The sequence below is a fragment of the Lycium barbarum genome, chromosome 6, assembly GCF_019175385.1.
Source record: "Lycium barbarum isolate Lr01 chromosome 6, ASM1917538v2, whole genome shotgun sequence".
Lineage (NCBI taxonomy): Eukaryota > Viridiplantae > Streptophyta > Magnoliopsida > Solanales > Solanaceae > Lycium > Lycium barbarum.
In genome coordinates this window covers 103,182,321-103,253,826 of record NC_083342.1, presented here as the reverse complement: position 1 = coordinate 103,253,826, position 71,506 = coordinate 103,182,321, and the positions used below count along the sequence as shown (strand labels likewise).

The window sequence follows — 71,506 nt, the reverse complement described above, 5'->3', positions numbered from 1 at the left end:
TTATTTGTTTTACAAAAATCGCATTTTTTAGTAGTATTTGGTACAGTAAATTTATAGTGATTGTAATATGAGAGTCGTTGTATCAGAAACTACACTTACCTCCAGATCAAGAACAAACTTAATCGAGATGTTACTACTTGTTTGGTTAAAAGAGAAAAGGGGGAGAACAAAAATAATAGTAGTACTCCATTAGGAAACAATTACTCATCCTTTTTCTTTTCTTTGAGTTTTGAATATATTACTTTACTACTGTATATAAGAGGGAATAGGTGCTTTTGTAGTCCTCACAAAAAAATTAATCTTATAGTATACGTGGCTTTGTTTTGTCTTTTGCCTAATCTCATTTTTTGGATTCATTCTTTATCTTAAGTAAATTTTTATATGGACTTATGTAATTGATGTATATTGAATTGTAATAACTTTTTGTGATCTTTTCCTTGCTCTTTATTTCCTTCGGTTCATATTATATGGTATTTTAGCTTTTATATTTAATTCGAATAATTTTTTATATATATAATTGAGAAGGTATTAATAGTTTTATTTTTTTACTAAATTTCCCATTATTTAGATAAGTGAATTTTTATATAACCAAAAAATCATATTGAGTTGGTACTATTTAACTGAGGTAATTTAGTAAAATGCTTCTTACTTTCCAGCACAAGCTAAAAACACCATATAATATAGACAGAAAGGATTATTAAATTACCCTTTACAGTATTTGTTATCATACATATTACGTAGTAAAATTTAGGCAATTATGGAGCCATATTCTCATTTTCAACTGGAGCATTTATTAGATCTTACTAATTACTCTTGCCTTGGTTTTAATTTACATGACACTTTTTATTTTGCTAGAGTTAATTTGACTAAATTATGAAGCTAAATTGAATTAGATCAACTTAATATTTTAAATTAAATTAGCTATTAAAAATATTATAAATTGCAATATCAACTTAGAAGAAATAATTTTAAGCATAAACTATATACGAAGAACCAAATTGTCTTAACGTTCATTTAATGAATTTAATTTTTCCTTAATTTCGTCTAACATTAAGCTTAAATCACCACATTTAGCTAGCATACACTCTTGTTACATGAAATATTATGAGTGAAATTAAAACTTAATAATACCAAAAAAATTCTATTTCTATCTATAAATACAAAATTTATATGCTCACAAATTCATAAAAATGTCAATATTTTCAATTTATGATTTTTACCGAATTATATTATTTTACATAATTTAAATTATGTTACTTTATAGAATGTCAAGTCACTTGTGTCCCTTTGGTATTTGATGATTTTTCTGCTAAACTTCCTTCCTCGTAGTTGATTTTTTGTTTAAAATTATCTAATTAGTTGACTAAAGAACATTAATAATAATGAAGACTTATCAACAATACATATTTAACATGCCACTGAATGGTTAATTATGCAGTAAAAAAAATATGTAATAAATTACACTTTCTAATTGAAATATGACTACGAGTAAGCCCGGACCTCGGGTAACTAGTGAGGACAAATAGAAGAAAAAATATCATTATTCCACGTTCCTCAAGAAGGAAGGAAAGTTGGGTTCTTTTTCCTTTCTCTGCCTTCCCTAACTTACCAAACGAGAGAATAACTTTTTACAACTTCCGTTCTCTCCTTCATAAACAAAGCACTACTGAAAGCAATTAACCAACACTCTCCCCATTTGTCTTCTCAAGCAACTCCCAAGAAGAAATAAACCCTTCTTTACATGATTTTCTCATTAACATATGCAACATAGAGCGAAAAGGCACTAGTAAGATGTACAAAAGAGAGTTTAACCAATACAGAGTGTAGCACGAGCTGCTCGCAGTGAAAACATTTGAGAAATGAATCGAACTGGAAATGTTGGAGGAGCCATTGTTCAGACTTCAGAAGCATCACATATATGACTTTAACAGAAAAGGCATATCAACCTACAGAACCCAAAATCACATTAACAACCAAACATGAAATAAAGAGAACAAGTACAAACTAAAGAAGCCTCCTCATTTTCAAATCAATTTACAAAGCTACCAGTATCAACCCAAAAAGTAAAAAATATCAGTAACCAACTTCAGTTCTCCTGGCTTCAGTTATCGGAAAGCATCATGTCTTTTGAAAAATTGAACTTGTTGGTTGCGCCAAAGGTGTCAGCAAGTTGCAACACAGTCCTTTGACAGGTGTCACTAGTTGGCAGGACAGCATCTGGAAGGGAAGGGATGCATTCAGGGAGAAATTCTGTCTTGTTGAAGATTGTAGCATACAGTGCCAGCACTGCCCGGCAGAATATGAATCTGCAATATTCAGAGTGTTTTACTATCCAAGTTTGAGCGTGGAAAAGCGCAACAGAGAAGTGGAGAGGGTACAACTTAAGAACATATTACTTATTAAAAACCTTCTTAATTTCATCAGATTGGCTAGAAATATGCTAAAATATAAAAGATTAGTCTATATTCTTGCACAATTACTTGTGTGAAGTCCTTATATTTTCATAAGATTTTGTCTAAATTATAATTTATGTCCCTAGCATGCTTGAAGGGTTTGAAAAGAAATAGTACAACAAGGGTGTTTTTGGTCTTTTTAGCGATTTTATCTTATAAGCTAATAGCCTAATACAGGGATTATTATCCGATATTGAATCTGGTACAATAATATAGGAATTCCCAATAAGTTCTTTTATAGGTACATGGAAGCTACTCTTCATATATAAGAACCTGGTTGATATTCCCGAAGAAGTTATAAGAAGGTTACCTATCAAGATATAAAAGGAATAACCAAACAAGGAATAAAACAATGTAAGAAATTATACCATGATTATCTTTCCTAATACGTCAAAGGCTCAAACCAAACAACCCTTAAAGGATTCGGTTGACTTATCATTTTAATTTCCTCAAAATTGACAAACCGAGAATCAATGGGGTGACAGTGGAGAATCCTCGAGTTATTAAAGGGGCAATATTATCATTCTACCAAAAACTCAATAACGATACAGAGGAATGGAGACCTGAGTTCAATTTTGTTGAATGTCCCGTCATCAGTGAGACAGAGAAACAATGGTTACAGAGATCATTTGAAGAGGAAGAGGTTTGGGCAGGAGTTGAATTATGTGCCTCAGACAAGGCACCTGGCCCTGACGGATACACAATGAGATTCTTTCATTCTTGTTGGGCGATTGTAAAGGAAGATGGCATGCAAACAATGATAAATTTGAATACACATGAATACTTTGAGAAGAACTTCAACGCAACATATATTGCTCTTGTACCAAAAAAGACTGGGGCCAAAGAGTTGAGGGATTTTAGGCCTACCAGCCCAATTAGCTCCGTGTATAAAAGTATTTCTAAGCCTAACGTACTGATTAAGAGACTGAAAACATTGATCTCCAAGCTAGTGGATAGACAACAGATGGCTTTCATAAAGGGGAGAAAGATAATGGATGCACATCGGTGGCTAATGAATGTGTAGATTCAAGATTGAAGAGAAAGATTCTTGGTATATTATGCAAGCTTGATATAGAGAAGGCTTATGATCATGTGAACTGGGAATTTCTCCTCAAAATGCTGATGGATATGGGCTTTGGTAGAAAGTGGATCCTATTTTGCATAAGCTCAGTCAGATTTTCTATCCTTATCAATGCTCCCGTGGAAAGTTTTTTCCTTCTCATAGAGGGCTGAGAGCCTGAGACAGGGAGCTTTGCTTTCCCTTTTTCTCTTCTTAATTGCAATTGAAGGTTTATACATCATAATGAAGTTAGCCAATAACAAGGGGTGGATGACTGGTTTCAAGGTGGCAGATAGTGGAGAGGACTGGAAATAACTCGTCTGCTAAATGCTGGTGATATTTTGGTATTTTGTGAGCAGAAAAGGAGCAGCTTAGACATCTTACAGTAATCCTTATTCTTTTAGAGGCAGCTCCTAATCTTCATGTAAACTGGAGAAAAAGTTTGTTTTATCCAATTAATGTGGTGACTATATGCAAAGGTTGGCAGGTGTCTTTGGATGCACAGTGGAAGCCCTTCCAACAACTTAATTAGGCGTGTTATTGGGTTCTACTATTGAACTGAAACGGGATTTACCCTGTGCGCACCCGAAGGGTAGCAGCCGCGGGTTCCATTGTCATAAAAAAAAAAAAAAAATCTTCAGAAATCAAAAATTCCAACGTCTAACCTCCACATCCACCACCACGCCCATAAGCCTTAAGAAATATAAATGGAAATCAATTTAACTGACACTCCGAACAATCATCTTGGACTAAAAATCTTGATGTACGAGTGATTCAGCAGTTTCTACCAGTAAAGTATCAGATTTTGCCAAGTAGCCAATGTCGAATCAACTACTTCCATATTCAACCACTCGAGGACCTATTTCAAGACTTGATACTAGATGACTAAGATGAGTACTGAAGAAAATGTTGGCAAACAGCAGCAACCTACCTTAAAAGGAGCCGCCGTAAAAATGGATCTCCAAGAGTTTGAGCCCAAACAGGATTAAGATTATCTGATGCTGCTAATAACAAACCCCACTCATTTAATGATGAGGATAGCAGTTTGTCAGCCTTACCATACATATCCTGAAAGCAAGAATCCATATGTCAGCAAACCAAGCACATAAAAAACAGGTAACATGTAGTTGAGGTTTAAGCTAACACACCATGTCAATGTCAGAACCCGTGAAACCAAGCATCAAAACGAAAGCCTGTAAAGGAATTGTAAGGAAACTCGTGAATGAGCTTCCACTTGGCTGTCGAGAAGAATCCACAGTAGATATAGGCAGTGAAACAGCAGGCGAGAGTAGCATGGCAACTGGTTCTCCCTTCTCTGATCCACTTAAGGGCTGTTCATATTCATGCATCAAATAAATTTATCCATATCAGAGCAATTAATTAAAAGCAAAAGGTTCATTCCCTAATAATTTAACAAATGATTAAACACCTTTATTTTTAGGCAGGTGAGGTAACTTCAGAGTTATCTATTTAATTGCAGACACAAGGATATCAAGAAACAAAGAGGTAGCTTCCACTAAGCACAACGAATGATGAGCTGATGAAGTAATTTTGTAAAAGAAAGCAGGCTGGAGAAAAGCTAAGTGCAATCTAAATATTGCCCGAGCTTGAAAAGGACATTAGGAGAAACTTTAATATATCATTAAACATCTAGAATTCTAGACTGATACTATATAATTTACCAAAGTTTGTAGAATATTTCATGCATAGATCCTTCCTAGGGAGTCTAGAATTCAGCTGTATATTTTGGTTGAGTAAAATGCATCAAGAACAAAACGATATACCAATGGAAAATTAGTTTGAAAAGATGATCAAGGTATCATTGTTTGAAGCCCATGATGTTGAGGGCCAATATGATAATCACATTAATCAAGAAACTAAAACTTAGAAATTTTTGATAAGGTAAATGATTTTATTACTGGAAGGGAAATTCCCGTACGCAATTAGTATACCATAAAGTAGAGAAACCTAAACCACAATCTCGTTCCCTACAAAAGTCACTCAATCATCTATACAACAAGGGCCTCATGGGTAAACCAAAAAGAAACTAGAGACAAGAGGCTACTCCTCACATGTACAAAATCATTCTCGGCCCCCTCAAACGCTCTCCTATTCCTCTCCCTCCAAGTTACCACATAATCGCTAATGGAACTACATCCCATGCCTTGGGTCTTCTACTCCTCCTCCTGAAAGCCCCGCTATACATTGCCTCCTTTACTGTTCTCGGCATGACCCACTGTATTCCGGACCAGTTCAGGAGGTCCCACCACAGACATTCTGGACTGCATTCCTGGATTATATCATATTTCTAAAAGCATACGTAGCTCAGCTGTCTAAATAAAAGTTATGGTATTTATTTCCTGTATCATGATTCCTTTGCAACCGAAAAAGCTTTCTAAATCTTCTATCATCATTTTCTTCTGTCTGCCAAGCTGATACTGACAATCCATGTCACACTTCCTTCAACGAAAAATCCGCTGTTTCAAGTCCGGAACTCAGTGACAATGGATCTTTTCTCCATTTGAATATGAAGCATGCTGCAACAAGGCCGAGCACACATCCCGCACTGTACTAACTTTTCCGTTGAACAAAAGCTTTGTGAACCTTATGTAGCATATTAACAAATGTCAATCTTGTTTCAGATGTCACAGGCTCCCTATTGAAGCGTGCACCCAAATAGAGCCCCGTCATCTGTGCAGGGGATGCATATCTGAACACCAAAACACTACCTAACTAGCTCAAGGTACCTTAAGATTTGCTTCTTAAATAACCCAACATCCAAACAGTAAGTGCAACTGTAACCCAGAACAAGCTAATCTGATAACATGCAAACTATTGATGGGAGATGCAAAGTAGTAAGAAGAAGATTAAGAGAGAATTCAGGTCCAGTTTGACGAAGGAAATCTGTTAGCTGCTGTTGAATAGAGTGAGAAAATTATTGAAATAGGTTAGAGAGTTTTGGTTCGCTCAGAAATTCTCTTGCAACATGCACAAGACCGGAAGAGACCAGGGCATTTCATGCCTAAAACACTTAGTAAACTTTAAATATGGAACCTAACACTGAAATTTTAGCAGTTTTTACTATTTTTTTTAATTTTTTTTTAAAATTAGCAGTTTTAAATTTAAGTCCAACAAAGCCCCAGTAGGTTATTAGTCTTTGAGATAGCTAAAACTCTGCAATGCAAATATATTCCTATGTCGGTCTCCATATTAAAACATACAATCATCAGTGCAAGCATTTCCACCACTCCATTTTTGGTTAATCATCCTTGAGCACAAATTTTATTGGCCCAACACAACAATAATATCAGATAAACTATGCACCAATTGTCATCATATTAAGCAAGGTCCAGGATGCATACCGTAAATGCTTTACTGCTATCACTGTCAATGACCAGAAAAAGTGGTCTTCTAGTGAATGGCAACAAGTCCCATGGATAAATCCCATTCAGACCTAAAATAGAAAACAAAATTTCAGAATTCAGAAATCTTTTACAGCCAAAATATGACACTTAGTTTCAATTACAACAGATAAGGTTAAGAAAAACTTTATGTGTGATGCTCAGAAGAGATGATGATAGCATGTATGCTGCGAGTAAAAACAAAATACCAGCCAGGTGACAGAAATGAAGTGTAACAAATTTGCTTCCAATATAGAACTGATGCTCCAACAACCTCGGAGTCCACTGTCCATGTCTTGTATAGATATCAAAAAAGAAGACCGATTTTTTATTAAGATACACTCCACCCCACAAACTCCCTACTCAAGAGCCCAACGGTGATTTTACCCACTTTGCTCCCTTGGTGACTCGATGCCCCAATATTATGGTTGGAGGTGGAAGGTCTTTGCCAATAGACTATTCCTCCCTCATCACAAATGAATCCATTGATTATAAAAGTAAGTAAAGAAAAACGCTTCCTGACATTGACTTTATCGTAAACTATAGTGGATATCTTCCTTGAGTTGATTTTACATAGACAAAATCAGGTGTTTTTGTCTTCAATTTTTCTAAGTTCTTGAAGCATTTCATGAGTTTCTCCCAGGTCTTTACCTAGTTTTTGTAGATAAGAAAAAACAATGATCTTCTGCAGAGAAACATGTTGTCAATATGATGACAAGAATTAGAGTGACCTATGCACGATGCAACAAGACCTATGTGCTATTCCATCAGCTGATACTTCTGAAACTAGAGAATGAATGCGTCAAAACTATTAGTTTTTGGATCTAACATAATGGAAAAAGTGTTCAATACCTCCACTGGAACGAGAACCAATGTATAAGCAACTACTCTGGTCACTTAAGCAATTCCCCTTGGCAGAAGTGGGATTTGCAATTTCAAATTCAAGGTTCAGTGAAGATGTAGAGGTGGCTTCTAAGTCGACAGCACGAGACATTAAGCTCCTCCCTGCACCGTGGGATGGAGAAGAAAGAGAGTTCTGAGAGCTTCCTGTCACAAAATTTAAATTGTTAACGGGATCAGTTTAAGCTGTAAATTCAGTTTTGAAGGAATAAATTAGTCAGCATATAAGAGCTTTACACCGTCTACTACCTGCAGCAGATAAATATAGTAAAAGAACTCCATCATGAGGTAGCTCCTCGCAGTTTGTGGCCAAAACCTGCCAAATAAATGGCAAAGTCAACTTTTAATCGAGAATAGTATAGAGACTACATTCACGAGGAATACACAAATAATCCAGGAGCTAAAAACCCTTCTCCACATCCAGGGAGACCATTGCATGCGGTGCTGTTTATACAATGTTCAATCACCAGCTCTAGCTAGAACCTAGAAGGATGCCAACTTTTGTAGTATCATTATAGAAGATATTAAAAGGATATTCAAAAATTTCCACCTAGCACAAAGAAATTTAGTTGCAATAAAGCTCTGAAATACAACATATGCTACCAGGAAAACAAAACCAATTTTTTCCTCAAAAATAAGCAGTTGCCTTTCCCATCTCACATTTGTGCTAAAACAAGTGTTAAAGCTTTCACATTCACCAAGTTAATTAGATTGTACTTATAGGATATTGAAAAGTTATAGATGATCTTAGTTTCAATGAAGCTAAGTGAAGTCAGAAGAGCATATTGATCGATATCAGATCAGAGCACCAAAAAGAACAATTTGCTTTTTCAACAAAAAACAATTTTTGCAAATACTTGGAAATGCAATTACTCACCGCTAAAAAATTTGTAACAGACGGACGATATAGGATGGACTTGCGAGGGTTAGGAGGTAGAGTAGGATCAGATATATCTTGTGAATAATTAACACGACTGGGGCCCGGAGCTCCATTCTGGCCAATACCAGTTCCAGCCCCACTTGGAGGAATTCCGCCTGTCTGATAAAATGACCCACTAGGTTCCCACTCCAGACATTGTAGTATCCGGAAAGTATCAAGAGTCAGTTCTGAATACTTAACCTGATCACCGCATACAAAGAGAAGATGAGTGAATATGAATACAGTTTATCAAGATGGAAATACGAACATTAAGTTCGCTAGTAAACTGCTCAATAAACCCAGACACTTCCAATTAGAACAGAAGGTAGGCATGCAAAGGGGAGAAAGACTCACCTCATTGGGATGGTAGCTGCACAGTAGTGCATCTCGTAATCTTAGCTTTCTCTTTGCTTCAACAACCTGTGGCAGGCAATCTGGATGAAGGTCCAGTACAACACTATATCTCAATGGCCTGATATTCATAAAAGCTGGGTCAGCTTTGAGAAACTTAACTATTTCCTGAACCACCAGCTTCCATTCTTTAAAATCAGTTTCCTGGAAATAAAACCATTTAAAAGTCATTCATCTATGCATATATGATAAAGCATTTGTTCTTTATCCTATCACAACATCTAGTGGGCAAGGGACAAAGTTATGTACGTGGAAACAGGTCATGACATATAAAGGGCAGTCATATCATTCAACCCACAAAATGACAACTCCATTAATAGAAATGAACATCTGGGAAATTGTCAATTCCATGTCCGGTGACAAACTTAACCTGAATAGAAGGCTGTTTACCACCTTAATGGTTCAATAGAATATTGGAATTTGAATAGTCTTATTACTTCAAAGAAGCCCGGTTACTCCTTTTCAAAAAAGAATCACATCACATCATAAAAGCTGATGGTTTCATCCAATCCCATAAAAGCAGCCACCTCCCATAGCAGGAAAAAGAAGCCTAAGTTTTACAAAATGCCACATATTTTTATTGAAGGCACAAAGTAAAAGAAAATAGAAAAAATGATTTCTATACGTGTGTGAGCAGAGGTCCAAATTATAAAGATAAATTGAAGGTTTGACTCTGACATGCTACATATGGTGCCTACCTCCAGTCCTGCTGGCAATTTTTTCATATAATTATGGTGAACCAAAATATTACATATAGTGGAACAGTACGTATGCACCTATAGGACAAGCATGCGTACATAAAAATTAAGAATCATGGTCACCGACCTGGAACACCCTCTTGCATTCATCAAGCAACATTTTCAGCTGATTTACCAATTGATAAACCATATCACGCCGATTCAGAACCAAACAAACTGTCAGAAACCGAGCAAGAAACCGAAGTTGCTTGCTGGAAAGATTAACATCCTGAAACATCCCATCTTTGAAATACTCCCTAGTCAACACTGCCTCATAAAAGATATAAGACTCAGACAAATAGCTGGCCTCACTTGTCCTCATGTACTGGCCAAAATAAAGCTGACCAATCCTGGATGCAATATCCCCAATCTCCCATCTCTTGAGACCAGCTTCCACCAACTTCTGTCGATTCTCTTGTTGAAACTTCCATAATTGTGTGTAAACCTTGAAAACCTTGTAGAAGTATGTATCATACCTTATATTACACAATCACCCAAATTAAAGACTGTCAAAATACAAAACATTTCTTCAAAACGAATCAAAGTGAAAACACTAAAACTGCAGAGGATAGAAAAAGAAAAATCATCTACAGACTATAGCGAGGTCTTGTTGTTATAGTGTAAAATATTTTCCACGATAAATTATCTTCTGGTACTTGGTTGCGTTAAAAAATCGTACTACTTATTTTTTTTAGATGAGTGTTTGAAAATATCTGCCATAAGAACAATATGATACATCAAATAATGGAAAAGAACTTACTCTAAGTGAAATTCCACTCCACTTATCAACATGTAGCCATTATTTTTCTCTTTACTAAATCCAGTTATCACTAAACACCACGACTATTCTGTTCCACATACTTTATGTCCAAACATCGAATCGGAAAATTATTCTAGGTTATTCCAAATAATTACTTTTTTTTTATTAAGCACCGGGTGTCCGGGTCTCTTTGAGCCCCGACTAATCCCGGGGGTGCACAGGCCCTCGGCAAGGAGTTTCCCGCAAGTGCACCACGGGTAATTCAGGGTCTTACCCCAGTCCGATGGCCCTCAGAAATTGTTTGCACCCAGTGGGTTTCGAAGTTGAGACCTTGAAAGGGAGCACCCCAAGGCTCAAGCCAATTACCACCAGGACAACCCCTGAGGGTTAAATAATTACTTGTGCCGAGGGTCTTTCAGAAAGAGCCTCTTTACCTACACAGGGTAAGGATAAAGTCTGCATACACTCTACCCTCCACAGACCCCGCTTGTGGGAATACATTGGGTATGTTGTTGTTGTTGTTCCAAATAAGGCCCTAATCCTCCTGATGCTAATGCACTAAACTGACAGAAACTACTCCTAAATTGTTCATTTAGTATCATTATTTACTTATATTCTTCCCTTTCCCATTTCTTTCCACATCCTTCCACTGAAATCCCACAAATTATACAATTCATTTATGCATATCACAGTATATACAACTATTCCAACATTTTCTCCAATAATAAACAAAAAGGCACATATGGGGTTCTTCAAGATCATTTAAATTATGGGAATTTTGAGAGAAACTGAAAAAAAAAAAATAGGGGTGTCTGTGTTAGACCTGTTGCGTTGGTAGTAGGGCAAATCTCGAATTTTAGAGAACTTCTTGTCAGCTTTGGCAACAAGACTCCAATAAACTTCGCTGACTGGTATGTTGTTATTGCTACTGTTGTTTTGCTGAGACATTATTCTTCCAATTTAGACACTCTTGAATCATCTGTTAGTGAGGAAACATGGAAGGGATCCAATATTTTTTGCCATTGATACTTTATTTCCTTTTACTTTCCCTTTCGGTTTAAATTTAAGGTAAAGTCTTTTAATTCTTTGTGTATTTTATTTCTACTTTTTATTACTATCACACTTGGGACTGAGAGTCAGCCGGTCAGGCCGCTGATAAATAAGGTCGACTTTTAGGACAGGTTTTGAGTTTTATTCTAATTGGCATTTTGCGACAATTCTATTTTTGATTCTTATTAATCGTGGATATCCAAAATATTTATGAGATAAGGGTCAAAAACATATTTTAATTATTTTATTTTTTTAGTTTCATACTTAAATTATTGTAAGATTGAGAAAACTACCTAAACTATTACTATTTAGTTTGCGAACGCACCTGAACTAAATGTGTAAACTCACTCTTCAAAAGACAAATAAAGTTGAAATTTTCTCAAAAAAATTATCTATATGGCATAAGTAATGATATGGTGGTACCTACATGGAAATTAAAAAATTGTATATTTTTTTAAAAAAACTACATTATTTTTTAAAAAAATCATCATTTAAAAATATGGATTTTTAACAAGAAATATGAAAAAAAAAATTGTAAAAAAATATCAAAAAATTTAGAAAATCAGAAAAAAATGATTTAAAAATGGAAAAGTTGATTTTTTTTTTAAATGTGAAAACTAAATAACCAGTTTTCTTATTTTTTAAAAATAAATAAATTTTCCTTTTTTTAAACTATTTTTTCTATGTTCTATAATTTTTTATATTTTTTTTTACAAAAATTATTATTATTCAGTTTGTTTTTTAAAACAAATCGTTTTTTTTAAATTTCCATGTAGGTGCCATTGTGACATTATTTATCCACGTGAACAACACTTGGCAATATTTTTATATAAAATGGAGAGTGTACATCACATGTCATTCAAGAATAATATGAGGTGTGTTTTGCAAACTAGATAGTAATAGTTTAAGTAGTTTCTCAAAATTCTAATAGTTTAGGTATGAAACTCAAAAAAAAATGACAGTTGGGATGTGTTTTTGACCCTTATCTCAATATTTATTGAACATTGATCATGTGTTTTTATTAGATTAGTCTCTATGAACATGAAAATTCACATTCGTAAGAGGATTTAACTTTACAATTTTGTCCACCTGGTAATTTTTTGTTGAAGAAAGAATAGCTTTTAAAGAGTATAAAAATCGTTTAATATTTAAATGACATTTTAGTCAACCAACATTTATATTCATGATTTTATTATAACAATAACAACAACAACAACAACAACAATAATAATAATAATAATAATAATACATGTTCTAATTTAATCATCACAAAAAATATTAGATAATGTAGTTGTTTCAGTTTTGGCGTATCTTTGTGTAGCCTAATATCACAATGAAATTTTAATACAACTACATTCCAATAAAATTAGTACCTCAATCATATAAACAAACTCTTAGAACTTTTACTTTTACACATATTTGAATTGATCCATTTTCTTTGTTATTGATATTTCCTCTTTTTAATCTGCATTATTGTTTTATTTTTATTGAACAAGATACAACATATGCTTTCAAGGAAGAAAAAAAAAAAAGAGAGAGACAAGGTTAATATCCAATTTTTCTAAATTAACAGTCATCTACAAAATTCTGAAAGTTAATTTTTTAACCTTAACCCAAACATAAACTACTTTACTTATGATGCTAATTGCAAGTGAACAGAAGTACGAGGAACACTTTAGATGCTATTCATCTTGACCTACGCAGCGGCAGATATCTTTTGTTTTTGTGTTAGATTCGGACTTGGACTGTAGGATAGTTATCAGTCAAATTTGAATTCTATACATTAAAAATCTTAAAGGTCACAATTTATTTAAACATCCTAAACATTAGGCAAAATTAATCTTAAACAGTACAATTCTACCCAACATGGAATGGTTTCATTAAAGAGATAATTTAGCTTTCAAAGGCATAAAAGTCATTCAATATTTGAAGGATATTTTGGTTAACCAACATTTATATTCATACTTTTAAAACAATATAGCTAATGTAAAATGTAAACAAAATATTCTCCCTTAATAAAATACTAACTCCTACAGAAAGGAAAAAAAAAAAAAGGTAATTTGCAAACTGCCCCTAATTAAATAGGTATTGGGATTTAACCACATAGCACTTAATAGGGATAAATTTGAAAAATAAGGTTAATTCTTTCTTGATTTGCTAAGTGGACACTCTTTTTGACCCAAGAACAAAAAAAGGTTAAGTGAGCACTCTTTCTGATCCAAAGGGAGTAATAAGGTATCAAACGTATTTACTTAGATATGTTAATCACATAAGATATGTTCGACTTACAACAAATGATAAGGTGTTCAATGGGGCGGACCCACGTACAACTTACCGGTGCTCGAGCACCCATAACTCCAACGCAAATTATATATATATATATGGAAATTGCTCAAAAAAGAGATATATTAATCCGATAGCACCCAATGAACAAAAAGCCTATTGGGTGCTTTGCTGGTAGCCTGAATGACATATCTTTGGTCTAAGTCGAGGGTTCGATTCCTATTTTTGACGATTCGTTTTATATTTTCCTCCTTTTTTCCATTATAGAGTTCTATTCTTCTTTTTTACTATCTTTGATTACTTTACATTTAGTTTATAAATTCCTTTAACATTTATGTAATTTCTTGTGAACACAGAAAGAGAAAAAATCATTGTCCAATTATGTCACGACCCAACCCCGTGGGCCGCGACTGGTGCCCTATTTGGACACCCAAACTCATTCGCTTACCAAATCGACATATCGAAGACTTAATCAAATTTAACATACGTTATTTTGAATAGATACTGAAAACAGATATCATCTTAAGCGGTCACCTGTACAGAAATATCATACCAAAAACCGATAGGCTGGCAGAATACACATCGCCCGAATATACATACATATACTGTCACGACCCAACCCCGTAGGCCGTGACTAGTGCCCGATCCGGGCACCCAGACACCTCTATCAAATGTTATCTCAAATTTTATTAAACGCATTCCAGTATATAGCAGAAGCCGACAAGGCTATATTTCAAATTTAGAAAATTTTCAGAAAAATTTCGGCAGAGTTTCCTTTGTTTTACGGACTATCCAATATAACCCTGCGCACAGAAAATACCAACAAAGGCCACACACGGCCAACAAAGCAACATATAAACATATGCGGACCGGCCGCCGCGGCGAATGGGATCGCCCAAACGCAACATATACACGCATCCGTACAGAAAGACCCCAACCCACAAACATGTCCACAGACCTCTAAACAGACCGACAGAATCATATGACGGGACAGGGCCCCGTCGTACCCCTGAATGACGTACATATATACCATAGCAGGAGACTGTACCAAAAATATAGGCTCCGGATAAGAGAGCGCCCCAAAATAGCAGAATAAGATCCTAAGCGGGCGGATCAGCAAACCTGTCGTCTGTACCTGCGCGGCATGAAAACGCAGCCCCCGAAGAAAAGGGGTCAGTACGAAATATGTACTGAATATGTAAAGCCTGAAGTACAGAAACCAAAATCATAACCGGAAACAGAACGAACAGAAAGGAATGCAAAATTCAGAATATCAAATGCATATTTCAAAACATGAGGAATGTGTACAAAAAACATATGCCATATCATGTCCGACCCCCGCCAAGGGACTCGGTAGACAGACCGTGGTCACCCTCCCGACACTGGTGCCACAACACATAAGGATCAGAATAGGGACAACCCCATAACATAGCATGTCATATCAAATGGCCATATCGGATCATATCATATCAAAATAGTGTACATGGCACAGCATACTCCACAACCCATGTACACGTATACCTGCCCCCTCACCATCGAGGCACGGCGAACAATGCAGAAGAATACGCTTGACAACATATCCTGGCCCGGGCTCAGTGGGGGAAACATTGAGGCATCCACGAACGGAGTAGTGAGAAACTAAATGCAATAAAAATACCATATATATTTCCCGAGACTCAAGGAGGCATATCGAATGACGAATCAACTCAATGAAATCGGACGGAATCATAGTAGATAGTTTCAGATGTCATGCTGAGTTACGGAGGCATAATCTTTCTAAGATCGTTTTCAAGATCCAAAACAATTTATAAGACTTAACGGAATATTTAGAACAATTCTTAGATAATAGTTAGAGGAGTAGTTAGAATATCTCTAAAGAAAATACTCGAAGACAAGTCATAACCACAAAAGGGTAAAATCGGAAATAATGGGCCCACCTCGGAACAAATGAAGCGGTGGGCTCAAATTACGTATATTAAGCTTATGGGATCACCTACAGAGATCCTAAGGCATTCCATAGCTTCCTAAACAGTTTTGGGGAAATTTGCATAATTTTTCAAGAAAGCATACTTAAGGAATTCAATTCTATTGAATGAAAACGCGACAATTTCAAACGCGGATTCCAATGGACGGAATATTCCCCGAGGCGTAAATCCAAGCCTAGTACATCTAGGACATGCCAAGAGAAGGATCGGGATAACTTTACATACCTTACGTGCGCCTTACGGTCGCCAAAACTCAAATCCCGTTTAGCTCAGAATCTACAAATGGTCAAAGTTACCAATTAGGCATTTGCAAACTTTAAGAATTTACTTAACTTCATATTTGTCTACCGAAATTTCGGCAGCACTTCCCCTATACATATAACATCCCCGAGGCTTAGCTCGGCTCAATATACATCAACCACAACCGCCCACAATACCACAAACATCATAAATCATAACAAAATAAATCTAACGTCAATATTCTTCCTTTCTACTTAAAGCGACAACTTTCATTCGAACTTCACAACATCAAACTAACATCAACATTATCGTATTCATTTTCTCATTCAAGGTTATTCAAACACCTTTCAATAATTTTCCAAGCGATATACATGAATTCGAGTAATCCGCCACTTTCCATATTCTATCCAAGACTTCTACGAATGCAACAAAACTTTCCAAATCACATTGTTTTCCTTCCAAACTCATTAACAACCATAATTTACATTTAGAATCTTGTTTCCACACTTACACAAAAATCATATAAAATTCACATAATTTCTCATAATTTCATACAAGCAATTCCAATGCCATTTCAATTCATTAAACCTTCATTTGTATCACAAGAGATCATCACAACACAACTAAACAATCTAAATAAATTTGAATCCACTCTTTCTCCACCTTACATGGTACACGGCCAAACACTACATTCCATACCCACTTTGAAATCTTCCATTTTTCCATACAATCAACTCATTCCCACATACTACAACACAAACAAAACTTCAAAACACAATAAATAGGGATGAATTCTTACCTTTTTCTTCAATCTTCTTCACTTGAATATGTTGTCAAATTGAAGAATCAAATCATCTTTCCTCCAAACCAACTACACCAAGTTGTAGAGGGACCTTAATTTAGTAGAAATACCACAAGAAAAATATTTTTGGATCAAGATTTTTGAGGGTTGATTTTCTATGGCCAAACTCGAGAGCTCCCGTTTTTTTTCTTCACTCTTGTTTGCTTTGTTCTTTCTTCTATGCTTCTTGAAGGCTCTAAGGGATAAAGACCACTATATATTTTAATTGTAGCACATGGAAAATTTGTGAAGTGTGGTGGGTTTGGGCCTCACTTGGCCGGCCACCCCCTCAAGTTTTGGGCCTTGATTTTCCTCTTATTATTTTTTTTTTTGGGCCAACCCGGTTGGTCACGAGTTGGGCCTAGCCCACTGACCTTTCGACCTTAAAACGTCCATATCTCCTTGTACCGATGTCAACTATAGGCCCACGACCTACCGTTGGAAATCTATTTCAATTATCTACAACTTTTATTTCTGGGCGTTTTCCCAAATTCCAAACTTATAATGCCGATTTTGCCCCTCCAAGTCAGGTCATCCGAAAACGTTTTCTTAAAAATATCCGTTTGGAGGGCTTCCACTTTGATTTGGCCCAAGGGTCCTTCATGAGTTGTGTTTAACTTTACATATGTGATTCATATAACTTGTCACATGTTACGGAAAAAAAATCTTGACGCGTGGGCCCCACCTAAGCTTACAAATAATCCAACGTTCAAAAATATGGGATGTAACATTCTCCCCCCCTTTAGAACATTCGTCCTCGAATGTTAAATTAATCTTATAGGGTCTTGTAAGCATTTTGGGGAAAATATATCACAAAGTAGAGGCTAGATCTGTCAATACACTTATATTTCAAAAAAAAGACATTAGTATACCTGTATCCGCGTTTGGTAGCGCCTCCGGGTCCTGTCGACTAGTCAAGGCATAGATGCGGTTCGAAGGACCGCTTGAACTGGGAGCTCCGCCACGACCTCTGCCGCGGCCTGCTGATGTCGACGTACCCTGCCCCGCAGGGCGCATGGCTATCGAAGGAGACGATGACCCAGCGACTGATCCGGTAGGCTGCGCTGCACCTCCCAAATTACCCTTATACGGACACTCTCTCACAGTATGGCCCTAGCGGCCACAAGAATAACAAGCACCTGTAGCACGGTAGCACTCTCCAGGGTGGTATCTCCCACAATAAGAACACTGAGGCCTGGGTGGCCTCGTCTGACCGGAACTCCTGTCTACCTGCAAACCTGAAACCCCGGAGATCTGGCCTGCTCCTAAATACCCTGGGCTATCAAATCTCCTGCCTGAGAACTGCGGAGGTGTGCTCTGTGCCGGCTGGGAAGAATGCCTGCTAGACTGCTGCTGCTGCTGAGGCTGCCCACTCCGAAATTCCTCAAAATACCCAACTGATCTGGCCCTCTTGGGCTGGCCCCTATATATGTCTACAGGCCTCTACAAACCATAACAGAAACATATGACGGGACAGGGCCCCGCCGTACCCAAATAGCCATATATACAGAACGTGTATAGCAGAAGATATGTACCAAAATATGAGCTCCGGATCAAAAGGAGTACTCCAAGTGGCAGAATATGTATCCTATACTGGAGGATCACCAAAACGAACGTCTGTACCTGCGGGCATGAAACGCAGCCCCCGAAGAATGGGGGTCAGTACGAAATATGTACTGAGTATGTAAAGCATGAAATACAGCAACCCAAATCATAACTGGAGTGAGAAGTACATAAAATGGGTACAGAATTTGTATATCAAAACCTGTGCTGAAAATATAAATAATGCAAATAAAAATCATGCATAGGGCTCAGGAACGTGGTCGCCACTCCGACGCTGGCGCCACAACACATCATACTCCAGAAGGTTTCAAATCTCCGTACAATCCCCGAACATATCATATCATCAAAGCATATCACATTATCAGAACACATCATATGCCATATCACATCATAACGCCGTATATAAGCGGTACCCGGCCCTATGGCGAGGTCTCGGGAACCGTAACACATCATACTGCCGAATATAACGTAGTGCGCACGATCACAAAACCGGCCCGGGATCCGGCGAACGAAAGCATAGTAGTATGCACGAACGGAGTAGTGAGGAAACCATATGCATATAAGTACATAGATAAATTTCAGAATTAGATGGACAAATATATTTACGACATCCGAAGGCTCAGAAGTCAGTTTCGGGCCAATCGGAGTTAGTATGCGAAAGTTACAAACTTTTGAAGTACAGAACTTTCTAAAAACATTTCAGAAGCTCTTTTTGGAAATTTCAAGTAACAATCATATTAGGGAACTTTCAACTATCGCTATGGAACAAATCAAATGGAGCCTTAGAGTCATATGTACATATCAAAATACATGTATCCAAAACTTTAGCCATATCAAATATTTTTCGGACATCATTCGGAAACATACCAACTAGAATCTTTCGAACATCATAATTGCGTATCAAACCATATGGAATAACTTATGGAGGTCAAAGACATCGGTCATCCTAGTGGCTCTAAGAATAGAATTTTCCTTAAAAGTATATATGTACATTATTTGTTCATTTCAAAAAGGTCATGCCAAAAGAAGGAAAGGTAGGCTTTACATACCTCGATCGCTCGCTAACCAAATCCCGACTCAAGTCTCGGGCTCTCCAATATCTACAATAACGTTATCAATTTCCAAACATTAGCTACAAGTACTTAGGAATTCAATTCTAACTAGTACTTGTCTACAGAAATTTCGGCAGCACCTCCCCTGTAAATTCAACATCCCCGAGAATTTAACTCGGCCAAATTCATCAACAACCATACCAACAATACCAACAACCATACCAATAACATCAAGAATCAATTCAAAACGCATTCTAACATTAGTAACCTTCTTTTCTACATAGTTCATCAACATTCAATTCAACTACGTACGTTCAAGCCGATATCGACACTTACATATTCACTTACTAACTCAAGATCATTCAAATACAATTCAAAAGCATTTCATACAATTCTACAAAATATTCAATAATCTCACTAACACCATATTCCACTCGAAACCTCCACAAATGCGACAAGGTCACAATGTCGCATTTTCTTCTTCCAATTTCATCAACAACAACAACAATTTACACTTTAGCAACTCCATTTCCATAATTACATAAAAACTATAATAAAATCACATAATTTCCTACAACTAAATTTCATGCCAATCTTGAACCATTATTCTTCCATTTACATCACAAAGGCTACAATCAACACAATTAACATACTAAATAAAATTTGTTCATCTTCCTCCACCAACCATACCACACGGCCACACACACACTCACACACATCCACACGGCTACACCCACAACACCCAAATTTCATACTTTTCATTCATTTACACATACTACAACATATATGTAAGTCTTCCATAATATAAAAAGGATAGAATTCTTACCTTTTTTCAATTTTTCCACTTGCCAAAAAAAGTATTTTCTTACCTCAAAAATTATATCCCGTTGAAGAGGGGCTTGAACTTAGTAAGAATACTAGAAAATTAAGATTTTTGGATCAAAGGTTGGTGGGCTAAAAAAATTTCTCTTTTCTCTTCTATGGCCGAATCCCCTTTTTTTTTTTTTTTTTTTCTCTAGCTTTTGTTTTCTTGAAAGTTCTAGTGAATGAACAATTTGTGGCCCCTTTCCTCTTATTTAATACATGGGTTTAAATTTACATGGGCTTGGGCCATTTTTTCTCTACATGGCCGGCCACCTCCAATGTTGGGCCTCTTTTCTCTTTTTATTTTTATTTTTATTTTCCAAGCCCATTTAGTTAGGATAATATTTTGTAAGTCATGAAATTAATTTTCAAAATTTCAATTTTGCCCTTAGCCTTCCTCGATATTTCCGCATCAATATTTTTCATGAACAACATATATATTAGCTAAAATCAAAATATTGCTTTATCTCATACAAGTCACAATTATTTCAATTTATCCGAATGTGCAAAATTACGGGATATAACAAATTACTTATGTTATTTTTCTTGAGAGATTTTGACAATTTGGCCAAGAAATCCTTCAAGCTAATTCTTTTTTTTTTTCCCAGAAAGTGAAAATTCATTTTTTGTATAATGATAATATTAATCGTAATTTTCTCATTAACTCTGTAAATTATCATGTTTAAATAATTGTGCACTTATACTATGTGATCTATAGTAAATTTATATTAAAAGAAGCGAGCACCCACGTGCCGAAAATTCTGGATCCGCCACTGGTGTTCATATTAGACACTTTCAGCTCATATTTTTAAAATGTTTCTACTTGTGTTATCAAGCTCATTTACATAGATAAGTTAATCATATAAAATATAACTCCTCTTTAATTGTATACATCAGGCTTGAGATTTTAAAGCTCATTAAAGCTAATGCGTATAATTAAAGAATGTGACATATTTTAAATGGTTAACTTATCTACATAATAGGTGCTTGAGAACAAGGTTTTTCAAAATTAGAGTTACTTAAAGATGTTGATGTTATTCCCGGAAATGATTATGAATTCTTTAATGATGGATGTTGCACCAAACAACTAACAACAATATAACCAGTGTAATTCACAAGTAGGGCTTAAGAAGGGTACACAAATCTTATCTCTATCTTTGCGAGGTAAAGAGGCTATTTCCGATAGATCCTCTGCAAACAAGCCCTCCAAATTGAACGTGACTAGCTTGATTTAAAACCACGTCATGCCTCGGAGGAGATAAGGCGGTTTACATCCATCATTTCCTAGTGCCTTGACTCAGATGGATACTTGTAACTCTTCCACGTGTTGCTAATTTTCAAATTATGACAATACAGTTTTTACGTATCAGGTCTCAAAAAAATATTTATGTATGCGTACATTAAATTTCATTTATTTATCTTGACACTCTTAAAGACTCATCACGTGAGATACTACGTTGCAAATAATCGTCAAAAGCAACAAACACTTGCTGAGGCAAGTCAGACTCAAATCAATGTAGTCCTTGACATATACTGTAACAGACAATTAAAAAAAGTAAATGAAATAAAATGAGCTAACTATCATATTTTTGTGTCATATCTTGATGCTCCTTATTACGAGGCAAACAAGGTTTAAGAATTAATGGTGCTTATATAGATGAAGATTTGATTGTCCCCTCAATTGAAGAATACATGATCCCCCTCTTTAAAGATAGCTATGAGATCATAAAAGAGTCTACTTGTTAGCTATGAGACCATAAAAGAGTCTACTTGTCATGTATAATTTTTATCAAAATTCTCTCGTCTCATGTATAATTTTTATCAAAATTCTCTCGTCTTGTTTATTTGGCCCTTTTTCATGAGAAGCAAATAATTAAACTTATTCATGAAACTAAATTCTTCTTCGTTTTGAGTGAGCTGACAAATATCTTGTTCTTTCATCCTTGAGGACCAAGGCAGTCTTGATTGTCTGGAAAAAAAAAATAGAAAAGGAGATGTATTTTTACGCATTGTTCCACATGCTAGCTTCTCATGTATTGATTTCACGTCACTAACAATTACTAAAAGGTGTTAGGACCAAAGAAATAGGCTTAGGTTGATTTAGGGTGTCCATCATCTCACGGTCCTATGCGCACGGTGCCAACAGTATGCTTAATTAGTCTCTATAGACAGAACTTTTGTTTGGGGCATTAATGAGTTAGCTTCATCATCACACGACCATGGAGGGTTAGATACAGTTGGTCTAAAGACAGAGGCGACCGTTGTGGAAGGGAACTGAGGGGGTCACTTAAACTTCAAAAAAATGGCCGTATATTTTGTTGGGCATCCTAAAACGTATAAAAGGCAGCTAGGATACTGGTTGAATTCGCTCCTTAGTGCCTTTGCTCAAGCGTGACAAATTGGGTTCAATTCCACTTGTTTGCAAAAACCAAGGGAAGATAGACGAAAACATAGTCCTCAAGGCATGAGGGTTTGCATTCTTTGTTTTTTTGGTTTTATTTTTTGTTTTTAGCTTAATGTCCATCGGGGGAAATGGATTTTTTGCCCTTTAATTTTTTTTTAAAATTTTATGACCTTTTTATAAGAGATCTTCATTTTTTACACATAAGAGATCTGAAAAAAACACATAAGAAATTTGAAAAAAATATTTTCTTCTATTGAAATTGTAAGAAGCCAAGAGATCATATTTCCTCCCTAAAAAATTCTATTACATTTTTATGCAAACAAGGATTATGTTCACTAGAGAAAGTAAGACAATTGATAAATAATTTTTAAACTACAATGGTGGAAAGAAGTCTATAACATCAAAGTACAGTCTAAATCTCTTTTATCTCGACGAAAGTCTTTTCTTTTTTGAAAAAAATTAAGAAAGCAGATAAGTTGAGATGTATATGTCTAAATGCGTCTGGCACGTTGCTGCTTCTTGGCCCATCAATAATGAGGTTTAAAGTTAATATTAGATCTTATATCAATCATATTATACTTATAGGTTGCCAAGAATGATTTAAAAACCTTAGTCACAATTTGCATAAAAAGAAGCAATTTAAATATTATGATGTCATTTCTTTGGCTGAATGATGTACGAAACGTGCAAAAATGATCTAGGACTATTTTGCTTTGAAGACTAATTAACAAATACTTGAAACTTTTTTCTAGATAGAGGATTAGGTGTACCAGCAAATCATTGTCCAAAAATGTTTACATCTATACTAATTGCATGACTGTCATATCATTAACCTAAATAAGCAAATAATTCTTATATTTATGATTATTGCCTTTTTTATGAGACAGTACTAATCAACCTGTGAAAAGAAGAATAAGTATGAACCAAGCTGAAGTGCTATATTTTGCAATTAATCCCGATTATAAATCAAGATAAAGACATGATAGAAAAGAGTTTTTAGTCAAATTTGCCCCTTATCTATGGGAGCAGATCTATTTTGGTCCTTCAAATATAACTTTAAGCATCTTTAATCTCTTAAGTTTGTTAAAATGAAACTTTTTTTGTCCAACTAACGGAATGAGCTTAAAAACTAACGGCGACTACTATAAAACACTACTACTAAAATTTGCCGAATATTATTTTCTTCTCCTCTGCACAAATATCGATTCAGGTAGATTTTTAATGAGACATTAAAAAGAAACGTACATATGCGTTTGTGTTAGAACACAAACTCTATCTATACACATTACGAATAATATATACTAGGAATGTGTGATTTTATGCATTAAAATTTTACTTGTACGCCTATTGCACATAAGTATTTTGTCTTACTAATATTAGTTTTTATCTATTCTATTGAATACTTAGTACTTCTCACTTAATCCTTGAACCTTCCCCCTCTTACTAAGGCTACATAATGTTCTTATGAATTATGGTCAATATCGGGTATATAAACAGTGATTTCAAATTCAGAGGTTAATCGTACTCTGACAACTATACATAAGGGAGAGTTTGTTTTTTTTTTTTTGGGGGGGGGATAGTGAAAAAGTTGACAGGTACTTACTGCCACTCTACAGAACCATACATGAGATTTTCACCTCATACGACTCGCATATGTATCGGTTCACTAAGGCTTAATAGGATAAAAAATTACCTATTATTTCCTTTTTCTTTTTTCCGCTGAAATTTGTACTTTGATTTCTCATAAATTTTCATCTCACCACTGATAGTACATATAATTACTTTTCTATTCTTCTTAAAAAATTTAAAAGATTGATGGAGGCCGAAACAGTAGAAAATAAAAAGGAAAAAGAACTCAATAAGGGATCTGGCAAGAAATAAACCGTAGATCACTACATTGCATACTGTTCCCGTTAATATTCTCATTGTCTTCAACTTATCTTTATTTCCATCATTATATTCGTTGATTACTATATTGGAATATCTTCTTATCTTTTTACGGTTACTTTTTCTTCAACTTTATTTGGTTCTCCACCACCACTTTATAAGAAGATCACAATTTGCCAAGCCAGCAAACTAAAAGTAAGCAATTATTCTGTTTTTCACTTACCCTATTTTTACTTAATCATAATAATTAAATTATACTACATGTTATCACTTTAATTTAAAATAAATTTATAAAATACTAAGTACGAGTAAATTTTAATGCTCCAAAAATTGTGTACTCGCTCATTGCATTTTCCTTTTCTCAGAATTCAATTTGCTTTTCTATTTTCCTATTTTTTCAGCAGTGCCATGACTACAGATGCTATTTGTTTTATTTTGCCAAATGGAAAGCAAAACAAAATCTATAAAGTCTCACCAATAGGTGAATTGTCATTCTTGTACTCTTTGGCTAAAGGCAGGGGCTAAATTTCAAAGTAAGCTAGCAACATTTATATTTTTTTATATAGTATAACATTAGTACAACTTTTGTAAGCTACAAGTTAGGTTTCCTTTAATATTCATTGGTCAACTAAAACTCTTGGAAGGTATAACAAAACTTAGATTTAGAAATGAAAACAAAGATTAATTAATTCGTTTTCTAACTCAGGTTCTATTCAGTTGCTTTCCCTAAGCTACTCAAGATCCTAAAATTGCTCAAACTCTAAAACATACATCTAATGTCCCTCTACGTCATACAATGCATGTGCACTATAGGTGTTGTACCTTTTGCTTTAAGCTGTAATATGCATTCTACTGAAAATCTGAAATTGCTAGATTGATTTCCTCCTTTTTAGTTCTTTTATTTCTTTTCTTTTTTGGCTGGGAGAGGGTACGAACAGGAGAAAACGGAAATAAGAAGAGGGGAAAATTCTTGGTGAAATTTGAACCGTGCACCTAGGTAACACAGAGTGGAAGTGTAACCAGTAGAAACAATGAAATTTCATAATATAAGGTAGGGTTTTAATTTTTCACTGAAAGCTCAATCTAGAGTTGGTCAACCGATTATCCTTAATTGACACCCAAGCTCGGGTGAATTGGCAACTATTATATCTCCCTAATCAAATCCAAATTTATACAGACATATACATAGCATGTATATTAATTATGTATGTTCTTTAATTTTTGGGTCACTTTCTTTAGTGGACAAAGCAATAGTGAATTGGTTTTCTTGATTTGGAGGTGTAATGCCCTCCAAACATCTAATTTGAGAGCCCATCTGAACAATACCAAAAAAATATGAATAAATTTTCTGTCTAAAGAGAACCCCAACTAACTTGTACCTCATTTGTTCAACAAACCATCATCTCTTATTCAAGCAATATAAATAAAAGTCTAAACTAAAGTCCAGAAAATCAAAGAAACAAGATGAGCCTAGGGAACCCAAAGGGAATTACCAAAAGTTGAAGAATCTGAATTCTGAATTGACACCTCAACTTCCTTTACTTTGCTTCCCTTTCCATCTAAGCCCCCTTATTTTACACTCCTCTTTTCCAACAACAAAAGAGCAAAACAAGGCAAAAACACTTGATGGGGTCCTTTCTTTTGCTTTCCTAGTTTGAGAAAAATGGAAGCGTTCTTGATTCTGTGTACAAGTAGTTAGGCTATATTGCATAGGTTTTTGTGAGAATGGGATCTGTTGGCAATACAAATCCATGGGCACCTTATGATAGTTATAAAGATTGTTCACAAGGGATTTGTAGTGTGTATTGTCCACAATGGTGTTACTTTCTTTTACCTCCTCCTCCTCCTGATGATGATGATTCATCAGATGATTCTGCCACAGCTTTCTCCCCTCTTATCATAGCGATCATCGGTATATTAGCAAGTGCTTTCCTTCTTGTTAGCTACTATACCATCATCAATAAATATTGCAGGAGGAGGAGAAGCAGAAATGCAGCCACAGAGATGGAAGCCAATCGAAATGAGACGCCTCAAGATCAGTGGCAACTTGCTACTGCTGGATTGGATGAGTCTACTATTAAGGCTATTACAGTGTACAAGTTCAAGAAAGGTGAAGGATTGGTTGAGGACACTGAATGTGCTGTTTGTTTGAGTGAGTTTCAAGAAGATGAGAACCTTAGGCTTTTGCCTAAATGCAGCCATGCTTTTCACCTACCTTGTATTGATACTTGGTTGAAATCTCATTCTAATTGCCCTCTTTGTAGGGCTAATGTAGTATCTCATCCTAGTAGTACTCCATCATTGCCTCCTCCTATTCCTTCACCAATGAGCATAAATGCTCTTCAATTTCAAAGACAAAATGACTTGATCTTGGTGGTGGATCATGATCACGAACAAGTCCATCGCGATGAAGTTGTTGTTAGCCTTGTTTGTGAGAATTCTGAATTCAGTGGCAATAACAGAATTGGAAATGAGCAAGTGGGGGCTAATGAATTCAGAAGATCAATATCTTTAGGTGAATTTTCAAGGCAACAACTTGTAGTAGCTGATATGCAATCAGTTTCCATGAATAGATCTGTTTCCACAGGAAGATTCATGTTCGCAGGACAGAATAAAGGCAAGGATTCTATTATTCTTTCTTGAAAGTTGAAACATATTTTATAGTCTTGGTTGAAACTCTGTAAATTCTTGAAGTATACCAACACATCACAGGAAATTAATGAATTCTGATTTTTCTTCAGTTCTGGAATGATTATCTAATAAAAGGTTTACTTATACTAACAAATTGTTATACTGTTTTTCTAGTTAGAGTTTGATCTGATCAATCATTCACCAGAAGGAAATGTATATCTCTAATCTGAATTACCGGGTGCTTTTAGGACTAATTGATGAAATATATTTAACTTATATACACTGGTAGTGTAAAGAAATTTTTATACTATTTGGTCATTCAAAATATATCAGACAAGTAGCTCTTCATAAGATAAGGCACATTACTTGCTACAACATGTAAATTACTCTGATAGTGTAAAAAGTCTTTACATTATGGCGTTCGTTGTTGTGTGTAAGTTTTAAACTAGATATCACCATCAGCCATAAGTTACAATTTTTGGAAAGTATCAATCTGCAAGATTTTGTATTAAAAATTTAAGCCCTGTAATAAGTTGTTAATATCAAGAAGCGTCCAAATTGTTTTTTCTTCCTTCCCTTTTCTGACAGACTTTAAATTGTTCGCTTGAAGAGAACTCATTAAATAGAGAAAAGTAAAACTGCAACCCCACCATTTCTTAGCAATACAGAAACTGTAATGAGCACACCGTGACTTAATTCCTACTAACACTGCTTCAGATGTATTTTGGAATTTGGCTCTAAAACTATGTCAAATATATTTGTTTCTTCCTGTTCCAGATTGTACTAGTGTAAACCACCTCACTCCGGTGGTAGGACCTCTAGTACCTCATTGAATGTAAAGTTTGAGATCTTTCATTTTGTGACTTGTAAGATTGTCACAACAGTCAAAAGAAACATTCCCCGCTATAATGTTCTAGCAAAAGATGTTCCACCATTTAGCCATCTAATTTACAAAATATGTACACAGTGTATAGGTAGTGTATAGTTTATACTAAATATGCATATACTATACACACCTATACATATAATATACATATAATATGCATATCTATACACTTCCTATACAACCGAAGTGTATAGGCAGTGTATACTTCGTCCATGTTTGGTAAAATAGATGGCGGAAGGTACATTTCCATAAGTTTCTTCTTTAAGTACATGTGTCTATTTACCAATTAAGCCTTAATTTAAGAATACTCTTCAATAACTAGCTATGAAAGGCAATCCTTTTAACCAAAAACATGTTGTTCATCATTGAATCTGCTTTGCTATGTGAATGTACCTTTTTACTGGTGGATGGCCTATTCTAAGCGGAACCTATTCAATTATTTGTCAATTTCCTTGTCTAAATGCTTTGCCTTCTATCTTATGTTTTAGACATTTAAGAACCAAAGGGATCTTAAATACAAGTTGTGGGGTAATGTTAATTACTCCTTCCGTCCCAATTTATATAACAACGTTTGATTGATACACAATGTTTAATAATAAAAAAAGACTTTTGAAACTCTTGGTTTAAAAAAAGTGATATTTGTGTAGTTATAGATCGTCTCAATAGGGATAAAAGAGAAAATTTATAGTAAAATTATTTCTAAATAAGAAAATATGATTTTCTTTTTTTTTATGACACACTATAAAAGAAAGTACGTCAAAATTGGGACAAATTAAGAGAATAGCTTACTCCCATTAGTGCACGAGGTAAGTTCTTTTTTATTTGAATATTAGATTCTTAGTACATTTGCTTAAGATTTAAACCGGATAATTAAACATCACCATGCTATGTACTTGGAATTTGATGGCAATGTAGGAATTGGAAGGGAAGATTCTACCTGCAAAACAAAATTAATATATTAATAGCCAAAAATGGTTTTGGTGTTCGACTATTTTAATTTTGAAGTAGTGATTTAACGTGCTTAAGAAGTATACTTCCTCAAAATTCATAACATGAGATAATATGCCATCATCATTACCGATACTTATTTATGTGCATGAACATGTGCTATCCAAACCAGCCAACACCGACGAGGCGACGATCTCTTATCTTTTATTAAAGTATTGTGTTAGTAGTTCAATGTAGCTTTTTCTTCATAGATGTCACCATTAATTAAGGTAAGATTACCTAATCAAGATTCCGAAGACATAAGTGCAGTTGGTAAGCTAATCTACTAACATGGCCACCTCCTTTTTCCCAGTTCGACCCAAAAAGTCTGATAGCTTCAAGTCTTGCTATGAAAACTGACGCATTCCAACTTATGAGGAAGTACTCTATCTTTACTTCAATTTAAATGAAAGTTTTCTCTTGTTTATTTGGTTTAATTATATGGTATAGAGAACTTACTGACCCGGCTAATTTAGATTCATGCCTTAGTACTAAGGCTCATTAAGGGGAAGTGTGCTCTAATCCCTACTTCGCACTTTTCTATTTTTAGCTAGTGCATGCTTGACCCTGAAACTTCTGATTAAGGAAAGAGACATTCATTTTTTACGCAAAACTTTTCCTTAACAATGTCGACATTTACGGAAGTAAATAAATGAATAACAAAATAACAAGATTATATCAATATGATGCAAATAAAATACGTAAAAATATAAAAGTCTTTGAGTGTTCGTCTATTTATTTTGCCAAAATATGTTATGGAAAGTAGTAGTTTGAAAGTTTGAATATTGCAATTCCATTCTAATAAATTGCGACTGTACACTACCTTTTTTCTTGTATTTATATATTTATACTAAACTTATGGATGAATATCATTTTTTTTATACATACATCTTTATTGTTATTCAAACTGTGCTCAAAACAACAAACGATGTTAGTAAAAGAAGGTTCAAACAACAAAACATTATAATATCTCAATAAAACGAGAAAAGAAAATGACAAAATAGTATGCGAGACCACATAATTCACCGCGTGTCCTTAAGGAATTTAATCCCCTCAAGTACCCGAGGTTATGGATCACTTCCTCCCAGGATATAACGGATAAACCTGTCAAAGGAGTAGCGGTACCTCAAACGCCTATGACTCCACGCGAACTCAAAGATGGCAACGAATCACACAAGACACTGACTCAGTCTTTATTTTGTAAAAGTATGAGGAATGTATGTAGAGAATTTTTGATAATTCAGAATGCAGAAAATGAGGCATTGCCACTGTATTTATAGCCAGCGAAATACCTGTTCAAAACAGGTATGGTGTCTGTTCTGAAAAGACACTGTGTCTTTTCAAAAAATACCATTAGAATTTAATTTCTGCAAAATTTAAAATTTTGTTCGGTTAATAAAATTAGAAAATTAGAAAAAGAAATAATGACATGCAAAATGAATTACGAAAATGGAAAATAAATTTGATCCAAAAAGATTATCAATCAAATCATCTGATCAAATCCAAATCTGAAGCCGAGTCGAGCGACGATGGCGCGAGAGGAGTCCCTCTTCTCAACTCTTTAAGAGATAGAAGAAGTGCTTCTCTATTTAAGCACACTTATTTTCCTTTCCACCATCTATGTGGGACAATGCTCCTTTCCAAAAAGGATTTGCTTTAAATCTCATTTTCCCTCTATTTCTTTTTTCCTCCATTTCTCATTCACACCCACTTAGTTAGCTTCATTCATTAGCTAGCTTCAACAATCCTCCACATGAATGGGGAATGGCTATATGATGAAAAACATGCATGCATGAAAAAAAACTATGTGATTCGTAAGCAAGGATTAATTGCATCTGGATAAGTAGGTTTCCCTTTGAACTTTCCATAGTATAACATATGTCAGATACCTAGACAACCACATGTTACACAATTAACCCTTTAACCGTCTTTGGTTCTCACTATTGTGTTCGTTTCAACCATGAACACCGCCTGGTTTCATGAGTGCGTAGAGCATGGGCCTTTACCTAACATACTCCTTGAAGCGGCTTACACTTCACACTCACATAGGTGATTCCTAAACGTGTTATCCCGTAGATACACTATCTGGTCATACCTGCCAAACTTAGAAACCATTAAAAAGCTTGAGCTTTATTAACTCGTTAAAAAGCCTTGATGCTTTATCCTTGTTTCTGAACATTGCCTTCATCATGAGAATGGGTTGAGTTGTTTGACAATGTGGAACCGTCATTCATAGCTTTGTTTGATCTCTTTGAACCTAACTCTTGGGATCTTCAATCTACTAGGTAGAGTTACCACCATGATGACTTGTCCTAGGCCTTAACCCCATTCCACACGATGATCTTTCAACCGCCTTTCTAGTTAGGCCTTTTGTAAGTGGATCTGACACGTTATCTCTTGACTTTACATAGTCAATTATGATAAATCCACTAGAGAGTAGTTGTCGAACGGTATTGTGTCTCTGTCGTATATGACAAGATTTACCGTTATACATAACGCTCCCTGCCCTTCCTATTGCTACTTGGCTATTAGAATGTATGCATATAGGTGCTACAGGTTTGGGACAGAGGAATATCTTCCCAGAAATTTTGGAGCCATTCAGCTGCTTCACCGGCTTTGTCAAGTGCTATGAACTCAAACTCCATTATAGAGCCAGCAATACATGTCTGTTTGGACGAATTCCATGACACTGCTCCTCCACCAATCATGAATACATATCCACTTGTGGATTTGTATTCTGTTGATCCGGTGATCCAATTTGCATCATTGTATCCTTCAATAACTGCAGGATATTTATTACTCCCTCTGTTTCAATTTGGTTGAACCTATTTTCTTTTTAGTCCGTGCCAAAATGAATGACCTCTTTCTTAATTTGGAAATAAATTCACTTTATGAATGATTTACAGCCACACAAATTTTCAAGGCTTATTTTGAACCACAAGTTTCAAAAGTCTTCCCTCTTTCTTAAATGTCGTGCCCAGTCAAATGGGTTCATATAAATTGAAACGGAGGGAGTATAATACAAAGGCAAAGTCTTGGGTATGTTTTAAATATCCAAGAACTCGTTTCATTGCCATCCAATGCGTTTGATAGGGATTATTCGTGTACCGACTTAGTGTACTTATAGCTCAAGCTATATGTGGTCGCGTACAGTTCATGATGTACATTAAACTTCCCAATACCCTAGCATAGTCCAATTGACATTCACTTTCACCTTTGTTCTTTGGAAGAGTAAGGTCTACGTCAATTGGAGTTTTTGCAGTTTTCAAATCTAAATACTTGAATTTCTCAAGTAATATTTCAATGTAATGAGGCTGAGACAATGTGAGACCTTGAGGAGTTATATGGATCTTAATTCCTAAAATTAAATCGGCATCTCCTAAGTCTTTTATATCAAATTTGCTAGCTAGCATACGCTTAGTGGCATTTATGTCAACAATATCTTTACTCATTATCAACATATCATCAACATACAAACAAACAATGACTATATGATTTGGAGTGTTCTTAATGTAAACACATTTATCACACTCATTAATTTTGAATCCATTGGCCAACATCATTTAGTTAAATTTTGCATGCCATCGTTTGGGTGCTTGTTTTAGTCCGTAAAGAGACTTAACAAGTTGGAGTGTTAAATTGATACGAGCCTTAGTTTAGGTGTCAAAATGAAATTTAATGTCAAGTATAAGGGGCTGTATATGTACTTGGCCTTATAAAAATGTGATCTATTCAAAATGATCTGCACATTTATTCATTCATTATATTTTAGCCCTTCAAAAATTGGGCTCATATGTAGTTCAAATTGACTCATGTGAAATTTTGTAAGGATTTTTTCAAAAGACATTTTTTATTCTTTTTTTTTTTTGCGCAGATTCCCTGGTCTTTAATTTTTGCCCCTCAAATTGCTGGTCTTTGATTTTTGTCCTTCGCTTTAAAAAGTGGCCGAAAATATCCTGAGGTTCTGGGTTTGAACCTCCGCTCACTAAAAAAAAAAAACAATTTCACAAGGCAATATTTCGCGAAAATTATGCTTTCATTATGGCCTAAGTTTTGCCCGAATAGGCCTAATGTTACACCCCGTACTTTTATACGTTGAGTTTCGTCGTGAGTTAATCGACGTAGATTGAGAAAATGAAATTTTCGTCGAGGTCATAAGATATTCTACATGATCATCCTATGTATATGAGAGTTTATAATCATGTTTGGTAAGTGTTGGGAAGGTTGGACGTCAAATGAATCGGAAAGAATAAGTTTCATCGAAAGTCGGCAAGTTTAAGAATGTTATAACCCGTACTTTTGGGGTAAGACTAGGGGTGCTTGACATACTAAGAAGGTCATTTCATGAGGTATTTTAGTCTTATTATAGTCGTGTGTTAAGTTTTAAAGTCAAGTGAGTTGTAAAATAAAAGTCGACAAAAGTCATCACAAGTTATGTGCATAAGTTGGGTTAAATTTGGGTCAGATGTCATTGAGCTTTTCTCCCAATCTACTTGGAGTTATGAGGCGATCCACCTATCAAAATTAAATCTCTACAAGTCTAGTTTCTAACGTATTAAACTGTTCGTCAGTACGACATCGTAGGAGAGGGATATTCACGTTTTTACGAAACTGCGCAGGCAGATAGTTTGGGACCCCACTATGGCGGTGGCCGACCTTTAGAGCTATAAATTGTGTTTTAGATGCCATTTTCATCATTTTTCTTCACCAACTCGTCAACATAACTCCCAAAACCCTTCTCCACACATTCTCAAAGTTCCAAACCAAACCCAAGGTGAAATCAACCCAATCTTCCATCAAAAGTTGGTAAAGACTACAAAAGATTATTCCTCTGATGATGTAGCGTGATTAAGGGTGATTTGAAGCCAAAACAGCCGGGGTTTTCGAGTGATATCTAATGTTTAAGGTATTTTTAACATCCCTGTGGTTGTGCTTAAGCTAAACTTTATGTTGGTAAGCCGTTTGGAGCAAAATACTATAAGATTGCTTTGAAATAGCCTACAGTATGGCTACTGTTTTAAAGGTGTAAATATGATTTCTAATTGATGGAAATTATGAAATATAACCTGACTATGTTGTGGCTATTGTTGTTAAGATTATTCATGTATTAATGGAAGGAAATGAAGAAGGAAAACATGTAAAACTAAGACTCGGAAGTGAAGGTTGAAGAGTTAAAACGTACGGGCTGTTTTAGAGATTATCCTTATGATGTTTGGACTTAAAAGGATGCGGTAAATATAAGTATAATGTTATGAAGGTTGTAGACTGATTTATGGAACCAGAATTGGATTCAAATTATGTTTCGTTATTTATAAAACAAGTTTGTCGCTCGATATGGTTGTTAAGGTAATTGGAGAAGCTTATATTGAATCGTTGTTGCCATTGTTGTTGTTGTTGTTGTTGTTGTTGTTGTTGTTGGGATGTTTGATAACCCTTAGTGGTCTTTTGGATGTAGTATAAACAGAGGAAATGCTGCTTGTTTTTCCGTAGATTATAAGATTAGCGAAATACAATAGTCATGACCTTATATTTTGAGGATAATATCCTTTCACTTATTGTAGACGCAAGAGGATTATGTTAAGCTTGGTTGTGGATTGAGAAGGAGATTATCCAGGTATGTTAAGGCTATCCCTTCTTTCTCTTTAGCATGAATCTTATGAAAAGAACGCAACAAACGAACGAAATCCATAATGACTTCATTCTTAGAAATGCCGGGAAGCTTTTGTTATTGATCTCCTTATGATATTATTGATCTTTTCTTATGATTATTGATCTGATCCTATGGTCATTGATCCTTCAAGGTAAGATATGTGGATGATGTTAGCTCCATAAGCGGTAATTGGAGGTATATCGACCTTACGTCACTTCGATAGTCGTAAAGTTTCCTTGTACTCTCATTCATGCATTATATTATGTGTATCTATTTTATGACACCGAGTTGCGCTATAGTCGGCCGGGTACGACACATATTGTGCACACCACTGCAGTTGGGTACGGATAACACCAAGCCTATCATGGCCGGGTACAGATAACACCAAGCCTATATGGCCAGGTACGGTATTATGATATATGTATATGATTTTTAAACGAAAGCATGCATATCATACCCCTTCAAAGGCATTCAGATGTACATAGTTATGCAGACATATTCAGATGTACAGATTGACTCTCATGTTTCATACTTCTTTCATGTCTCTTATGTATATGCTGTTTTTCATGTCTTACATACTCAGTACATTATTCGTATTGACTCCCTTATTTCTTGGGGGACTGCGTTTCATGCCTGCAGGTCTTAAGGTACAGGTTTGTGACTCGTCCAGTAGGATATCAGCTCGCGGCCAGTGTTGTTACACTCCACTGGTTCCGGAGTTACCGTGAGTTAGCACGATTATATATATATATATATATATATATACATATGCATGGGTATGGCGGGGTCTCTTCCCGACCACGTTATGTCATGTATTCCAGTAGAGGCTTGTAGACAGTTATGTACAGTCAGATGATGTCCAGTCTTGATGTTTCACATGTTATTATGTAGTTGAGTATTTACAGCCTATTATATTTTAGGCATGATATCCTTATGAGTCTGTAGAGTATCACGTGATGGCCCTATTAGCCCATCTATGTTTTTATGTTACAGATATACGTCAGGCGGTACTTGGGTAGTACAGTCAGGTGCTAGTCACGGCCCTCCGGTTTGGTTCGCGACACCTAATTTGCTACGAAATTCTGCCTTGAGTTCTTTTTTTTTATACTCTGCTGCGCTTCGAACTCAGAATTCAGGGGTGTTTTTGGCCACTTAAAGTATCGAAAAGCAAAAATTAAAGACCGGCAAATTGATGGACAAAAATTAAAGACTACCACCAAATAAGGGCATTTGCGTGAATGACCCATTTTTATTTGATATGTTATATATAGACATAATGAAGAAAAAGAAATAATTTTATTAGGTTATTAAAATTTACTACTCCCTCCATTCACTTTTACTTGTCCAGTATTCCAAAAATAGATTTTCACTTTTACTTGTCACTTTTAGCATATCAAGATAAGACAATTTTTTCCCCTGTTTTACCCATAGTATTGATTACTCACTTCAAATTAGTTTTCAAATCCCATAAAAATATGCACTAATTAATATGGGTATATTGGTAAATTATGCACTTCATTTATTATTTCTTAAACCGCTTGAAAAGTCCAAAGTGGACAAGTAAAAGTGAACGGAGGGAGTATAAAAGAACAAATAAAGAAATTACTCATTCCGTCTCAATTTAAGTGTCTTATTTTTAATTTTGGTTTGTCCCAAAAATAATGCCTCTTTCTATATTTAGTAAGTTGACAGTTCACATATCCTGCTTGACAAGTTTATAACCGTAAGATTCAAATAACTTTTTGCTACTTTACATATCCTTAATTTGAGACCACAAAATTCAAAGGTCTTCCTTTTATCTCATAAAATCTGTGTCAAGTCTAATTAAGACATGATAATAGAGTTAGTTTAGTAAACTCTCCATTATATATATTGATTTTTTAATGGATGTAGATGACACTTACTTCCTCTGTCTTATAATAAGTGTCCCTTTAGCCAAACACGCATAATAAGAAGCCAATAATGCAATGTGAAGTTTACCAAATTACCCTTATATATAAACATAGATTACTTTTAACTTTTGATTAGAGCATGCACAAGAAGTAAACCTTTTTATATTGGGAATTTAGCAATACCAAGTTATTATGTGGCTTTTCCAATTATCATTTATATGTTACTTTATTGTTTAAAAGTAGAATTGAAAAAAATTAGTTAATTTATGTCTTAATTTTCCAAGATTATACTTATTATGAGGCAATTTTTTTTGGCTAAGGTACACTTATTATGAGACGGAAGGAGTATTTTGAGAGGGATGGAGTATTAAATCGTGCAAGTAGATGTATCAATTTGTACATCAAGACCACCTGCTGTTCCATAGTTCTAAATGCTACTACTGTCTTCGTTCTTGATTTCTATAACAAGTACACTCTACTTGTCCAAGAAAACGCATTTGTTTGTTCCTCTGACATGCTTTCACACAATAACCTTTCTGCTTGTTGTATATCACACCAGTTCTACAAAGTCGCTACAGACAACCCCAATAAAATTGCTGTAATTCAAGCTTGTGGGGGTCTTAAATTCGCCAAAGAATTTCAACTACTTTGTAACGAAAACGGCGAAAAAGAAACATGCGAGAAGTTTGAAGAGTTTGTTTCTTTTAAAAGAAGGTCGGTTAATCCCCCTGTTTACGAAGGTGATGAGTGCTTCACGTTCTCCGATGTTTTATACGCCGTTGATAATCTCAGTTCACGGCTCAGATGCATTCTTGATGGGAATGATGATGACCCCAATCTTGTCAAAGGTACTACTATATATTTATTTGATGAAGAATAAAGGGTGTAATGTGTGTGTGTGTGTTGGTAACTTAAATTTGTGATTTTATGGGGAATTAATGAAAACGAAAATCAAGATACTCTTATGTTTGAATATTGAAATTCGAAAGGTGTCACATAAATTGGGACAGAGGGAGCAATCAATGTAAACATTCTTGAATTAGTATCCGTGGAAAAAGAATAAAAAAGTTGGTTCTTTCTCTAGTAATTTGTGAACTGTTTCTATAGACTAATGCTTCTTTCAGGGTTTCTTTTATATGATGAAGAAAAGATGGTGTTAGTGTGTGCATTAGTAACTCAAATTTGTTATTGACTGCTGTTTTACTGAATTAAGATAAACCTTGTTTTTTTTTTTTTTTTTTATTTTGCTTGTAGTAATCAGTGAACATCTGCATTTTGTGTTACCTTCCCTACCCTCGAGGGCTTAAAGGGTGAATATGAATATGTTGTGCTTGTTTGTTGTAGCTGTACTTTCTTGAATTTTTTTTGGCTTTCTAATTTTCCTTTAGAACAAGGTCTGTGATATCTGAAATTGAGCAATTTTGCCAAAAGTTTAATGGATGATCCAATCTTACCCGCTCATGGGCGGAGCCACCTTAGGTGAAGGGTGGTCAGCTGCACACCCTGAAAATTACGCGGTGTACATAGGTTAAATGTTAGTGATTATGAGTAGATATTTAATTTTGCACACCCTTCCCCAAATTCCTGGCTCCGCCATTGTACCCGCTAGCCGGAAAAAGTCTCTTTTTGCCCTTGGCCCCTGGCGGAGCTCCAACCCGAGGGTAATTCTAGACAATACTAAAAGTGGGACCTTTTTTTCCAAAGAATTTGGACGGGTGGAGTCCCCCATTTCACGATGGAGTTTCCGTTAGTGGCTAGGGCAATACGAGAAGATTTGCTAATGACAAGGGGTATGAATGGACCAAAACGAATAATGGCATGCAGATTGGGCAATATCCAATAGCACAAGGGCAAATTTGTGTCTTTTCCCTTAATCCGTGTCTTCTATGATATGTAAACAAACGTAAAATTTTTATACCCATTTCCTCGAAATCCTTTGGCTTTTTATTGTTTGCTATATAATTTTATTGGATTTCTAATTTTTCTTTCGAACATGCTCCGTACTATCCGAAATTGAGCAACTTGCGAAAAGCATAACGGATGATCCAGTCTTACCTCTCACCGGGGAAAAAGTCTCTTTTTGCCCATGGCCCTTAGCGGAGCTCCAATCCGAGGGTTATTTTAGTCAATACTCAAAAGTTAGACCGTTCTCAAATAATTTGGACGCGTGGAGTCCACCCATTTCGCGATGGAGTTCCGTTAATGGCTAGGGAAAATACAAGACAGATTTGCTAATGACAAGGAGTATGAATGGACCAAAAGAATAGTGGCGCACAGATTGGGCAATATCAGATCGCACAAGGGAGAATTTGGATCTTTTCCCTTAATCTGTGTCTTCTATGATTTGTAAAGAATATGAAAATGTTATATTCTTTCCTCAAAACCTATTAGCTTTTATTGTTGGCTATAGAATTTTTTTGTCTTTCTAATTTTCCTTTCGAACATGCTCTGAACTATCCAAAATTGAGCAACTTTGCGAAAAGTATTATAATAGATGGTCCAATCATACCCGCACTCTGGAAAAAGTCTCTTTTTGCCCTTGGCCCTTGGTGGAGCTCCAATCAGAGGGTAATTTTAGACAATACTGAAAAGTTGGACCGTTGTTCTCCAAGAATTTGGACGCACGGAGTCCACTCAGTTTATGAAGGAGTTTTCGTTAATGGGTAGGGAAAATACGAGACAGATTGCTAACAACAAGGGGGTATGAATGGGCCAAAAGTATAATGGAGGGCAAATTGAGCAATATCAGATAGTACAAGGGAAAAATTTGGATTTACCCTTAATCTGTGTTTTCTAAGACTTGTAAAATATAAATGAATGTGAAATGTTATACCCGTTTCCTTGAAATCTTTTGGTTTTCTATTGTTAGCTATAGAATCCTTCCAGATGTTGTTGATCACTTTATGAGTAAACTAATTATGCATTACATCTTTTCATGGCTAGTAGTTAATATGCATCAAACTGCAAATAACTGCAGTTCTAAGGACCAGGTAGTCTTGGGGTCTTCTGATCAAGGTTTAGAGCAGTATACACAGCTCCATAAAACATACAGCCCAAGAATAGTTGGAATATATATGGAACCTTCAGTTGAGTACATTGTTTCTGTTCTATCCATTTTGAGGTGTGGAGAAGCATTTCTACCTTTAGATCCATCTTGGCCAGAGGAAAGGATATTATCGGTAATATCTTCTTCAAAAGCTGATCTTATTGTGGGCTATGGTTCTTCAGTTGACAGAACTTGTCATCAGTTGGATAGATTACGATGGCTCATTCATAAAGGCAGTTATCCTGTTTTTTATATGTCAATGGAGGATTTTATCCAAAAAAAATCTGACTCATTGTTAGGCTGGCCTTGTGAAAGTGAAAGGTTGAGATCATTCTGCTACTTGATGTACACATCTGGATCCACTGGAAAACCTAAGGGGGTATGTGGCACTGAAGTTGGTGAGTTGCACATCCTTGAGAATGTTTAATCATTTCTCGCCAATTTATATTGTCACCATACAAAGTTATGCTTTTATCGTTCAGTTCACTTTACTTAGGCACTAGTTCAATTTATTTTATCATACACTTGCAGGTCTTCTGAACCGCTTCTTGTGGATGCAACGATCATATTCCTTTCAAAAAGAAGAAATCCTTCTTTTCAAAACATCCATAAGCTTCATTGACCATTTGCAAGAATTTTTTGGAGCAATACTTGCTAATTGTACGTTGGTCATACCTCCTTCCAATCAGCTGAAGGACAATATATTTTGTGTAGTCAATCTCCTACAGGTATATGCGAAGGGTCTATTACCCTTTGAATTTCTTGGCAGTGTATTTTAAAGGGCGTGCGTTCTTTTTTCCTTTGATTGCCAACAACAGTAAGGGATTTGCTATCCATTAACCAATTGCTGTTTTCTAACAATTACAAAGATAAAGCAGGTATTTTCGCTCAGATGCTGGTGGCTTGAAGAGGCTTGACTCTTGAGAGTACTGAGTGCTTGTTAATCAAGTAGAATTTATATTAATTACGAACTTCAACTTCCATGTCACTGCTTCAGTGATCAAATAGCTTTCTCTAACAGTTTTTTAGACTTCTGTAGCTAGTATCTGCGTGAGTTCCACCATTAATTTTTCCTCTAGGTTCTGTATTGGTTGCTGATGATTCTGTAATAAGCTGAAATACTGCCGCACAACCACTAACCATCATTCTGTCTCTCCCCGACACACACATTCGGACCCCGTGCGCGCCGGGGGGGGGGGGGGGTGGAGCTGGCACAACTCTTATTTTGTTTGGAATTTCGGTGTTATATAATCTAAAGTACTGTTATTGGCAATTAAGTTGCATAAAGTCCAAGTGGACCATGATTAGATATTTTTTCAAATATTGCAAGAAAAAAGCTTCGTGCCTATTCTTGGTTGTTTTCTGCACACTGATAGTGTGTTGTACTGAAAAAATTAAGCTACCTCATTCAACGGACTTCTGGTTGGTCAATAACATGCTCTGGTCTAGTTTAAGAATCTTTGCTCTTCTCTTTTGCATTTCCGCTGCCTGCCTTAGATCTTAAATATCTTCTCTGGCTGGCATCAGGTCACTGATTTATATTATGCAAACTGAAAATTGAGCCACCATTCTTTCTCCACGATGCAGACGGAAATTTTGCCATATACTCGTTAGGTCAGATTTGCCTCTCCATTATTTAAATTTAGCAATTTTGGGCTCAGTTATACTTTGGGTCTAATTTTACCCCTCCCCGCTGTGAAAAGTCTCGTTTTTGCTCCGACTTGTATCTAATCAAAAACATAGTCGAAAGGTATAAATTTGGACTTTTTTTTCTCGACGTATCTTGACATATGGCGTCCACCCATTTCATGCTAGAGCTTCGTTAATGGCAAGGTTAAATACGAGACGATTTGCTACTGACAAGGGTGTGAATGGACCCAAGGTATGACGGAGGATGAAATTGAGAAATTTCGGATAGTATAGGGGCAAATTTGGAACTTTTCCCTTTTCTTTGTTCTTTTTCCATACTATGAGAGCGTCACATCTTTAAAAAATTCCATTTTTTTTTCCATTATTTATTTTCAGGAATATTCTATTAGCAGGCTCGTGGCAGTTCCATCTCTTATAAGGGCGATTCTTCCTGCTCTGCAGAGCATGTATTATTCTACAGCTCCGATTTTCTTAAAACTTCTAGTGCTAAGTGGTGAAATTTTTGATATGTCGCTGTGGAAGATGCTTGTCAAGTTGCTACCCCAGACTTTTGTTCTAAATATATATGGAAGCACAGAGGTAGATTTCCGTCTCTGTGATTTACTTTTGGGTTAATTATATCCTTGCTAGTTCTAATATTGAATCACTTGGAAGGAAAAAAGACTGATGTCCATCTTGTGAGTTACTTTTTATGTTCTTGTAAGTTCTAATGTTTGGACCACTTGAAAAGTGAAACTTTGGGTAATGCTTTCTCATATCAAACAAACTGCCAATTTTCTTCGCCCTTTTATTTGTGCCAGCTTTTGTACTCGATAAAATCACTTTAGTATGGAGTTTAAATGTGGGAAACTTATGTTAGTTCTTGAGTTTTTAGCTTAAATTCAAATTTTAGTGCTTATGACCATAATCCATGCATATTATCCTTTAATCTGGGTGATTTGAGTTCTATGTTGGCTCTCTACATTCCGATATACGTCTTGTATATGGGAGATTTTCCATATTAAATGAAATTATTTACCTTATAAAATAAATATCTGTGATTTGAGCTATTACTCTCCTTTTGTTCATGTGGTTAACTAAGTTGAATTGAAATGATATAGCCACACTGGTTTAGTCCCCCTTTGTCGGATTGCCCCTCTACCAATGCTTACAATCTCACCATCTGCTATTGCAACCACTTCCCTGAACCTCCTCTGGACCATGGGGGTGGAATCATGCATACTGTAAAAGGAGGTTACAGAGGATAATTTTGGGAACACAGAGGAAAGAGCCTGGTGATCTTGAAATTTCAGCTTGATTTATTTTAATCCAACCATAGATGCTCTCAGTTGGCTTTTACTTAACAGATTGAAGTTTACACATAACAATTGCAGTAATTGTAGTGCCTGAAAACAGTAGCCCCCTCCTCCCTCCCACCCTCCCAAAGAAAAGAAGAGAAACAGAGAAGAGGATGAGAATTACTGAAATTTATGGTGTGTCTATATCATGTTATGGTGTGCGTTTCATTTTTTTGCTATTGCGTTCTTCTTATTTGTGGGTCTAGACCTGAGTGCGTTTTTTTTCTCCATGAGGTAATTCCAAAACCAATCAACGGAAATTTGTAGCTGTATACAATTCTTGTTGAAGGCTCCTTGATTTGATTCTAACACTTGATAGCGGAAGGGAGCATCTTCTTGAAAATCTACATGCTATGTGCTCAATCTGAGAAAATTATGATATTAATTGAAAATGTTTATGCATGAGCTTCCCATATTCATAAACTTCTTTCACTGTTTTAGGTATCTATTATCTCTCTTGCATTTGAAAGTACAAAGCAACTGTGACTCAAATGGATTTTCTCCATATCATTAAAGATAAAGATTTAATTATTGCAGCTGTTTATCCAGATATTATTATACTTTATATTTGTCCTTCTCTTCCTGGTATCTTCTTGTATAAGTAGGTACATAATGCACAGGAAGAGTTGATGCATAAAGCACATATATTTTCCTTTATGTAATTATGACATGCTGGACATCACTTTCTGAATGAGTGGATGGCCGTGATGCAACCGCTTCTTGAAGTTATAGCTGCTACAAGCAACTCAAAGCTTCGTTTCTTATCATTATATTGGCAATGAAGGTTATTTTGGGAATAGCTTGTAATGACGTAACAAGCTTGATTTTCCTTATAAAAAAAAAATAAAGAATGTAAGAAGCTTTGGTTTTATCAGTTTAAAAAGAAAAGAAGGAAACAAAGCAAACTAACAACCTTTATACAAATTTAAGATTGTTCTTAAGCAAAAAGGTAGCTTATGTCACCTATCACTTTAATTAACTATCTTCTCTGTAGTCTTATTAATACTTTTGATGTTTGAAATAGGTTTCCGGTGACTGCACATATTTTGACTGCAAGTGGTTGCCAACAATGTTGGAGCAAGATGCTCTGGGCAGTGTTCCAATAGGCATTCCCATTGACAATTGTGATGTGGTTCTTGTTGGAGAAAATTCTTCTGATGAGGGGGAAATATGTGTCAGTGGAAGTTGTGTTGCTTCTGGATATTATTGTCATCCGTCTATTTTGCCATTGGATAACGTGGAATTACATCAAGAAATAGCTGATGCCAAGAACGATGAAAAAGAAGTGAAGTGTTACTTTAGAACTGGGGATTTTGCCAGAAAGCTTTCAGATGGAAACTTGGTTTATATTGGGAGAAAAGACCGCACTGTAAAGATCAGGGGGCAGCGTATTGCTTTAGAGGAGGTTGAATGTGTTCTGAGGGGACACCAAGAAGTAGCTGATTCTGCTGTGGTTTCTCGTTGTGTTCAAGGAGATATTTTACTTCTTGAAGCATATTTACTGCTCAAGCAAAAGGAAAACAACCTTGAGGTCTTCGGGTCCTCAATTAGATGCTGGATGGCCGACAAACTTCCCCCAGCTATGGTTCCTGCTCGTTTCTACTTTGTTGAATCTATTCCTATATCTTCTTCAGGGAAAGTGGATTATAACATTTTGGCCACTTCTGCAGTGGTTGAGGCAGGTAACCATGTTGAGATTGACGAAACTGAAGATTCCGATCTCATTAATGTTATACAAAAGGTATTTAACTGGATTTATGATTCTGTTATGAAATGGGATTAGCAATCTTGGCTTCGATTATGTGATATTTTTGAGTTAGATATAATAGGATGTATTTAAGCAGTGCCGTAATTTCCATCATGCATTCTTTGAAACCATACGCAATATGAAGGAAAATCACATGTTGACTTTTAGAGTTCATAGATGCATATATAAGTGTGTAAAAGTTGTTAGGTTGTCTTGGGTATTTTGGATACTATATGCTTCTTGTTTATGGGAATTCATTCGCTTTTTGAGCAATTTGTTAGCCAGTGTCCCAAGAAGGAAACTGTGCCACATAAACTGAGACCTAGGGAGTATGATGTAGTTTGACTTAATATTGTGTGCAAAAACTGATCAGTGAAACAACTATTCAGCTGATGAAGCTATTTTTCTAAAAACGGTGGTTAGCTTGGTAAAGGAGTGTACCCAAAGGGTAATTGAGAAGACGTTACAGATCAATGAAACTTTTTTGTTTTCTGTCACTTTTGGGCACTTGTGACATTTCAGTCAGTATAGATAATGCTCTTTTTAGAGAACGACCTTTTGTATACAACCTGTCGTGCAGGGGTTTCTTATCATGTTAACTGGATGGCATTTTTTATTATTGATTTATACTCTTGCAACAACGCAGCTGGCTTGCAACATGGTACTGGCTTGCAACAAGGTAGCTTAGATATAGTTTCTTATCTGGCTAAGACTAACTTTCACTCTCTCGATAGATTCATGTTGCGATGCGTACCATGTTTCTAAAATTTCCTTTTTTTATATTTATATAACAAATTCATTTGTTGATATCTGTTAAGCATGTAAATATGGCAAGTATCGTTTGATTAGGGTAAATATCCCAAGTATCCTTATATTGTACTATAGGTAAAGGATTCTGATTGCCCAATCGTGTACCTGGAAGAATACAAAAATAAATATAAAAATAAAAAAGTTATTGAGGGAATATCAGGTTGTGTATTCACAGAAAACCTGGTCTTTTATCAATTTTCTACACCACTCCAAGATTGTATCAAAAATATACACAAGATGTGCAATTGGATTAACCACTGTCTAGCTGTCCCAACCATCTATGTTTCCTTTACTGCCAAAAAATTGATGAAACAAAATAGATGTCTTTTACTCCTTACTTCTCTTATGCTTTCTGAACATAATTCTTTTGCTTTCATGGGGCAAATGAGCTGTAAATCCTCTTTTGCCAGTTTGAAGTCTTTCCTGCTGTTTGGTTAATATATTGTGAAGCTGGAGAGATCTAATGGCTGATTTATCTGCTGGGAAAAGGGTGGTAGAGGGAATCTATCCTAGCCAAAAAAAGGGTGACAGAGGGTTCATGTCTGCCTTGAGGTGCTTTAGACTCAAACTGGGCCACCTCTGTGAACGTGTCATGCCTGGCAGACTCCAAAATGCCTAACCTTCAATTTACTCTTGAAGCATCCCAGAATCTACTGCTGGAGTGTGCTTTGATGAGGTTGTAACTTAGCTAGGTATACAAATAATGAAATTTAGGGGAAAGGACGAGTGAATAGTAGACTTTAGATAGTACTCTGAGTTGGCTGTTACTCTTGAACATTACATGGTTGTCCCTAAAGTTGACCTGTAACAGACTCATTCTCATTGTTAAGGTTAGTTGTTGAATTGTAAATGATTATATGCATACATGCTGTCATGTTGTCGTGAGTCACTTGTTCTCTAGTCGATATTATGTGTCCTTCCCGTGACGTGTTTTCTTATACTTTCTTTAACTTTGATGGGACAGGCTTTTTCTGATGCTCTGTCGGTTGTTGATAAAATCTCCCTTGATGATGACTTCTTTGAGATGGGTGGCAATTCTCTATTAGCAGCTCAAGTCTCTTATAATCTAGGAATTAATATGAAGGACTTATATGCTTTTCCAACTCCATTGAAACTTCAGAAGGCCATTCAACACAAAAAAGTATCCTCTAGCCGTGAACTTAGAGCTGATGCTTTAGTGGGAGTGAACTCGCAAGTGCAAGAAAAAAGCAAGCTTCCTTCTAAGAAATCTTGGATGCCTGGTCTAGATAGCAGTACCTCTTTGAGTTTGACCAGTGATTATCCCGTTAAATGTTTGAAAACGGATTCAGCTTTGGATATTGATCCCAATGATGTAAATGGAAGAGATATGAATAATTCAACTTCGTCACAGGTTTCATGTTCTTACAGCGGGTGCAACAAAGTAAGGCATGATGCAGGTTGTGAGGGTTACAGTTGCCATTCGGTGTTGTCTTGGGAAGTTCCTTGTGATAAAATAGGTTTCATGCGAGAACAGTGGATGGTCTACATGGAGTCTTGTATTGATGCATCACCACTGGTTGTATTTAAAGAAGGAAATGTTTATCTGTTTATCGGAGCTCACTCCCACAAATTCTTTTGCATTGATGCAACAAGGTAATGCGACATGTTTTTCTAAGATGAATTGTTTGTGAAAAATAAGAATAGATAAAAATAAGTGTGTGAAGGACAAATTTCCTATACTTGAGTCCTACATCAACTTGGTTTAGCTGAGGATGGGATTTGCTTCCCAATTAGTCTCCATACACTATTAGACATTTTTATCTAGGCTTTGAGTCCTATTTGGATTGGATGTTGAATATGGACTTACAAACTAAAGTTGGTAGGTTTCACTGCGGAAAGCTCCTTGTTATACAGGTCATATCACCACTTTTGTTCAGTAGTATCACTTTCAAGATAGAATACATCTTCTGATTTGCTTAGATAAGTTACCTTCTCAAAAAAAACATTTTCTGATATGGTACACTCTACGATTTTTTTTTTTTTTTTGAGTAAAAGGTAACTTACACTCTACGAACTTTTTTATACTGCACAAGTTCAATTTACTTACATAGCTTATCTAACACTCCCATCCAAGTAGTGCATACAAATTGTATGTAATTAGATTGTTACATACTTCCTCCATGCGAATAATTGTGACACTCCTTTTTTGCAACGTCCCAAAATACCTATGTCATATTTATGCAACTTTTACAAAGCTTAAAAATTCAAATTCACTAAATTATTCAAATTTCTACATGTTGTGATGTTTCCTTATCTAGCTGAATTTGCATCTATTATTTAATGTGCTTCTGATATCACTTATATAATAACCTATAAGTAACAGTAACATCTTAAACTCTATCTCTAGTCAATAAGATAGGATAAGGCGAGTATTTAGTAGTTCAAGGATTGACAGGGGAGTTGGTGATTATATCTCCAAGCTGATCATTTGACTTTATGAACTTTGTGATGATGTTATATGCGAATATATAATAAAGTGACATTTGATTTTTATGTGCTTGGTCCTCTCATAGAACGTTGGGTTTGATGCAATCTGAAGAGCCACTTGATTGTCAAATAAATGTTGCGGCCACTAATATATTCAAACGTCAATTCTTGGGTTAGTTGTTTGATTTTCGTAAAGGAAATGGACCTTGAACCTAACTTAACGTTAAAAGTTAGCTCATAAAATAAGGATTACCTAATACTATATGTGGAGACAACTTGTACCTTGAACTATTTTCGGACATCAATACCCCCCGCTCGTCCAATACAGGATATGCGGAGTATGGAAATATAACATGGGACTATTAGTGGGTAAACAAATAGCATGGATGCGTCTGGTGCTGATAACATGTAAAATAAATGGTCCTTGAGCTTAACTCAACTCGAAAGCTAGCTCATAAGGTGAGAATTTTCCAATACCATAAAGGAGACAAGAACCCTATCCTCAGCCAATGTGGACGCTAACAGATTTATATAAGTTACCAATGCACAAAAGCCATGGTTCGATGTTCAGCTTCTACACAGAATCTTACTGTAACATTTTATTTCTTACTACTTTTTCTATAGATACCATTTTTATGTACGAAAGTTGTACTGGTAGGTGACTGTTTGTTGGAAGGTGATCGTGCCTAATCTATATTGTAAGCCTAACAGGCATAGGTTGACTTCCAGTATGCCGGAAAAATGAAACAAAGATGGTCTGAGCATAAAAAAACTGAAGGCGTTGCCCTTTTAAAATAAAAAAAAAATAAAAAAATGAAGGCTTGGTAGAGCACTGAAGAACTTGTGCTGGTGATTGGAGAAACTTGGTATCACTTGGGGTAGGATCTCAAGTGTAGGTTGTGCTATAGGATGTCTAAAATTGTAAATAAACTCATCAGGAAGTGAAGATATCGAGATTGCTTGGTGGAACCCTAACCTATGGTCTTTGCTTAGTTTTATTGGGGTTGTATTAGTCCATATCTCGATAGAAATAATCGACTCCATAATCCAGGACATTAGCAGAATAGGGCTAGAACTGGTCACCTGTAAACTGTGTGAGAGCTATGTGAAGCCGGGAAACTAATGCTCCGGTTGGCTTGTGTGGCATATGAGCCTCTGACAGAGATGTGACTTCTTGGTTTCGTTCCTAAGATTATCCAGAGTCACATTGTGATATTGATTGATGCACAACACTCAGGAAAAACAAGGAAAGCTCGGATAAATGCGATGGTTGTCAGCTTTTGCATGATCCTTTTGTTTCAAGTGAATGCACAACTAATGTTATCAAAAATCTGAGGTCACGTCACGTGAGGAATAAGAGAACGATAGGAAGAGTTGTGAAGAAGCATGCCCCTCGCCTGAATCCTTTTAAATTCAAACTTTTCAATGTCTGTGGTTATACTTCTTCAGACTTACATACACTTTTTAAATATTACATATAGTCTATTTTGTGTTTACATAACTTATCTAACATTGGTTAGCAAATTTTTCTCATGGTTTTAATCACTGGGTTTTATTATTGTCATTTTCTGCTATCACTTATGTCAATAGTGTGAGGTCTTTTGATAATTAAGTACATCCCATCTAGAGTGAAGTCTTCTCATTGCTTTTCATTTCTGGTTTTCGTATGTGTTGTTTGCATGTGTTCCTTCAATTTGTTATTCGAAATTTTGTTCTGCCTACCATTGCATATGCTTGATGTTTTAGTTTAGCTGTCATTGTTGCTTGGGTTGTGAAATATGTAACTTCCTTGTCTAGTCCAAAGCAAGCTTACTGGATGGCTGCATTGTTGCCTCAGTTTTCTTATTCTCTACCCTAGCTATCTGTTTCTTTATCAATATGTGAACAATTTTATGCTCAACTTGAGATGGTTTTCTGGCTTCGGTGATGAAAAGCATCTGACCGTACTAATTCACCGCAAATGTGTTTAGTGGTCTTGTTTTGTGGGAGATCAAATTACAAGGACGTGTTGAGAGTTCCGCAGCAATTCTAGATGACTTTTCTCAGGTTATAGATGTTAACTTTTTTCTGTCGTAGTTTTCTAGTTTGTAAGTTCTACATCAGCTGAAAGAGATCTCACCTACAGGTTATTGTCGGATGCTATGACGGAAACATTCATTTTCTGAACTTTTCAAATGGCATCCCTTGTTGGAATTTTCAAACACAAGGAGAGGTATGATTAGATTTACTTTTTCACAGTAACTCTTTTATTTTTCTCTTATGTAAAGTAAAATTCTGTCTCAATAATAGAAAAAAAAATCTTTATGTTCAATTGAATATTAGATAATCAAGAATAAACAAAGAATCACAAACCTGTAGAAGTTTTCTGCGCTATTTATGAGATGGGTTATCATTTTGTATTATGATAGAATTTTGATTCAATAGCACAGAAGTTTTACAAGAATGAGATTTTTACTGGTTTCTTGAGTATTCAGTTATTAATTAAATTTTTAAAAAGTTTTTTCACCTAATTGAGATAAAAGTTCTTGTTACATCAAAATTAGTTTTATCGTAAATAATGTAAAATACTATATACACTATATTAAGAGGATTGTTTGCATTGTTAGAGGTTTGACTCCAATTTATGGGTGGTGTTCACAAAATAAAAGATAAATAAGTAAAAACAACCTTTGAATGCTTTAAAAAATTAAACAATTGAGGCCCCCAGGGCTTGTTCAAGTGGCAAAGATTGAGGAACTTGTGACTTAGGTCATAGGTTTGAGCCGTGTGCAATGCGAACTAAGCCTGATATTTAAGTGCACAACCATTGAAGCCTACTGTTGAGTCCCACATCGGTGGGATATGAATTTCCTCGTCTGCTTATATGGTCTTGGGCAATTCTCACCTCTAAAGCTAGCTTTCGGGATTGAGTTAGGCCCAAGCTCCATTTTTAACATGGTATCAGAGTCAGCTCCATCCCAATTCATTGTTTACCCGATGTTAGGCCCCCATCTTTATTGTCAGTGTTACAGATGTCCCGTCCTAGGCATGCAAGGGGGTGTGAGTGATGTGGGATGTGGAATTTCTAGTCTCCTCATATGGCCTTGGGTAATCCTCACCGCTAGAGCTAGCTTTTGGGGTTGAGTTAGGCTCCATTTTTGACACATATGTACCAAAGATGCACTTTTTCCTTTAAAATATGTTGGACTCTTGTGTTTTTACATGAGGTGGCTCTTGATAATCCAGTGATGATTGTAGACCAATTGACGATTAATTAAAGTAGGTTGTTGATTATAGTCATGAATCATGATAGTCTGCTGGAAATTGTCTTTCTTTCCTGTTTACTAGAGTTTTCCATGCTGACTGTTGTTTGACATTTATTTTTGTGCTCAACCTCTGAAATTTTAAGGTCAAATCACAGCCAGTCATCGACAAAGAGAGGCACTTGGTCTGGTAATTTCTGTTCTTTATCTACTGTTGTTTCATGCAGGAAATTTATGTAACTGTTTGATAAAACTTGTCAATTTTCTCTATATCCGAAGCTTGTCTATTTCTTCTCTGCTTTTTGGCATTTCAGTGCATATTTATCTGTTATTTCAACTTTGGGGAGGGGGCTTCGGAAGGGATAACCACAGTTAAATACAGGAAAAGGATGCGGATTATGTTATATCGACTTCTTGATGTCCTTACATTTCTGGAGATGAGGTTTAATTCGATCTATCATGAATGCCTCATGTGATATGTTTTCTTACAATGTGCTAATGATCTCATCATCCAAATTCATTTTGTTGCATTAGCAACTGAGTGCCGCTACCTATCACACGAAAGCTGGGGGATAAAACCAGCTGGGTTCCATTGTTTCTGATGTCAGCTCATGTTTGCTCCGTTCAATGGTCTAAGTGCCAGTTAACTTCTTAGAATTACTGAGAGCCCCTGGTGTTTTTGGATAAGTGTTTGAACTGTTGAAGTTCCAATTGACTACTAGAATTACGGAGAGCTCATGTTGAGGTGATGTTTTTGAATAGTCCAGTACCTGTTGACATCCTAGAATTACCAAGAGCTCGTTAGTATTGACCTAAGAACCTGAAGAAAAATTGAAGAAATTTGGCGTGATTTGTTTTCTGACACGGTGTCGAAGATGGTCAGCGAAGCTGTACAGTCTGCTATAGCTTATAGTCGTTACTTCTTTTTTCTTTTTCTTGATAATTATAGCTTATCAATTTCTTCATTTCTTTTTCTTGTTGTTGTTGTTAGGTATTGCTGTTGTCACTTTTTGGGTTTCAAAAATCACCCTTCTTGGGGTAATGACGTTGCAATGAAAATGAACACTTAATACTTGTCAATCTTTTGTCATGAACCTGTGCTATATGGGGTTGTAGGGATATTTATCTGGAAGAGGACATTCTAGTTATTGACAAGTTTTTAGAGGTCGTTTGGTTCACGGAATAATTGTGCGTGGATTATATCAGAGTTATAATATGGTGCATGACAATCACTGATTATTTCGTGCATATGCATTTATCACCGAACATTTGGTTCATTCTGTAATAAACTTTCATGTCTTTGACTTCAAATGGATAGAAATTTGTTTTCTATTAATAAACACTTTTGGAGTATACACCACTCATTTGTTACAGGAACAACTATGGTTGGATAGAACTCTAGTAAGGATGTCATAATAACAATTACGCATATCTTTCTCCTTGCTAGAAAAACTATATTTCTGTGTGCTCATCCTTTCCAAAAAAAAAAATTTGTGGCACGAAAACCAAAATTTGCTTTAATGATTATTATACATGTACGCATTTTAAATTCAGAAATGTTAGAAATCTTTATTTGACGATGCTTCATGATTTCATTGGTTACCTAGATTAAAGTAAGATAGCTTACTTTTAGGTTTTTCTTTTGTCACTTTAGGTTTTTTTATATTGGTTTTTTTATATGCTTTGGTAATATGTGTATTCTTATTACACCTTTTACAATATAGAATAATCCATTATATTTTGATTATGCCGTTACTATTTATGTGTGATATGGCAGTGGTGACAAAAAAATTGATTAATAAAGCATAGTACTCCCTCCACTTCAAAAAGAGCGTGCACTTAGCCATTTGCACACCCCTTAAGAAAATGCTAACTCCTAGGCAAGAATAGGTAATTTGACTAAATAACCCCAATTAAATAGGTATTGGGATTTGGCCCCTTTACACGTATAAGGGCAAATTTGGAAAAGTAAGGTTAATTCTTTCTTGATTTGGTAAGTGAACACTCTTTTTGAACCAAAAAATAAAGACTAAGTGGACACTCTTTTTGAACCGGAGGGAGTATTATATAATGATTATTTTTCTCTAATAGATGTTATCCGACGACCCTTTAGTGTATTTTGAGGATTTGCATGAAGCACTTTAGCCACGTAATTCCTATACAACAGGAGTATGTCAGGCAAATGAAGAGTGCATGCAACATGGTTGCAAACAAGCTAGCTATGAATGAGACTATGAAGCCATATATGTTGAAACTGGCGCTCTTTATCCTTTAGAAAAGTATTTATTTTCTATGAAGTTCCCAATCAAAATCAAAATGTAATAGATGAGAATAAATAGGTACGTGTGCTCTAATGGTTTTTGTTGATGGGGTCCCCAAGTTTCTTGCCATCTTGATACAATTAGCATTCGTTCACTGAAACTGAATAACTCATTCTATTGTCTTCATTTAATTGACTGCAGGTGTGGGTCACATGATCATAATCTCTATGCCCTTGATTATGAGAATCGCTACTGTGTTTACAAAATTCGATGTGGTGGTAGCATTTTCGGTGCACCTGCACTTGATGAGGTGGTTTTGCATGGCCTTCTTTGTAGATAGACTTACCCTTCTTTTGAAATCTTTTGCCATTTTCTAGAATGTTTGTGGCTGTACATTATTAAAGGGCTAATTAGCAAAACCTTCCTTGAGATCCACAAGAATGATTTTCTTTTTTGCCCCTCATCTTATTTGGACACAGCTGAAGATTGCCATATATTGCATGTTATTATGTGCTTTTGCTGTGTACAAGTACAACACTGCTTTGGAACAATTATCCTTAACAATTCTACAACATCTCAGCTCTAGTCACAGATCTTCTTCTTTCTTTAAGCAACCTTGCTTTTCTTATACTCCTAACCTTTTTCTTTAAAAAACTTTTTTAGGTGCTTGAAAAACTCTATGTAGCATCCACTAGTGGCAGAGTAACAGCACTATTTGTCGGGGTAAGCAGTTTGCATTTATATTTCTTTGGAATACATTTTTCTGTTTTTTTTCTTATGGAATATAATAATGATGGACCAAGTGGAAGAAAAGTAATTCGGGACCCTCCTCATGTCACAACTTGTACTTCATAGGAACAGTTTGCATACTTAGTGGATCTATAGGCAAATGTGTTTTTTGACATTAATTTTATTCCCTGTTGGTGGTTAGAGAGTTTTCCATATCTTCTACTAGATAATAGTGACGCAACCTTTTTCTCTGTGTCCAGAAGTCTCATATTATGATCTTAGTTCCATACACTTGGTCATATGGCCTTGTATGTTACTGAGTAGTTACTTGTTTTTGCCATTAAAAAACTCCACACACTTGGTCATATGGCCTTATATGTTACTGAGTAGTTACTTGTTTTTGCCATTAAAAGGTAAGGGAGTATATAACATGTGAAAGCAGATAGTTTATGCTAGTATTAAGCTGTAGAAAGAAGCTGAATTTTTTACTGGCTGCATTTTCGGCATCTGATCATATACGAGACAATCTGGTCTGATTTTAAGATGTGAGTTAAGACCTTAACAGAAACAATGTCACCATCATGTGAGGCACTTTGGTTCTTGGCAGAGTCTGGGCTAACATGATTTATCATTACTTTATAATTAATTTTTCGGTGGAAAAGGGGATACAAATTTCATTCCAGTCAAACATTTATACTGTTAAGAATCTGAAGATAATATAGAAATCCCGTAATAATCTGTGATTGTGATAGAAGTTTATGCAGTTATAAAGAATATGTAGAAGGTAGAATCATGATAGCATGTGAACAGGATGAAACTTCTACGTTTATTTAATTTTATTATTTTTTCATTTTGCAACACACGAGTCCTCGTTTGTTTCTTTGTCAGATCAAACCCGTTTCCCCATCCTCCACGTTTTAAGTGGTCATTACTGGGTGAAGGGATGGATGGGGGTAGGTAAGGGATTGTGGAACTTTGGTTTTGGTTGACCAGCTTTGTTCAGAATCTCAGCGTGGTTCAAAATTTTGAGAACTCATTTTGGAAAATGTTTTTCAATTACCAGAGAGGCAGTGTCTGTTTCAAAAATTTGGAAAAATTATTTTGGAAAGTTTTTCAATCGTTTGCAAAAACTGTTTTTGGACCAAACACTAAGAAAGAAAAGTTATTTTTTTTTTCCAAAAACCGAAACGCTTACTTTTTGGTGTTTGGTTGAAAAACATTTTTTGCGCCCCCCCCCCCCCCCCCCCCCCCACACACACACACACACACACCAAAAACAAAAGAAAAAAAAAAGAAATGATTTTGTTGAAAGTTGATACTTCTCTTCAAATATCTAAAGCAAACACTTGACTTCTCCCGAAATTTATCAAAAATGAGTTTCCTTCGGATATCAATGATGTTACAAATATGGATGTGTTGGCAGCTGTTTTGGGTGGTGAAGTAGGGGCTTTACCAACTATTTATCTGGGAATGCCTTTGGGAGCAAAATCAAAGTCTTCTGAGATTTGGAACAATGTTATTGAGAGATGTGCAAAAAAGCTGACTAGATGGAAGGCTCAGTATCTGTCTATGGGTGGTAGATTGACATTAGTCAATTCAGTTCTTGATGCAATTCCAACATACATGATGTCCCTGTTCCCCATTCCAATCGGAGTCATCAACAGGTTGGATAGCATCAAGAGGAATTTTTTGTGGCATGGGAATGAAGAAAAGAAGGGTTACCACTTGGTTAAGTGAAAAGCACTTGCTTGTGGCAAGAGATATGGAGGTTTGGCGATCAGGAATTTGAAGATTCAGATTAAAGCTCTCAAAATGAAATGGTTGTGGAAGTTCACCAATGAGAATCAACTCTTGTGGGGCAATGTAACTAGAGCCAAGTATGAACAGGAAGATAACTGGATGACTAAGGAAGTCACAACACCATATGGGGTGAGTCTATGGAGATCTATTAGAGTATTGTGGAGTGAGTTGAGGGCCAGTTCCAAGATCAAAGTGCTTGATGGAAGTAAAACTAGGTTCTGGAAGGACAATTGGCATGAGATGGGCAGTTTGGAGTTGGCTTTCCCATACATTTTCAGTTTAGTGCTCTACCAAAAAAGGAATATAGCAGAAATGTGGATACCTCAAGGCTGGAGCATCATTTTTAGGAGACAAATCAATGACTGGGAAATACAAAGAGTGGCTGACTTCTTCAGTTCAATAGATCAGTTTGGTGGACTACAGACAGGTGATGATGTGTTATGGTGGCAAGGCAATTGCAGGGGAATATTCAAGGTCAATGCAGCTTACACAAAGATGAATCACTCTAACCAGCAGATAGCCAACTGGCCTTGGAAACACATCTGGAAAACTAAAATTCCCCACTAAGTAGCATGTTTTGTGTGGTTACTTTTGCTAAAGAAGCAGCCCTTACACAAGACAATGTGACGAAAAGAGGACTTCTTTTATGTTCCAGATGCTTTTTGTGTGGAGAAACAACAGAGACGGTTAATCATCTCTTCCTTCATTGCAAGTTTACAACTCAACTTTGGAGAATTATTCTAAACCTCAAGGCATCTCTTGGACCATGCCCGGAAAGGTCACAGATGCTCTCAGAAGTTGGGAGGAAACAGGCTTACAGGCAAAGGACAGGAGCAGATGGAGTATTGTCCCTACCTGCATCTGGTGGACAATTTGGAAGGAGAGAAATTCCAGATGTTTTGAGAAAGTGGAGAATGGGTTACAGAAGATTAAGCTAAACTTAATCTTGCTTTTGTGGTTTTGGTGAAACCAGATCTACCCAACTGATACTGTCTCTATAATTGATGTTTTAGTTTCAATATAGAAATAGGGCAGTAAGATTTAGAGTTTGTTGTAAATATGGTTTCAGTACTACCTAAGTACTGTTTTGCTACATTTGAAATATGAAAGATACAGTTACCAGTTTAAAAAAAAAAAAAAAAAAGCTACAAATGCTATGACAACGTGACAAAGAAATACTTTATTTTAGCAATAGTTTGCAGCTTATGTAACGTTCATATGTCTCACCAAATTCACTAAATGGAACTACGATATTCATGACTCCTTCCTCTCTGATTCTTCCTATTTGGAGACTCCTACTCCTCCTCGGCTTCATAAAAAATTACCTCAATCAAATCCCTACCTGCACCTAGTTAATGTTTCTTCCAATGATACAGGTCTATAAACTATCCCAGTGACTCATTGCCTGCTTTAGCATAATTATCTCCTAGACCGGTTGAGCTCTTTACTGATGATACCACTCTTTCCTTGCTTTTCAAGAAGTAATCAATGCACTCCCAAATGATTTTTGTACTTAATAGTTTCTTGAGTTATCACCACATGTCACCGTCATATCATAATTCCCTTACAAGTTTATCCATTATCTCAATGCAAACTGTAACAAAAGAAATAACTCAGTTTGTTTGCCATCAGGATGTGGTTGATAAGATAATTGCTCTACATAGTAATGGTACCCAAGAGATTAACTCCTTTACCATGTGGTGAAACTAAAGTTGGATGTTGTTAGATGTACGAGAAGATTGGTCGTCTCAGAGCTTGGCTGGTTGCTAAAAGATATATCAGATATATATGTCTTGAATATTATGGTACCTTTGTCAATTGCCTCTTTATCCCTATGGCATACTAGGCCCATACATGATAGAATTTGTCTAGAATATCTCTCTAACCTAATACTCTTCTTCACGTCTTTTGTAATCTTTCCTTTGCCAATCCCTCTACTCAGGGAGAGGGATGGGATAATATGTGTTGCTCTATGGTATCAACAGCATAAGCTTCTTATACTTTGTAATATTGTCAATATTTGCTTCTTTGCAAGCCTGCTAAACAATTTTCTCCTCTGCAGGCTCTGCCATTTGGTCAACTATGGGTACAAGAGTTTGGAGTTCCTATTTTTGGGTCACTTTCTGTCAATCCTTCATCTGGAAATGGTACTTGTTTTGTGTGTCATCAACCATTTGTTCTAGCTTGTTATATTTTTGTCCGTGACTAGATATTAAGCAGAATGGGTTTGATTAAAATTCAGTTCTACAGCAATTTCCTGTTAGATTGTTTGGTAAAGATCCAAAAGATTAAAATTTACTGCAACTTCCTTTGATTATCCTTCGTAGTTCGTTACGGTTTTTGATTTAAAATTGCAACTTGTTGGCTCCTTAACATAGCTAGTCACAGATCAATGGAGATTTGGAATGTGGTCATTGAAAAGTTTGAGAAAAGATTGGCCTCTTGGCAACAACAGTACCTTTCTCTTGGCGGCAGAGTAACACTCATCAATAGTGTCTTGGATAGTATTCCTACTTACTTCATGTCTCTGTTCCCAATACCATCAGAGGTTCAATATCAACTTGACAAACTAAGGAGGACTTTTTTATGGGAAGGTAATAGCGAAAATCACAAGTATCATCTAGTCGAGTGGGACAAAGTAACTCTTCCAAAACATCTAGGTGGTCTTGGTATAAAGGATTTAGCATTACACAACAAATGTATGTTAATGAAGTGGCACTGGAGGTTTAACCAAGATGATGCTGGTCTTTGGAAGGAGATTATCCAAGCTAAATATGGTAGCACTAGCCATTGGTGCTCCAACCCAATCTTAACTCCTTATGGAACTGGTTTATGGAAAGATATCAGGAGATTGTGGGATGAGTTCTTTCTCAACACTTCCTTCCAAGTGGGAAATGGGGCTCATATTCTATTCTGGAAAGACAAATGGCTTGACTCTATTACTCTTAAGGATGCTTTTCCCAGGCTGTTCCTTATAACAACTAACCCAGATTCAACAATTGCTCAGAACTGGGAGGACAACTCATGGAATTTGCACCTAAGGAGACACCTAAATGACTGGGAAATAGAGGACATGATAGCATTGATTGGGTGTCTACAGAACAGTCCAGTTCTCACTCAGAAAAATGACAGGCTTAAGTGGGGCAGTAACAAGGACGGTTCTTATTCTGTCAAAGAAGGCTACCTGCTTCTGACCTCCAACAAGGACCTGATTGATCAATGGCCTTGGAAGCTGATTTGGAAAATCAATTTACCGCCTAAAGTCTCCTGTTTCTGCTGGGTCGCTCTAAAAAGGGCTTGTTTAACTCTGGACAACCTCATGAAAAGGAAATTTCATCTTGCTAATAGATGTTACATGTGCCATTGCACCTCTGAAACCATTAACCACCTATTCTTACACTGTCCAGTTGCTACAGATGTGTGGAATATGTTCCTCACTTTGTTTGGTTTGCAATGGGTTATACCGCACACTGTCAGGGAAGTTTTTGTCTGTTGGAGTTCTTGGAAAGTTGGGCAGGTCATCAGAAGAATCTGGTCTATGGTCCCTGCTTGCATTTTGTGGTGCTTATGGTTGGAAAGGAACCAAAGATGTTTTCATGGTATTGTAACTGCCAGCTCAAATCTCAAGGCCAGATGCCTGACTACTCTTTTTAGCTGGATTAATTTTACCCCTGCATACAACCCAGACTCTTTTTTGGATTTTATTAGCTCCTTAGTCTTATGATAGATTCTTGGATTTGCCAGCTCTCTAGACTTACGATAGGTTTTTTGTTATCTTTGTATGAGCTGATATTTCCTCCTCTTTTGTAACTATGCATCCCCTTGATGCCTTTGTGATTATAAAACACTTACATCATCAAAAAAAAGAACAGTGAGGAGATCTAGTGGCATGCTTTTAAATGCTGTTGATGTTGATATCCTTTGTTAGAGATATACAATATCCGACATCTGTAACGACATTCAAAGGAATTTATAAATGCATTAGGCTACTTTACCCCTGCATTAACATGTTGGTTGGATCTTCAGATATCTTTTCCTTCCTATGAGAGCAATCTTTGATGAACTTAACCTGACGCTCTTAAGTTCTATTTTTAGCCCATGTGAACCATATAACCATTACATGTGCACAGAAGGTGTTGATATACCAATTCCATAGTCGAATGTGAGGGCATCCAGAGGGCAACAATTGGCTAATCCATTTTCTCACCCATAATATGACTTGTAGCCTGCATGTCAACCGTACATTGGGTTATCTGTGGTAGGGGGTGTTAGAGATATACAAAAGATAGGTGTATAAAGGCATCCAGAGCTGTGTACAAAGGTCTAAGGCTACAATGATTGTCTTAAATTTTTTATTGGACATTCAGATTGTCATATTTCTTATGATTTTATTTTTATGATGTTATGGATTGTTGTCCAAATTTTAGATGGTTGGTAGCATGTGCTATTATGGTGTGTGTTTCAGATTCAATTACATTCAACTTAGCTTGTGGTGTTGCAGTTATATGCTGCATGGTGGATGGAAGTGTTGTTGCGCTGGATACTGAGGGATCTGTCGTCTGGAAGGTATAACAACATTAGTTTTATTGAAGTCCATGTATTCATTCTTGTTACTTGGATATAAGGAGGGTATTTTTTGGTGGCAAAACTGTAACATGTTAAAAGCTGCACGAAAGAGGCAAATCCAAATATAGAAGAACCAGCTCTTCCACATGACCAAAGCACAACTGCACGAATATTCACATTTAAACAATCAGCGTAAACTAATGTACTGGAGCATGAACACATATTTTCTTGATTGAATAAGTACTATCTTTAATACCAAATGAAATTGGGATTATGATCTTTTAGTTGATGCATATCTGTCCATTTCCTGAGACTTCCCTTTTTCAATTATCATCAGCTATTTATTTACTTACTTATGTGTTTTTGTGGAATAGGTGTGTACAACTGGCCCAATATTTGCTGGGCCCTGCATATCTCGTGCACTACCTTCGCAGGTGATTATTCTCCCTGTAATATCTTCTAGAGTTATAAATCTGATACACCCAACCACACTTCTATGTTAAGAGATAACGATCACAAGGAAGCTTAGTCACATACTAGTTTGTAGGTGAGATGTACAGAACCTTTTGGGTGAGAAACAAACATGAAAGTCATGATTTGTAGATCATAAGGGGTTACACGGTATCTCTTATCTTTATGAGGGTGAGGACAGTGGGTTTAGCAATATGTTTAAAAACCAAAAGTCACATTTAAATTTCTCTTGATGGCTTTCATGCTTCCTGCCAGTGTTCTGCTTCGAATTAGGAGTATGTCCACCATTAAGCGAAGGCCTTAGTTTATGAACCGTACTAATAGTTTATGAACCGTACTAATTCTCGATGTCTGTGCCAACTTTTTTGACACACTTCTATTTTTGACATTGATTATCATTACTTTCAATCTTTCGGCTTCTATTTTCATTTGGTGAAAAGACCTTATGACTTCTCAATCAGCTATTGCAGTCACCCTAAAAGTTTCACCATATCAGCCTAATTAGGCCTTTCACAAGTTTATTTCTGCTATCCTTAGTTTTCCGCTCTTTACATTCCCAAAGCCTTTCTTATTTTTTCAGCTAGTAGTATCTCAAAATCTAAAATCTAAATGCTCGCAAGTATGAATATTTTTCATTTTTAAATCTCTACAGGTGCTTGTTTGCTCAAGAGATGGCAGTGTCTACTCCTTTGATTTGGTAAAGATCTTGAACTTCCGTTGTTCTGCAGCTTATAATTATGACATTAATGATTATTCAGTAAGACAGTAACTATAGAGAGCATACTACACAAATGGTGCCTTCTCCTTCCCAATGTGTAAATGATCCGAAAGAAGTTCTTTTCAATCCTTTTAAGGAGCTTGAAGACCAAATTTTGGCTGTTCTGTAATCTATCTGACTGTCGGAACAAGTTACTTAATCTCTGCGTCTTTTCCTCATTAGTTTCCTCTTGCTTCAAAATCTCCTTCATTGTATGAAATCTTTGATCATACTGATGGGGTTTTTCATATTCTGCTAGGAAAAAGGTGATTTATTCTGGAAGCACGGTGTTGGACATCCAATTACTTCATCTGCCTATGTTGATGAACACTTGCTATTGGCATGTATTGATTCTTCTCTGTCTCAAAGGTGATTTATTGTAGTTTGATCATGCAATGAATTGTTCTATGGATTATAATCAGTTATCAGTCAATAGGAAACTCAATCCATGTGTGTATATGTCATTGGCAGGTTAGTCTGTGTTTGCTCCAGTTCTGGAAGTATACATGTTCTCCAAGTCAGTTTGAATTTTGACGGAGAAAAACAACCATGTGATATGGTGCGGGACTTTGCTAGGTTTGAACTTGGAGGAGACAGCTTCTCCTCCCCGGTGATGATAGGTGGGAAAATATTTGTTGGTTGCCGGGACGACTATGTGCACTGTATTAGACTCCAGGAAGAAATACCAATATAAGCCTATTAGATCTTGTCTTTCACATGCTCAATCTGTGGGGGTATACAACTGTAACACCTCGTATCTTAGAACTCATGTTAGACTCGTAACGTAGAGTTTCAGAGAAAAATTTGAAAGTTTGTACGTATTACGAAAGTGGTTGACCAGCCTACTTTGGGCACCCGTAACTCCTTGATTAGTTGATAATTTGAGAAAACTTAAAACATGAAAGTTGTATCCCTTTGGAATTGCTTTCCAACGGTATCTTATGGAGCTCAAACGGAGCCTTGTGCTAAGAGTTATGCCTGTTTTACTATCACTGGTCGGAGCAGAATTTTCAGATTTTGGGTTACATTTTTAGCCTTTTCCTACTCAAATTGGGGCTCCTTATTTTATTATTGTATGAAGTAAAAACGTCCTAACACTATTCTAAACCCTAAGAGACTATTCTTTTTCTCTCTACCTCCATCCCTAAAGAACCTAGACACTTTAATCTTGCAAGAAACTCATTCTTGCAATCAAGAAAAATCAAGAAACCTTCAAGAATTTGGTTTGGCAATCTAGTTTCCTAAGGTTTCCTCCAAGGTAAATATTTTAATCAAGAACCTTTGTATTCTACAAGATTTATCATTTATAAAGACTAGAATAAATCCACCCATCCCGTTACCCTATAAAAATCAGAGTTGTAAAAAGTTGGAGAAAACTCTAGTATTTTTCTGTTGAGTTTCATTCCGACCAGCCATATTAATTTGGTGTTTCCCGATAATCTAACCGTTGGATCAAGCCCAAATTTTAACTGAATGTTCATAACACATAAGTCTAAAATATGAACGGTGGAGATTGGATTTGGATGTCCGGAGCAGTACCCTTTGAGCCACGAACAGTAGCTGCGAAAATCAGTGAAAATCCTCTCAAGGTTTCCAAATTCAAAGCTTTTGGAATTCTTCTTCAAAGATTCAGACTTTTCTTCAAGTTTGGAGCGATTAAGGTATGTAGAGTTACTATCTACGTGTGGGAAACATCATTGTTCTTCCCCACGCCTCATAATCCATAAATTATGATTCTCTACTAAAACTAGGGTTTCTACACCATGTTCATGACAACCCTAGGTCCATGTCCATGAATAGATTATGTATGAATTGCTATTATTCTATCATTGTGTTCTTAATAACTCCATATGATTATTGAGAATCAGTCCGTAATCCATGAAAACCCATATCTTGTATTCCATGGGTTCTTGTATGCATATTTTTAACTAAGAATGATTATTTCATGAATATCCTACATGTCTACAAGTTTTCATGCAACTATATTATATAATTACTTTCATGCTATGATACAAGATACATACATGCTAAATACAAGTTATTTCATGAAATCATGTTTACAAGTTATTTCATGAAACCATGTTTAAAAGTTATTTCGTGAAATCATGATTACAAGTCGAGTACAAGTTAATTCACGAAAATCATGGACTTCTTAGCCAATTATATCATGTTCATGTTTTTGGGAGTTGCACGAATTACCGAGAAGGCTCAGATAGCCTGAAACTACGTAGCCACCGTAGGACAAGGATCGCTCCGCCCAGTTAGGACGATTCCTTAATTTACACTGAATGGATACATCAGGCACGTTACCACCTTATACCCTGGTAAGGTATGGGGGCTCTGCTGGTCTGGTGAGCTACCAGACTCCACGTATCCACGTGGTGATATCATGTTATCGGTTTATGAAATGCTCTCCCTACTTATCATGTTTTACTTTTGTTATATATATGTACCCATGCTCATGCTTATGCTCATGTTCATGTTCATGTTCATGTTTTCAGTTTCAGTTCTTATCATGTTATTCCATGTCCCATGTTATTTCTTTCAGTTGCTTTACATACCAGTACATTCAATGTGCTGAGGTCCCCTTTTATTGCCCGGGGGCCTGCATTTCACGATGCAGATACGTATTTACAGGACGCCGCATCTGCTCAGTAGGATTTGTTCGTATTAGCTCATTGGTGAGCCCCATCTCATTCGGGGTTTAGTCAGTTATCTTTATTTTACTAGTCATGCATTTAAAGGTATGCTTGGGGGCTTTATCCCAGCAAGTACGTTTTCCAGTCAAGATTCACGATTAGAGGTTTTATAAACTAGTCAGTTTAGTTATGTTAGACATGCAAGGTGTTTAGCCATCTTTGGCTCAACTCATGTTATTTCCGCATTTATGATTTAAACAAATATTTCATTAAATTATTATGACATCTGTTACGGGCTGCCTTCATTGTGCCTTGGCGCCCGTAACCTCATGCGCCCTGAACGGGCCAAACGAGTGTCAGCCGCACAGGCAGTGCCAGCCCACAGGCAGTGCCAGCCGTGCAGGCAGTGTTTGCCGTGCGGGCGACGTGCACCAACATGGGTGCCGACGGACGGGAGCCCACAATCATCATAGATATGCTCCATTGCATATCCTAAGAGTAGCAAGGAAGTTCCACAAGTATCCGGGATGAGCCCACGGGTCGTCGACGCACGAGCGACCCCGTGCGTGCCTGAGTGTCAGTCCTGAGCGTTTCCGAGCTATGGATGGAATCTTGGGATTTCGGGTGAACACACCCTTCCTAGGATGTTATTGAAGGTGCTTACCAAGTTTGGCGTCATTTGAACATCATTTGCCTAAGGGCTTGACTTAGCCAAGGAGCAGTGTCAGTGTCAAAGCTCCCTAAGGCCATATCTCGTTCCACGAGCATGGGGATGAGATGAAACTTCATGGAGGAGTGAAGGACGTCAAGAGAAAGAGTTAGGAACAGACGGCGCCTCATTTGGAGTTCGGATCATTGAGAAAGGCCAAGTGTGATTCTCGAGCAGAATCATGTCCAGTGCTAAAACTTGGGCTTTTATTTTTAAAGCATATATAAGGGGGGCACAAGTGTCTCAGCTCAGCCAGCCTCCCCCCGTGCGTGCCACCATCAAGCCGCACTAAGTGAGCATCCTTGGGGGCCAACCTCAAGGGCCTGCCTAGGCATCCCCAAAGGGTCCTAGGTACCCATACGAGTTACGCAACTCTATGGGCGGCGCTCGGCCACAGGCCAGCGTTGGGCGCCCAACGAGAGCCGGAGGCTTGACGTATGGACCGACCATGCCCTGCGGGCTATCCTTGAAAATGAGAAAGCCCTCCGTGCCGATTGAACACTCGAGGCACCTCTCCTAAGAGCCTCGTGTGTTGACTTGTGAGCTTGGCTCAGGTTCAGCCTAGCGAGCAAGGGTCCGTTGGCCTAGACGTGCAGTCGTGGGGCGACGCTGCACCATGCAAGATGAAAGTATGTCGCGAGGGCTACATTTGGCAACGCCTCATCATAGGCATACCACAAAGGACACACATGACACTGGCCAAGGATTCAGGAGTTGCCCTACTCAGGCGTCGCACCGCCCAGGTGCACAGGCACCAGACCAGTGTCAAGCCTGAGGATTGGGCTGTGCGCGCACCAGCGACGCTCAGCACCAGGCGAGGGACTGTCATGTCCGTAGCCAACCCCAGGTATGTGTGCAGGCGCAGACCCAACATATGAAACATGCCATAGGGGCATACTAGCAAGGCAAGGCCAAGGCCTTGACATCGACCCAGCGGCACCGCTGAAGCTAAGCCTCCAAAGCCATGGGCGCAAGGACGTGCCATGAGTCCTAGGACTATCATTAGGCTGGCTCGTAGTCCGCCTGGACTACGGGCGCCGCACAGGCCATTAGTGTACAAATGACACTATGAAGGAGGCGGCCCGTGACACATCTCATGTTTTATAAAAGCTCATCACGTTCATGCTATATTTCCGCTCATGTATGCCTCATGATGATTCAGCAAGCCATGTGGTTCGCTCGGTCACATGCAGTATGACACCGAGTGCCGTGTTTCGCCCAGACCATGGTTCGGGGCGTGACAACAACTCCTCAGTATCGAAGCATCAAATATTGGCAAAGAAGTTTCCTGCGAATTATTTGAGCCTTGGACTTTGGAAGAATCAAACTATGAGGAAATCACGAGCATCCTTGACATCCTTCTATTGCTGGAAATGCTGTGGTGAACTTTGAGAAAAGATCTGATGCAGTGTGGTTCTTGGTGCACTTTAGGTACCCTGTGAAATTTTGTCAAACTCTTTGCATAGAGAAAGGCTTAGTGCATTTCCCACTTGGGAAAGGAATGGTTATTTTTCCTTATATCACCAATAATTTGAATGGAAGAAGATACTCGGTGCAATATCCAGAGCGACTGTTTGGAAGGACTAAATAATGAATTAGGTCTCATTCAACTAATGTGCTCACTGTCCACCTTCCTGATGACAGAGTTGCTCCACTTAAAGCCTGCTTTCGTGAGACAATTTTGTTGCTGTTGTGAAAGCACTAAATAACAATCAAGTCTCTCCAACTAGTGTGCTAATCACCCAGCTTCGTGATGACAAAAAAGGGCCCCACATAAAGCCAGATGGTTGCTGCTTTCCTGAGACATTCTGCTTTTCTTGATAAGCAGTCCCAAAAGCTGGCTGATGAGGTAAGGATTTCCCAAGATCACAAAAGGAGATAGCAACTCATATAAAATGGGTGTCCAAAATTGGCTAAACTAAGATAGGGATGGGCCTGGCTTGCATCATATCAAGAAAATGGATCGTGAACCTAACTCAATCTCAAAAGCTAACGCATGACGTAAGACTTGCTCAAGGCAAGTATGGAGACAATTCATTCCCTCAAAAAAAATATGGGACATACTAATACTTCCAATTCATGCTCAACATTTCCTGCTTTGACATGATTTATACCTCAATGCTTCTTGATAACACTTGGCCTGATGCATCAGATAGAACGAACCATGTGTGAAACCGCATTGACACACTAAGCATTTTTCTCTAGAATGAAAGCTAAGAGACGTGGAAGTCGTGCCTTATTTGTTTCACCTCATTTCTTGGTAGGTTGTATAAATATCCTCTGCTTGCCTAATCGTACGCATCTTTATTTTACAAGAACGTATATAACTGACCGATGAGTGGATAGTGGTGAGTATCAATTTACATGCAGGGGATGTGCTGCCATTGATATGAAAGTTTATTTCAAGACCCCTCTTAGTAATTGTGTGTACAGATTGGGTTATAGCTTTAATGCAATTCATTTTAGAAAAGCAATTGACAATACAAAATCAGGCAACTGCCTTCTATTGGTAATTTGTTTCTTCCGGAAAATTACGTTCATCGCTTGTTTCTTTTTCTAATACAAATCTTGTTTTTTCGTTCTACTTGTTGCTGCTTGTTCAGATATACCTTCTTTTCTCTTCATTTGCTTTTTCGTTTGAGTTTTGTGATATTGTTTCTGAACTAACCTATTGTTTTACAAGATTAGGCTTCTGACTAAGATATCTTAATTATTACACTCCATCTTAGAGAACAAACTGCTTGTCCGTGATTCTGGTTCAAATTTTTGGCGTACATGTACAGCTAGTCTTTTTGGGAATCATGGGGCCTCTTGATTCAATTTGGTTATATTGGCGGATTTAAATTATATCCATTGACAGTAATAAAAATTTTACACTACAGTATGATTTAATTAGCTATAGAAGGTTATTTTGTACTATTTTTTCTTAAGTTTGGAGCTCTACTTGTTATAGACCACATACCAATATATGAATGGCATGCGTATGCATCTAAATACGTCACTTAACTATGACTTTCACATCAATTTGTCACTTAAACCAATACATGAGTGACATGCATTTGCATCTCAACTTATCACTATAAGTATGATTTTCACTTTAATTTATTACTTAACCATCGTTCGTATTTAGTATGGGTTGGTGTACGGTGTGAATAAATATTTTCTGGCAAAGTTTGAAAATTACTAGTTTAGGTTATTAGGTGCAGCTGCTTGCATAGTAGGTTACAGTGTGGCCCCTTTCACCCACTAGCTAACTATAAGTAGGGGTGTTCATGGTTCGGTTTGGGTCGGTTATTGGTTAAAATCATAACCAAACCAATTTAGTCGATTTTTAAATATCTAAAACCATAACCAAACCATGTAAAATAATAACCACCGGTTTGGTTATTGTCGGTTTGGTTCGGTTTTTCGGTTTATGACTAGCCGTGACAATTCAAATATTCTCTCTCTACATTCTTCAAATTTCTTATGAAGCTCTTTTTTCCTCACGGCCCATAAGGGTGAACTTTGCTGCATATTGAGGGAAAGACACGCTGATGGCAAATCAGGTGGATCAAACTTGCAACGCAGTTTAGATTCAAAAGAACAAGTCAAACAGAGGTTTCAAAATACAAACAACCCTTATGCTTACGACTTATTAGAGTTGGGCTTGGATTGTTGGACATATTCTTTTAAGGCATGGGCCTTAAAAATAAGTAGACCAAAATTAAAAGGTATAAAATATCTTTAATTATTTATGAAAAGCTAATATTATACATATAAATAAATATAAATTTTATGTATATAATTATCCGTTTGGTTCGGTTATTTATTCGGCTATTTTTTACTATAACCATAACCAAACCAAATATTATCGGTTTTTCAAATTTAAAACCAAACCAAATCAAACTAAACCAAATGTCGGTTATTTTATTCGGTTTGATTAAATTTTCGGTTTGGTTTTGGTTTTAACCAAAACTGTGAACAGCCCTAACTATAACTATAAGTAAGTGATGAATAGTTGAATACATATGGAGTATATTCTTTTGTTTCCACCTTGCTGCCATATTCGTCATGCATGAATAAATTAATCATTATTTGTATTTTATAAAATATATAAGAAAAATAAAAGCAAGATAAGCACAGTTTTAGACATAATTCAAGTATCATGGCCGGTTAGTTGGCATCAAATGGTTAAGACCTAGTCTTTATAGGCCTTCATGATTTTCTCTTAATTTTTTCCTTTCAATTCTATCCAAAAGAATGTATTACAATTATTTAGGTACACTATATACATAGACAAAGTATGAGAGGGAGAGAATAGAGATCCTTTTATTTTTTAATTCGTTAATATTTTTTGTGAATAATGCTGATGCTCATAATTACTACTCATTTGATAGCACTAAACTTATTATCTTATTTACATCAATAATACTTTTTTTGCTGGAAAATGTTATGTAAACCCTCCTAAGGTTCTTAAACTTATAGGAGCTCACCTCTCAAGATTCACAAATTACAAAAGCTCTCTAATTTGAGTTGTTGCTAACTTGTTTGGCGAAAACTCTTGCGGAAATTAAGAGTGCTTATTTTTTAAAACTAAATATAAACGGTAACTGCTCTCGCCTTAATGTGTTCTTAATTCTATATAATATTAATGTCATTGTTATTTTTATATGCTTAATAATATTTTTTTTAATGAACATTATTATTTAAGTCACCTAGCAATACATTTACGTTCCCTATTAATTAACAACGTAGTAACATTTTTATCTTCAAAACCATGCATCTAAAATATAAAGATGAGAACCTTTTACCATTATTTCACTTATTCATTTGTTCTACACTAAAATAATTATTAAAGAAACTCAATTTCTGCTATAACTATGTTTTTATCTCTTCTTTTTTCCATTGTAAAATGTAAGAAGAATAATTTACCTCTTTTGTGTACAACATATCCCTTTTCCTTTCTGAAATTAATTTGCTCGAGGGCAATTTTCAAACGGATGGCAATATATTAGCCCCAGCTATAAACGGAAGATAAATATATACAATTTTTTAAAGAATATGATTAAATTTAAACATTTCCCCCTTTTTAATTATTCGGTTAGATGTGTTAGAAAATATGGGCAAACATGTGTTGTTTTATAACGACAAGGGTATATTTGACCTTAACTTTCAACGATGGGCAAATATAGACCATGTCGTAAACCACAAGGGGTATTTTTTGCCATTTTTCCTACAAAAGATATGCTCCGTTGTCTATCCTCAATCTTTACACGGGAGAAGCTGGACCAAGACATAGTCCAATTTAACTGCAACAATTGGTCCTAGTAACCGAACTAAAAATGACAAATAATGAAAGGGATGGAGTATTATAGTAATTCTTCTTTTATGCATGTTTTTGTCAATTATTTTTTGAATGCTTCAGTACTAATCCATTCCCTTCCCTTCCCTTCCCCATACAATGAAAAAGAATTCTATATCTTTCCACCACCAAAGTATTTAAAGGAAGATGCCAAAATTAACAATTAAGTGTTGCATACGAAATTGTCAGCCTAGCAAAGAATGCCACATGACACATAGCTTTTCTGGATAACATGAGGCTTGGGTCCAAGACAACCACAAATAGCCAATAGAAAGAAGCCCCCAAGTCAACCCAATTAGGCGGCTGTAGATAGCAACTCAACAACGGCAGATTCTTCTAACATTTGGCCCCATATAACTCCAGACAATTTCACATACAATTAGAATAAGGGAATTGTCGTCTAAGAAATGAATGCATATATAGAGATAAAGCTCGAGTCACAGGCTCTTGTTTTGTAGTGGTTCAAATGCATCTGCCTGACCTGTGAGTAGTGAATGTGAACGGATGTTCTCCAATGCTCTTGAAATATTGTCCATCTAGTGGTTTAATTAAAGGGGAGGGAAGAAAGGAGAAATTGAGGTTTGCGTGAATTTTTTTTACAATGTGTCACTTGTGACTGAATAAAGTAAGGCGATACTTTAAACTAAAGTCATGTCTTGATAACTTCTTTTTTGTTTAATGACCGATTAATTTGGATTTTCGTCGTTATTTAAGGTGGAGATTTGTTTTACTAAAACATTGTTTACTCTTGTAGCCGGCCCTGAAATCTTTAATTATGAACGAATGGATCTCATTCATCCTGCTAATGCGGTTTTTCTTTTGATGAAGATTGAGATTTGGAATAGAGTGAGTTTTACTTACCCAAAAGTAAGCATTCTTTACTCTTGTAGCTCGGCCCCTGAATCTTTAATTACAAATGAATAGATCTTATTCATCTCGCTAATGTGCTTTGTCATTTTGATGAAGATTGAGATAGAGTGAGTTTTACTTGCCAAAAAGTAAGCTTCTTAGTTTAATTGTGTACCTTTACATAGATAAGAATAGTTGTATGACAGAGAAAAATTTATCCGGTTTGTATATATAGTGAATCAAAA

The 71,506-nt window shown here is 36.3% G+C and overlaps 3 protein-coding genes across 11 annotated transcripts; 2 read left to right on the top strand and 1 right to left on the bottom strand.

Moving 5' to 3' along the window:
- Positions 1-1,510: 1,510 nt before the first annotated feature.
- Positions 1,511-11,763, bottom strand: LOC132645147 (uncharacterized). 3 transcript variants are annotated; one of them, XM_060361942.1, is made up of 11 exons: positions 11,465-11,763; positions 9,970-10,357; positions 9,088-9,288; positions 8,692-8,934; positions 8,064-8,130; positions 7,767-7,961; positions 6,876-6,967; positions 4,662-4,844; positions 4,445-4,581; positions 2,086-2,306; positions 1,511-1,946 (listed from the first exon to the last, which is right to left on the bottom strand). In XM_060361942.1, exons 1-10 carry the CDS (start codon positions 11,587-11,589, stop codon positions 2,102-2,104), a joined length of 1,836 nt encoding a protein of 611 aa, XP_060217925.1. In that variant the 5' UTR covers positions 11,590-11,763; the 3' UTR covers positions 1,511-1,946; positions 2,086-2,101. The 3 variants fall into 3 exon arrangements, with proteins under 3 accessions (XP_060217925.1, XP_060217926.1, XP_060217924.1); XM_060361943.1 differs by having other exon boundaries at positions 1,511-2,306; positions 9,970-10,387; XM_060361941.1 differs by having other exon boundaries at positions 1,511-2,306.
- A 14,491-nt stretch (positions 11,764-26,254) lies between these two features.
- On the top strand, positions 26,255-27,550 carry LOC132645146 (RING-H2 finger protein ATL51-like). The gene has a single exon (XM_060361940.1). It carries the CDS (start codon positions 26,536-26,538, stop codon positions 27,451-27,453), a length of 918 nt encoding a protein of 305 aa, XP_060217923.1. The 5' UTR covers positions 26,255-26,535; the 3' UTR covers positions 27,454-27,550.
- Positions 27,551-37,231: 9,681 nt separating this feature from the next.
- On the top strand, positions 37,232-67,581 carry LOC132645145 (putative acyl-activating enzyme 19). Of its 7 annotated transcripts, none has more exons than XM_060361935.1 (19): positions 37,233-37,704; positions 39,803-40,300; positions 40,434-40,630; positions 41,928-42,131; positions 43,914-44,630; positions 46,411-47,060; positions 49,865-49,940; positions 50,020-50,106; positions 51,283-51,326; positions 53,599-53,707; positions 54,061-54,120; positions 57,989-58,073; positions 58,305-59,525; positions 60,428-60,492; positions 60,867-60,926; positions 61,616-61,660; positions 61,980-62,089; positions 62,192-63,381; positions 66,231-67,581. In XM_060361935.1, the coding sequence occupies exons 1-18, from the start codon at positions 37,371-37,373 to the stop codon at positions 62,412-62,414; spliced, it is 4,785 nt and encodes a 1,594-aa protein (XP_060217918.1). In that variant the 5' UTR covers positions 37,233-37,370; the 3' UTR covers positions 62,415-63,381; positions 66,231-67,581. The 7 variants fall into 7 exon arrangements, with proteins under 7 accessions (XP_060217919.1, XP_060217918.1, XP_060217917.1 ...); XM_060361934.1 differs by having other exon boundaries at positions 39,800-40,300; positions 66,500-67,581; XM_060361933.1 differs by having other exon boundaries at positions 39,800-40,300.
- Positions 67,582-71,506: the final 3,925 nt, after the last annotated feature.

Bases quoted from the DNA above. Each gene is read 5' to 3' on its own strand.
- LOC132645147 (XM_060361941.1), bottom strand. From the start codon at position 11,589: ATGTCTCAGCAAAACAACAGTAGCAATAACAACATACCAGTCAGCGAA. The intron at 10,358-11,464 runs GTCTAACACAGA...GTGTAATATAAG, and splicing joins CCCTACTACCAACGCAACAG to GTATGATACATACTTCTACA. The intron at 4,582-4,661 runs GTGTGTTAGCTT...TCTTGCTTTCAG, and splicing joins CGGGTTCTGACATTGACATG to GATATGTATGGTAAGGCTGA.
- LOC132645146 (XM_060361940.1), top strand. From the start codon at position 26,536: ATGGGATCTGTTGGCAATACAAATCCATGGGCACCTTATGATAGTTAT.
- LOC132645145 (XM_060361934.1), top strand. From the start codon at position 37,371: ATGCTTTCACACAATAACCTTTCTGCTTGTTGTATATCACACCAGTTC. The intron at 47,061-49,864 runs GTAATGCGACAT...AAATGTGTTTAG, and splicing joins TTTTGCATTGATGCAACAAG to TGGTCTTGTTTTGTGGGAGA. The intron at 58,074-58,304 runs GTACTTGTTTTG...TCCTTAACATAG, and splicing joins CAATCCTTCATCTGGAAATG to CTAGTCACAGATCAATGGAG.